At 35.3% G+C, this 60,640-nt stretch overlaps 1 pseudogene across 1 annotated transcript; it reads right to left on the bottom strand.

Moving 5' to 3' along the window:
* Positions 1-29,683: 29,683 nt before the first annotated feature.
* Positions 29,684-50,642, bottom strand: LOC144366510 (UDP-glucuronosyltransferase 2B31-like; annotated as a pseudogene). The gene is made up of 6 exons (XR_013425571.1): positions 49,920-50,642; positions 48,480-48,628; positions 34,691-34,822; positions 32,734-32,821; positions 31,432-31,651; positions 29,684-30,174 (listed from the first exon to the last, which is right to left on the bottom strand). The product of XR_013425571.1 is annotated as a UDP-glucuronosyltransferase 2B31-like (transcript).
* Positions 50,643-60,640: the final 9,998 nt, after the last annotated feature.

Below are 60,640 nucleotides of genomic sequence, written 5' to 3'. Positions count from 1 at the left end.
CAAACAACATTCTAAAGAAGCCATGGGCCATAGAAAGACTATGTAGTTGTTAGAACTTCTTCTCTAAAATAAAGAGTGCAAAAAATGTGGAAAGAAAAAAAATAGTATAATCACTAGGCCTGATATGAAGGTTATTCAAGGCAGCAAAGAGAGGTCTTGGGATCAGAGAAAGTGTGTTATCTCTTCATGATAAAGATTCTGTTATTTTTCCCCATGAAAAATATAGTCATTCATAATAAAACAAAGGTGTTATCTCTCAGTGGCACTTGAAACACCCTTATGGCACAGGGATGCAATCTAGGTAATTTTGGAAAATTCTGTGTGAAAGGTAACTGTGATTGAAATAAAGATTCTTTGACCATAAAGAATAATGAAGGTGTAATGAAATTTCCTTAAGACTCTAAAATAAACATAAAGAAGTTTGGTTCTAAAATTTGGTATTTTAATAATAAGTTATCAGTCAGATTATTACCTATTGAATCATTATCCACCTTATTGACTGTTACTAAGATTTTCAGGATTTACTTCCAAAGGTTCAGCAAGTAGCTCATTCTGAGGGATCATCATTGTACACCTGAGAATAGTATCCTACATATCTGGATTCCTACTGTCAAATCTCCAAAGAAACTTTAGGGAGAGACAATACTTTATTATATTAATCAAATGTCAAATTTCAGCATATTAGAATTCCAAAATGTTTTCAGAGATCATATAGTTACATGATTATTAAACACACAACATGAGGAAATGAGGACAAGAGTGATTAAGCAACAAGAACTAGTAAAAAACAGAGAAAAATAAAGCATTTATGAATTCTTTACTTATTTCCCCCATTTAATCAGGTAAAATGCAATATATTTTTCACACAGAGTGACTTGGGCAAAAATAGAAAATAAATAATAAATTCAAGGGTTTAAGAAATTGTTTTCCAATCATAATTTTCTTGCAAAAATAACAAATTATTAATAGTTTGTACCTTTATATTTTATATGTTTACTGTATTTGCTCCTATCTTCCAAGTTCAATATTAATATTTTCACTTTTAAATAAAATGAGTTTACATATATTTCTTTATTCTACAAATTATTGTTTTAAATGTCACATTTTTTGATATACAAAAAAGTTTACATAATCAATTCTTTGTGAGAAATCAATTTTACTTAGCATTTAACATATCTCTTTTAGTAAATTACAAGTTATTAACACTATTTCCATGAAAAATTTCAAGTGGCATTTTCAAAAGGAGTTTAGATTATTAGGAAATTCTTCACGGATATCAAAGAGAGAGAGAGAGAGAGAGAGAGAGAGAGAGAGAGAGAGAGAGAGAGATTGACAGAGAGAGAGAGAGAGAGATTGACAGAGAGAGAGAGAGAGAGAGAGAGAGAGAGAGAGAGAGAGAAAGAGAGAGAGAGAGAGAGAGAGAGGGGGAAAGAGAGAAAAGAAGAAAATTGTAATGGTACTGAACTTTGTTCCATCAACTATTTCCTCTTCCACAAATTACTACAAAGATTTATAGCACAGATTAATATGGTTTACTATTGCCAAACCATTCCCTGCCCAGTTACCAAAAAAAAAAAAAAAAAAAGGTTTTGATTTTGGAATTCCCAAGCAATTCTCATAAATTTGAGGAACATTTATATGCAATTAATTTCTACTTATTGTGTGAATGATAAAAATATCCTCAGGTTATGAGCTAATAATTAGCATAAGTGATTACAATAAAACTATATCTGATAGGAAACTATTCTAGGTTCAGTAGTACATAAATACTCAAAAAATATTTATACAAAGTGGAAAATTAGTAATACTATATTTTATGGATGGGAGAATCTTCACATTTAAAGATTACTTCTGTTTGACTCCTTTCTATTTCCCTTTTCCTTCCTCGATTGGGAGGAGGTATTAGTCTTGTGGGTTGGAAGCAAAGTCCTTGTTGCCTACTGTAAATTTTAGTCAGCTTTGACATCTCTGTGATAAAAAGACTTTACAGGAATAACTAGGGAGGAAAAGTTTATTGTGACTCAGTTTCAGAGTCCTCAGTCCATGGGCGGCTGACTCTTTAGCTCTGGGTCCAAGGTTAGGCACAACATCATGGAAGAAGAGCAAAGAATGGAAAGCAGCTAAGGATATGGTACCAGGAAGAAGAACTCTGTTTACCAGGAACAAAATATAAATCCCAAAGGTCCACCCTCAGTGACCTACCCCTTCCAGCCAAGTCCTACCTGCCTAGAGTTACCATGCAGTTAATTCATATTAGTGGGTTAATCCACTGATTATATTAAAACTCTCATAACCCAATCATTTCACCTCTGAAAATCCTTACATTGTCTAACACATGATCTTTGGGAGGACACCTCACACTAAACCATAATGGTCACATTTAAAATGCACTAGATTCACCATAAAGATAGAAACCCATCTCCATCATTCTCTTACATCTTTCCACTTTAGACATTAGGAGAAACCAATCCAAAAGGGGAGGCTGATATTTTCTTTCTCTGAATCTGTAAGGCTGGGTGGGGACTTGAACAGGTACACTGAAGACCCCTATTCTGTAATTATGGTGAGTAAAGAGGGTGAGATGCCATGGGTAGCCTAAAATGCAAGAGGAAATTTAGTTTATTTTAAATACCTGCTTAATATTTTTGTGCTAGTTCTGTTAGAAATTAATATTTATTCCTGAATCATCTTCAGTGTGTACAATGACTGAGGGATTCTTCAGGGAAAGGAGTAAATGACAGAGAGAAATTTTCATGTCTGTGTACCTGCATACAATATCATGATAACAAAACTTCACATTGCACCTGTTAAATATATATTTTTCTTAACTCAATATTAATGTCAAGTTATTAGGAATCTTTGTCTCCCACAAAACTCACTATGAGGTCAGTATTCATATTATGGACATGAGTGTAGTAGTCTCTATGAAAATCCTACTCTAGGATTTTCACCTGTTGCCTGAACTCTTAGAAAACTTTATAATACTACCCATTTCCACTGCTTTGCCCCTCTGCTATCCAATCCGATGGTTGTATCCTGAAGGCTTTCTGTTGTCTGATTTCAAATTACTTTTCCAGCAAAATAGGCATCTATTTGGTTTCCTTCTAATTAAAGATGCAGTTGTTTGGAATTTCTTTTACAATATCTCCTGGCTTTTTTCCTCTTTCTAATGGTGTCTTCCTTTCCCCCTGTACCTTGGATTACTTCTGTACACCATTCATCTCTCTCTCTCTTATTTCAGTGGCTCTGGGTTACATTTTATGATCCCCAGTGGTTATTCGCTTAGAATTGTGATCCTGTTTTTAAGACATTTCTCTCTCTCTCTCTCTCTCTCTCTCTCTCTCTCTCTCTCTCTCTCTCTCTCTCTTTCTTTCTTTCTTTCTTCTCTCATAGCTTTTCCATCTTCTACCTTTCCAAATACAATATATGTTGTATGGAATGCAGAGAAAGTGGCAACATTGCTTTGCTCCATGTCCTCACTTGCTTCTTGATTATGCTCGTCTCTGTAGTTTTTGAATGAATGGTTGATTCTTTTGTGTTGAATGTTGACATCCTTAATTTAGCTGACTATTTTCAATGTCTCCCAAGTAGCCCATGTTATTCTGTAATGTTAATGAAATCTGGATTCTTGTGATATTAAAGAAATACATATGCTTCAACTTTATAGAACAATTTACCCAACATCCCATATCCCTCTCACTTAAACAAAAATTCTGCACATATGTTTCAGAATCACTGCTACTGAAAATGAAAGTGAAGAAAATAAACAAAGAGGAATATATTCACCTTAGGCTAGTGTTTAGCAAGTTTTCAGTGGAGTCCTCCAAAATTCAATGTTTGGTAAAGAAATGTTTGGGAAGGAAATCCCAATAGGTTAAATGAACCACATTTCTGCTTTTCTCAGTGTCTCTTTATTCTAATAGAATAGAAAAAAAAAGCCAGGCTTGGTGGTGAATGCCTATAATTCAAGTAGCTCAGCTCACAAGGCAGAGGCAGGAGGACTACAAGTTCAAAGCTTGCCTCAGCATCTTAGTAAGGCAAGGCCCTATGCATCTGAATGAGACTCAGTGTCCAAATTAAAAAAAATTATATATGTAAATATACATATATACATATATATGTTATACATACGTAAACATATAAATTTTTTTATAAGGAAATAATGATGTGGCTCATTAGTTAAGTGCCCCTATGGTCGATCCCCAACATCAAAAAAAACCCCAAAAACCAAAAAACATTGTCCTATGTATATACCATGTATTTTCTGAAAGGTTTTGGAATAATGCAGTCAATGATCTATAGAGTATCTGTTCATTGATAAAATAAGTACATATATGTATAACATAATTTACATATATAACTTTTTTTCATATATGTGTGTGCATATGCGAAATATGAGCTGACAGACTTTGTCTCTAACATCACCTCAGTATATTCACAATTGCAGAGAGTCATTAAAAGTTGTGACTATAAATTTAAGCATGAATTTATTTTCTAAAACTGGACAAAGGAACAAATCTAAATTAAAAAAAAACAACTATTTTTCTCTAGAGATAAGAAATTCTACCATAATCATGGAAATATCTTTCTCAGGAGTACTAGGTCTGCTTTCTGTAATTCAGCACTCTTATCCTCTATCTTGGTTTTCCCACTGAAATATGAGTATTTTAAGATTGTAGTTGAAATTCTTGGAGCAAATGCTGCTTTTGGTTGCCATTAGAAGCTTACAAACATTTATGAACTATGTAGAGACCTTACAAATATCACTTGAAAATTTTCAGAAATTTTGGAAATAGAATTTTGTGCTTACCCTTAGTTTTGAATTTGCATATATGTGTGTTGGGGAAAGGTACACAGTAATGTTCTATCACTCGGTTCCATCCCCAACACTTTCCATGTTTTATTTCAAGACAATATTTTGCTAAGTTTCCCAGGCTGGCCTCCAGGATGTAGGCTCTCTGTTAACCTCACAGATTGTTTCTTTTGTTGAGAAGAAAATTTTAGCTTGATTCCATTCCATTTATTGATTCTTGGTTTTACTTCTTGCACTACAGGATTCTTATTAAGGAAGTTGGTGTCTAATCCCACATGATGAAGATTAGGGCCTACTTTGTCTTCTATTAGAGAGTCTCTGGTTTAATTCCTAGGTCCTTGATCCACTTTGAGTTGAGTTTTGTGCATGGTGAGAGATAGGAATTTAATTTCATTTTGTTGCATAAAGATTTCCAGTTTTTCCAGCACCATTTGTTAAAGATGCTATCTTTTCTCCAATGCATGTTTTTGGCAACTTTGTCTAATATAAGATAATTGCAGTTTTGTGGGTTAGTCCTTATATCCTCTATTCTGTACCATTGGTCTACCAGTCTGTTTTGGTGCCAATGCCATGCTCTTTTTGTTACTATTGCTCTGTAGTATAATTGAAGGTCATGTACAGTGATGCCACCTGCTTCACTCTTCCTGCTAACGATTGCATTTCCTATTCTGGGTCTCTTATTTTTTCAGATTAATTTCATGATTGCGTTTTCTATTTCTATGAGAAATGCCATTGGAATTTTGATTGGAAAAGCCCAGGACTGGATAGATACACAGCTTAGTTAGCTTTTTTTTGTTTGCTAATTTATTTTTTGGAACTGATAAATTATTTTTTAAGTAACTGTGGCTACAAATTTAATGATTAATCCAAACAATGGATGTTATTGTGGGGTTTTTTTTTTTTTTGGTAGCTAGCAAGCAAGAAAGATATAAAAAGTTAAGCACAAAGAAACTTTGAAGCTTGGCACCATGGCACACATTGATGGGAAGGCAGAGGTAAGAATGATCAATGCCAGCCTCAGCAGGTTAGCAAGACTCTAAGTAACTTAGCAAGACCTTATCTCAAATAAAAAGAGCTGTGGATATAGCTCAGTGCTTAAGTGCCCCTGGGTTCAATCTGTGATATGAAAGAAATAAACCTTTGAGGTTTGTTTGTCATTGCTTTTTTATTTTGCCTTATCATAGGTGTTAAAGTTCCCCATTTTATTCAATTAAATTCAGTTCTTCTAGTGACTCAGGTAAAAACATAACTAGGATCATTATACATCCAACTCTCTCTCTCTCTTTTTTTATAGTACATAAATAATCTGACTGGAGATCCTGTCATTTCTGTTCTCAAAGTATTTGTAAGGTATGACAGCATCATATCATGCATTGTCAATATTCTAGTTTGTGCTACTATGATATGTGCCTAACATGAAACAATGGACTCTACAGTGTGAGCTGCAATAAAAATATATAGCAAAACATCATAAATGCACAGAAATTATTTCTCCCTCATGTAACTATCTACCTGAAGAAAATAAGTTCTACTCACAAAGTCATCCAGGAATCAAGAACTAATTTTCTTAATGTTCTTACAATATTTTGTGATGTTGCACTTGCCCAAATAATTGGACAGGTCATTTGTATACTGGCCTGAAGGAAAATGAAGGTGAAATGGAGAATATACTTTTCATTTTTTTTAAAAAAAAAAAGTGACCCAGAAATAATGCATATGCATTTTCTCACATTTCATTTTTACTACACCTAGATAGCCTAGAAATCATCTGTGCATGTGAGTCTAGCTAACATGTCACCTCAGAAATTGACAAATGCCTCCTACTAAATTTTTCTCTTGTCCACATAAATTACAGAGAAGCATGTAGCAATTAATTCAAGTTCTACCAGGAGTTCTTCAAATTAAAAGCCATATCATTAGACTCAGTTTTAAAATAATAGATGCAATCAATAACAATATTCACATGGCAGCTCATATTTTATAATTAATTAATTATATATCACATAATTGTCCAATGTTTATAATTATTTATACAAGTAACATAATTATAAGAAAATAATTGATAGTAAACTTTAATTCAGTACTTTTATTTCACAATTCTTCAGTATAACTTTTAAAATTTCTTATGAAATTATTTTTCAATTTTGTATGCATTTGTTCAAATTTATTTTCATTTTTTCTTTGACTTTATGTATATAGTTTTGATCAATGCTTTAAAATACAATTTGACTGAAGAAGCTTGGTCATCTGAAACATTTGTTCTAGAACTTATGAATGTAAACTTCACCTAGGGAATTCATAATGAAGGCAGGATGTGACACACATGAAATAAAGCATCTATTACTTGAAGTGTAGGGATCAAACCCAGGCCTTGGAAAGCTAAGTTCTAGCACTGAGCTACATCCTCAGCCCAAAATAAGAAACTTCTATGGCACAAACACTTTGATGTGGAAAATGTGGAGAGAAGTTTTCATCCAATCTCTGAAAATTTCAAGTTGAGTTTTTTAGGCAATCTTTCTTCATTATCAAATTAAGACATTGGTTACATGACCTCACATATATCTTCAAATACTACTAAGTAATGACTATTCAAAGAGGCTTTTATCCCAGGAGTATATATTTACTAATTATGATTAGAATTCCTAGTAAGAAAATATTCTTATTTGAGGTTTTATTTTCTCAGTTGAAAACACATTTACTTGTAGGTAGAAAAGGTTGACTTTACTGATAATTACTCATTCTTTTCCACAAAACTCCTAAAGTTAATACTTAGAATCTGCCCCTTTCAAAAAACATCATTTAAAGTTAACACTAGAATAAGTATGATATTAATGCTATTTATATGTGTATTGAACATATAAGGGGGAGGTATTGAGTGTGAATTAATCAGGAACTGTTTATTGTGAAGACACATTGAGAAAAGACAAGTTTTATCAAACACTGTGCCTGAGAAGAATGAATAAAGGAGAAAATTTCATGTCATAATGTCTTTGCAGTAATTTAAATATGAAATATCCCTCTGCCAGTGCATATGAAATTGTACCAGAGAAGACATTCACTCCCCGTGACTGGGATACCCCACCAATCCTGCTCATGACCTTTGGAGTTGTTCTTGGGGAGAAAAGAGGGAAATACAGTCACTTTTTCTTTTATTTGCATGGTGAGGTACACATTTACCCTCTGACTGTTGACATTCCTCATGTGGCCAAAAGCCAAAATAAAGCTCATTGTTATGGGATAAGGGAGAGACCCACCCCAATTCTCCTCTAAATAAAAAGATTTTTAAAAAATGAAATAAATGAAAGAGAACAGAACATGGGCATCTGGTCTGAGGAAACTGTCTCTTTGGCTAGGGGATATCTTCCTGATCCTGGAGCCTGTAGCTCCTGGAGCCTCTAGCTGTTCCCACCTCTCCTCCCATGACCTCTGAATTTAACTGTTGCCTTTCCAATGTGGTCATGACTTCTCTCCTCTTTCATGGGTTGCCATTAAAAAGTCATAAATCTCAACTGTCCACCCTTGCCATGTAACGTGCTACCCTGGAAGACCATATGACACTTACATGTTTTTCTTGTAATAAGTCCGGGTTGTCTGTGCTGAGCCTACCATTAGTTAATGAACTTTTTGGGGAGTGGGGGGTGGGGATAGGGGTGGGCCTCACTCACTCAAAATGGAGAATCATAGCTGAATCTAATTTACATTTTTGGCACAATTTCTGTTTCTAAAAATGAGGCCTGAGGAGACCTTAGGCCTGCACATAGGAAGCTCAGACTTTCCTTAATTTTTAGAGAAGAAGCTAAGCAATAAAATGTTATAAAATTTTATATTTTCCTCTGATGGTAATGATTCTCTGTTGGGGAGTTGGTATTGAGGCCATGGTTGGCAGCAGATGAACAATAGGGATAAAGACTGGTATACACAGTTTGTGTTTGCTGTGGGCCAAAGGAATCTCCAGAGGGCAAGGAGGACATCTAGTGGTTGTTAAACTCTTTTAACACCCTTTCCCCCAAGGGATCTAAGGAAGAGGTCAATTGAAAGATTCAGGATTTTCCTTATGAATCATTTTATGTAAAATGTCCCTCCCTCTCTCAATGACTAGAAACTGATTGGAGAGGAAAGCGGGTGCTCAGGAGGAATGAGCAGAAGGAGCAAAGTGTGGTCAGCTCTTACAGAGGTTTATGTGTTACTGGAGCATTTGCTGAGCACTGCTTGATCAACCAGTCACCACAGGATACCCAGATGGCTGTCAGGAGTGGAGGTCGAAGGAGAAGCCTTTGAGATCACCAGGGAGAGACCCCAGTTAGAATCTCACAGTTGCTTCCCTCTTTTACTCAACTCCTCAAACCCAGAGGCAAAGTGGGATTAGCAGTTGCTGTCCACTAGTACCAGATATACTCCAAGCCAGAATAGAAAACAGGGAAGAGGTTTTTGTAGAACCAATGTTCTCCAGAAAGAAAGAGAAGAGACAGAAGATGAAAAGACACAACTCTGAAAGATATGAGGTGTAGAAGCTTACCTCAGTGATTATTTCAGCAGTCAGAGATCATGATCAAATCCTTGTGCCCCTAGTGTCAATGATTAAATACCTTAAAAACACTGAGACAAGCATAGAAATGCAAATTTTATTTAAGAGAAAGCAGAGAGGTAGCAAATTTCTCTAGGGAAAAGGGGACCCAGAGATGGGTGTCTGTGGGAGTGGGTGTGTCTTGCTCTTTCTCTTTTTATTTTTATTATTTAGAAGTTGATGGATCTTTATTTTATTCATTTATTTATATGTGGTGCTGAGACTTGAACCCAGTGCTTCACTCATGCTAGGCCAGCGCTCTACCCCTGAGCTACAACCCCAGCCCTTGTGGCTTGCTCTTTTTTAGGCCCAGAACCCCCACCTTCTCTTTCTTATCTCATGTATGTGATGAAGGGCAGGAAGGAGAAGCATAAGGGGTAAAAGTTAGTAACTCCTTGTGCTGGAAAGTGTGATCCTGGAGGTTAGCTCATTGTGGTGAGATTGCCATAAATGACAGAGATGGAACAATCTTTGTTCACCAGGCAGTGGGACACCAGCTGGCAGGAGGAGGGCAAACCACAAGTATGCACCCCTGGACTCCCTCCAGGAGATAAAGCAAATCTTCTATAGACCAAAACCACAAGTAAAGCATGTCAGTACATTAATCATAAGTGGCTGTTGTTGTGATTCAAAAGCATAAACAAAAATCATGAGATCTAAAATCATAAGCAGAAGAGGAAGTGGGTCAAAATGACCCTAATTGAATACAAATTAAAGAATGCTTACTAATATCTAGACAAACAGTTACATTCTATGCAGTTGGGCACATTGCACAAGTACAGTGTATAAGAACAGAAGAGACAATTTTGTCATTTTTTGTTGCCAATATACTATGCTAAGCCATTGTTGGTAGGTAGAGAGGTAGGGTTTTCTCATGAAAGAGGTATTTCTTACATGATATGGAGTCTTTGTAAAATGGAATATGTTTTTGTCATTGTCAATATAACCTGGCCCATAGCAATGGTAGGAACCCATTATTTTTTCTCTGATCTCCTCAACTGTTATAGTTAAAGCATCATCCCAGGGTTTCATAAACTGACTTCCAGACCACTCATGTGTAATCAAATCAAGCCTTTATTGAAGCACACCAGTGGTGGCTGACCAGAACATAAAGCTGTTCCCCTGATCAGCCCCGAACAATTGCAAGGGAACTCCTTATAAGCCTGAAAACCGCAAAAGGGATGTTCAGGGGTCTAGCCAATGCAAGCAAGTCAGGTTATAGAAGCAGGACAGTGCAGTCAAGCAGAGGGAAGCCTAACCAATCACAGTTAGCCCAGTCACCCCAGTTACAGAAACAGAGCCCCGTTACCCTAGTTACAGAAACAATACCCCATTAGGTAGTTGCCTGTTCTTAAAGGTTTCTATAGCAAACCTTTAGTTTACTCCAGTCATGACTCTTCTACTTGGCATGGCTGTTTTACAGGATGAAGTCATAAAACAAAATGGAGTCACATTTGCTCCTACTATCACAAACTCCCATCATTCATTACCTACACGGAATGCCAGCCCTTCTACCCTGTGCCTCAGTTCGTTGAGGAATGTGACATTTCCTGACATTTCAGGCTAGACAGGACTCTAGACAGATAGCTTTTTGGCAAAGAAACATGTAAGGAATCAGTAAATTGGAACCTTTAATAGAATTATCTGTTAACGTTGTGTTCCACCATCTCATCTATTTGTCCCCTTACAATAGAATATGCATGTTACCTTACAACCCCAAAAAGGGGTCTATATGTATATGGATTACTCAGGGAATTTTCCATATCCTTTAATTATTACTAATAAAATAGTTTTCTATCTATTTAAATAATGGGATGGAATACAGAAAACTCAAGCTAGCTGAATTAATTGTCTTCTTCAGAGATATATTCCTATTATCTTTATGTAGAAATAATTGAGAGGTGATTTGGGACATATATTTTGGAAATAACCTGTCATTTGTAATTTACTGAAGAGAAAAAAATTATACTAGAATTGAACTCAGGGGTGCTTTACCACACTGAGCTACATCCCTATCATTTTTATTTTTGTAACCTGGAACAGTGTCTCACAAATTTCTTAGGCTGGGCTCAAACTTTGGATCCTTTTGTCTCAACTTCCCGCTGAGAATTGCTGTTGAATAGTTAATTTTTTACACTGTAAAAATATGCACAAAACTATGGATTTGGTTTTTCTATTTCCCTCCCCTTCTCTCTCCCTCTTTGTCTACTTCCTTTCTTCCTGTCCTTCTATCTTTTCTTAATATTTTACTAATGCCCTCTTACATTTGAAGTCCAGAAGCTAAATTATTCTAGGGAAATTAAGCTTATCTTTCCCTTGATACTTTATCAGAAAATCAATGATCCAATTTTCCTATTTGAAATACATGTTAACTCCCTCCACAAAACTATTATTTGTTTGCTTCAGGATGATTCACTGTTGCAGGAAACAAACTGGTCAAGAAGCAGCAAGCAGCGCTTGGGGAGGAGATCTCCAAACTTTATTTTATGTCAGCAGGCCCAGAGGAAAACAAAACTCCAAATACTGAGCCCTGATCCACTGTTTCTTACAACATTTTTAGGTTACTTGGTGTCATCTTAGAACCATGTTATCATTGTGACTTTTTGTCTCCTTAGGAAAAAAAAAATCCTAATCTATGAGGCTGAAAGCCTTGTGCAGGGTTTCTAACATAAAGCTTGCTTACAGAAACAGATAAGCAGCAACAGCTATTCTCACATTTATCTGTTATATTTCAAGAGGGAGTGAGTAGTCCAGTTGGCACAATGGTGCACTCTGGTAATCCCAGCAGCTCCACAGGCTGAGGCAGAAGGATCACGAGTTCAAAACCAGCTTCAGTAAAAGCATGGTGCTGAGCATCTCAGTGAGGCCCTATCTCTAAATAAAATACAAAATAGGCAAAATAGGGCTGGGAATATGTCTCAGTGGTTGAGTGCCTCTGAGTTCAAACCCCAGTACCAAAAAATAAAAATTAAAAAAAAAAAAAAAGAGAAAGTAGTCAGACACATAGGGCTGTTATTTACAATCCAAAAGGTTGGAATCCTTTAATTAGGCTGCCTGGAGAAAGGCTGGGGGCAGGGGGTGGGGGGTGGGGGTGAGGAGTGGGGGTGGGGGCTGAACCTTTCTGCAGACATTGGTTTCTTACGATAATGTTTTTATAATTTTATTTCACAACCAGGTTTCATTTTGTCATCACAGTACAACATTATGTGAGATTCTGAGGAAAGTTGAAATGTAGCTAATCCCGACATACTGGGATTTTAAATTTTCTCATTCATGCTTACAAAATTTTGAACTTGCTGTAAATTGTACTGAAAATCTGGCAGACAATATACCAAGGTAGAACTATTACACTGAGAGACTTTATGTGTTTTATGACATGACATCTGTTTTTCCTTAAAAGAATGTAGCCTTGATAAACAGAGACATGAAGCTGAAAATGTTCAGTTTGCTTTTCATAATTAGTTATTTTTTTACAAACTTCACCAAGAGCATATCAATATCTTAAGAAAACCTCTTTGTTTCAAATATAGAAAATTAGAATCTGGTCTTATATTAGTACATTGAATTTAGACCTTAGAAATAGCCCTTAAACATTTTTTTTTCAATAAAACCAAATTAACTACATATACAAATTTCTTAAGGCTTATTTCCTACAAGCCTCTGTGACTTATTTCCACAATCTACAACATGTTTACATCCTTAGCTTTGTTCTCTTAGCTTCTTTAGTGCATTATGCCAGGATGGGTCAGAGTCTTGTTGACCATGTGTGGCTTCCCTTGGAAGTATTAGGACATTTCCCTCTCCAATGACCCTCCTCTTTGCAGCATGTGCACTGATTGGCTTTCTGGTCTCCTTGTTCTCATTGATCCTCTGATCAAGAGGTCATGTGGCCCAGAGTTGCAAAGACTTGGAGAAGTTTCCTTATGTCCTGGGTTGAAGCTGACTTCAGAGGGCAACAGAACATTCCTGGATATTTTCTTTTTGGCCCTATAACAATAGGCCTTAAGTTAGGCTCTAAGTTTTGGTCTTAAACATCTAGCAAGTCATTTTCACCAGTCTTGATATAGGAATACTGAATTTTATCTTTAATGTTTATTATTTTATAGTAATTTATCTTTTCATTTAATTGAGGTCAGTATTAGTATTAGAAGTTAGCTTTACATCCTGTATGTGATATGGATGATGGCCTGTTATCTCAAATTAACTTTGGTTGTTGTATTAGAAGTTGTACTTTTGGAAGGCAATATTATAGGATAGTGTGAAGTTTACAAGAAAAGTACAAGAATGAAATTAACAAGAATAATTAGGTAACCTTTATAATGGAAGTCTATCTTTTGAACTTAACTTTAAATGAACTAAGGTGAGAAAAAGAGTCCTAGCTCAGGTGAGGTGGTCTCTTCATGCAGTGTTTTATTTTTAAAGCTGATCTTTGCCACTTTTAGAATATCATTTTATAAAGCCCTTATGTATTGTTGCCTGAATTTATGTGAACATCAGTTAACATAATACACTATTGCATCTAAAACAAAATCAAGCAAGCTATAAAGCTTTTGTAAGGTCAGTCAGTGGTGACCAAAAGGAAGCAGATTTAAATAGGCTGCAGAATGAGGCTTTATGGAGATTTTATTGCTGGGTGGGACTCTCTGACCAACATGGTAAGAAGAAGTTCTGAGGAGAAATGCATGAGGCTCAACCAGAGTGAAAATTTATTGGGCTTAGGGCAGGAGGGAGGGCTTGGGACAGGAAAGGGTGTTTTTAGAGTTTCTTGTCCTACTGGGCTTGGTCAGGGGAGCTGGCTAAGATTCAGAGTTGGCCAGGAGACGCTGCTGATTGACTGGTGGTTCCATCAGAGCCTAATTGGTGTTTCTTTTGCACATGCAGGTTGCTTGGTGCTTTATTCCTTAGCCACATCAACCCACCTGATATCCCAGGCTTTGTGATGAATTTCATTTGGCTACTTTCTGCTGATTAGGGGTTTAGGGGGGAAAGGGTCGATTGGGTGTCGGTTCAGTGGGGAGGTAACTGTAGGGGTATAGGAGCATCTGGTTGTAGGTGATGCTGGCAATTTCACCCACATGCTTTCAGGAATCACGATTCCTCAGTTTGGTCTGATATGCAGCATAGCATTACTGAACATAGGCAGGACTAGGTGGCCTGGCTGCATCCAGTAATGTTAAAGGTGACCATCCCATTGCAGCCAGTGGAAAGGCAATTGCCTTGTTCCATAAACTGAGAGCAGGTTGTGCCATCCTGCTTCCATGTTGCTTGGATGTAGAAGCATCATCTGTGGGTTGGGATAGAGGCTTGATAGAGATTAATGATTAGTAAAAGCAGAGGGTTGACAAAAATCTTGGGTTTGTTGGGCCCCAGCATGGTTCAAGTCCAGCACTGGACATTTGTAACAGGCAGTTTTTTAAGGTGGGAGACATGGTACCAGAGGTAGTGGCCCAAAAGCTTGGTTGCTGTTGCTGTTGATGTAGTAATCATGACTGTATGGGGTCCCATCCAGTGAGGTTCCAATGATTGAGAATGCAGCCCTTGATATGAGACTGCCTCACCCAGTTGAAGAGGGCTCGATTCAGTTCATAGTTTGCTAAGACTGAGGCAATGAATGGTGGAGGAAGGCATTGGTCTGTATGTTCCCTTAGGAGTTTGTGTAGAAGTGTGAGATAGGAAAGGTAGGACATGAGGGGAGGAGGAGTAACTAGAAAGTTTTGGTTGATTAAGAAAGGGTGCCCATAGAGTAGGAACTGGACAGGATGAGAACTAGAGCAGGATAAGGCCTGCTCTAGAGGCTGTCTAAATTTGAGTGAGGACCAATGGCAGGATATTGGGCCAGGACAGCCTCAGTTCAATAGCAAGTTTAGTAAGATGATCCTTGAGAATGCTGTTAGCTCTGTCAACCTTACCCAAGGATTGGGGTTGGTAGGGGATGTGGAGCCTCCAAGTGATGTTAAGTTCTTTGGAGACTAGTTGAACAACCTCAGAAGTGAAGGCTAGACCATTATCTGGTTGGATGGAAGTGGGAAGTCCAAACCTGGAAATGATGTGCTCAATGAGAATTTAGGCAACAGTGTCAGCAGTTTCCCTGGAGGTAGGGAAGGCTTCTATCCAACTGTAGATGAGTGCTATCCCCCAAGTCACAAGCAGTTAGATCCTGTACCAAGACTTGCCCAAGGAAATGGGAACTATCCCTGAAACCTTGGGGTAGGACTGTCCATGTCAGTTGTTGAGACCTAAAGGATGGAGGGTCTTCCCACGTGAAGGCAAAGAGGTAATGAGAGTCAGGATGGAGAGGCACTGTAAAGAAGGCTTCTTTAAGATCCAGGAAAGGTAAGTGAGTGGTCAAAGGGGGATATGAGAAAGAAGAAAGTAAGGGTTGGGAACCACCAGGAGGATGGGAATGATGAGAATAACCACTTTATTAATATGGTGGAAGTCCTGGACCAAGTGATAGGCTCCTGAGAGTTTCCATATCAGCAATATGGGAGTATTGCATGGAGAGTCAGGAGGAATGAGGAGTCACTGGGCAAGTAAACAGTCAGTGATGGGATTAAGTTTCTCCCCATGGGATTTAGAGATGGGAAATTGGGGAGCAGAAGGAAATTTAGTTTGGGGTTTTATCCTGATACGGACTGGCTTGTGGTGGGAGACTATGTCGTACTTGGGGGTATCCTAGACCTGGGGATCAGCTAGGTCAAGTAGCAATGGTACAGTAGTTACTGACAGGTTGCTAGAGTAAGAATTAGAGGCAGAAGAAGATGTGTAGTACTATACTTGGGGTGTAGTTGGAGGGTGGCCTAGTAATTGGAGAACATCTCTGCCTAAGAGAGGAACTGGACAGGATGAGATGACGAGAAAAGAGTGTGTGAAAGGGTGTCTCTCCAGGGCTTAGGACACCTTAGCAGTTCAGTTTGGGGAGGAGGGTTGCCATCAATCCCCATAACCACTGAGACCTGGGAAGGAAACAGAGGCCCATAGTTGGCAGGCAAGACAGAATAAGTATTCCCCTGTCGACAAGGAAGGTTATAGACTTACCCACTCCCTGGAGCATTACCCTGGCTCATCGAGTGTGGTGGGCATCCTCAAGTCTGGGCTTCTTCAGTCTTCTCTCAAGACAAGGGACTGCCTGGCTGGTCATACCCCCATATGGAGGCACTGAGGAAGGGCCAGCCATGGGGCAGTTGCTCTTCCTATGTCCTGTGTGCTTACAGATGGGGCATGGCCTGGGGTGGTGCCATAAGTTTGGTCATTGGCGAGCCAGTGACCTACACATCCACATTTGAAGCATGCCCCTTGCGGAAAGGGATGCTGATTTCCATGTGAAGATTTTGTTGGAGCAGTAGGCCTCAGGACCGCTGCCAAGCCCTGGGTTTGGAGTGTTACCTTTTTCTGCAATTGAGCCTGCTTTAAAGGCCATTTCCACCCGATCTTGGATAGGGGTCTGAGGTTCTCCTCAACTTGTTTGAGCTTTGAGTTAGTGGTAAGAAGGCCTGGTGCCATTGAGTGTGAGCACTGATAGGAAAAGAGATGAGGGAGCAGGTGGAGAAATCCATTGCAGGGGAAGAGGGAAGGATTTATCAGTAGAAGAGGTGGGGGGAGGAATTATGGCTGCAGAAGAGGAGGATGGAGATTTCTAGAAGGGTCCTGGACTGGGGGAGGATGTGCTGTGACCTCCATATGTAAGGGAATTCTGCCCACTTCCCTGTCTGGCAACAGAGATTGCCCAATTCAGTGAAAGTTTAAAATCAAATTTTCCTCATGGGGAACAGCAGCCGATTTGGATTCCAGAGAAACTTACCAAAACAATTTCTACAGACCAAAATGAAGATGATTTGACTCAAATTCATAACAGCTGATATCCAGAGCTCCAGCTTGGCTATTCTTACATCTGTGACAGTGATTAACCAGGATGCTTTTTTCAATATCTATTTTATTATTGCCTTTTCCCATATCATAAAGTTTTATTTTATTTTTTTGAGCTCATACAGACCTAGGTTAATGTTTTTCTGATCAGTTTTATTTTTTACTGTGGAGTTTTTAAACATTGCAATGGAGATTTCACCTGTGTAAAGCTACAAGGCCTTTACTATTGTCTTATGTGTTGTATGTTTGTGTGCACACTTGTGTTTCGGGTTGTATGTCTATATGTGAGCGTATATATGTCCATAGATCATATATGAGGAGCACTCATGATAAAATGGATCCAAATTTTTTTTATTCACGTTATTTAAATGGTTTAATTAAAATTAGGTAAACAGCTGTTAAAGATTGTTTTTAAAGGTGGTTAACAGATCTGTTTGTTTACTTTCACCTTTCCTTTTCATTATATTTAATAATTCTGTTCAAGATAATGTAAATTGTTCAAAAATTGTTTTCTTAGTACTTGTTGAAATGTTACATAATTTCTTTTTAGCATCATTGCCAGAATTCGTATCTTCATCCCAGTGCCAGTGAAGACAAGGGTAAAACCAAACTACAGCTTCTATGATAGCTATCAAGTAAACTGTATAAACTGGTGCATCAATGAATAATAACTCAACCAGTAATCCTCAATCAAGGAGTCGATTTACTTTGGGAGGAAATGGACATATTGATAGCTTTCTTTGCTTTGAACTGCTTGCAGAACTTGCCTGGACTATGTATCACTTGTATGCATTGTGAACTATCTGTTGGTGCAGTGAAGTGTGGTAGTGCTGGTGTATCTTTGCTGATGGTGTCACCTGTGATGCAATTTTTCCAAAGGAGCCATCAATTGACTTGGTGTCCTGGCATTTCTGTATCCTCCTCCCTTCTGCTAGTGATGGTCTAAAATTTGGGGACCAACAGAGGTGAGGCAAAGAACCTCATCCCCCCACTGGCACCAAGGCTAAATTTGGTGGCCAACAGAGGAGAGGCAAGAACCTCACCCCCCCACTGATGCATAGGCCTATCCACAAGTATGGCTGTATGCTGGACCTGTAGTCAGTGACGGGTATGATCCAATTGCAGTGGTATCAACCTAAGACAGGAGGCTGACGCCTAGAGATCAGTTTTTCCCATGACGGGTAAGAACCATATGTTGAATTGGGCAACCTACCAGGCACGGTCCCTAAGCCACATTGCTTGTTGTTTAATTAATCAGAAGGGGGTAGATGCTGAGAACCATAACCAAGTAGGACGAATGGAATTTTTGCCAAAGGGAAAGTTTGAAAAAGGTGACCCTGCTCAAGGACCAGGGCAGATCTGGGTTTAGGGCCATTCTAGGTTTAGGGTGTGGATCCTGCTGGGTTTAGGGACTGCAGTTTCACAACCTACCCCTAGCAATTGCTAATTAGACAGCTTCCCCATCCCCAGCATATAAATACCCCTGTGTGAACAATAAAAATTTGCAGCTTGATCAGACTCCTGTCTTGCTGTCACCTTTCATGTCTCTTGTCCCTTCATCCTCCCCATTTAGGTTTGCTGCCCACGTTGATGTGTCCTGCCAGTCAGGACAGCAAATATTGAAATAGACATTCAAAAGACTTTTGGTGTCTAAGAAGGATTGGATGTTTCCAATGACCTTCTGGCACCCTCAGGTGTAGGGGGGATCAGAAAAAGGTATCTCAAATTCTGATCGCACTCACCTGAGGAATGGTAAGGACCAGGTGGGGGTTGAGGCATCCCTGCAACACACTGGGGCCCCAAATGGATAGGAGTGGCTAGCCATCCGGGGTACTAGGACATTTCCAAATTTTCTAGGGCCTTAAACAGAATGGGTGGGGTTCTATGGCACATGCATGACTTATGGATAGACGCCCTGTGGGCCAAGAGGGGCTGGAAAGTCAGGGGAAACCAAGTAACTTACCCCACTCCTGGCAGCCCAGATGAAGGGAGAGGGAAAGAAGGAGCAGCTTAGGAATTTCCTGGTTTGTTTGAAGGGGGAGAGGGTGGACCTTATTCCCCAGATGTAAGGTATGGAAGAGGCCTGAAAAGCTCTCCTGGGTTTCAGCACCAGATGTAAGGTCAGGCAGCAGCCACCTAAAAGAGGCAGATTTAAAAGGGCTGCTGAATGAAGCTTTATTGAGATTTTTCTCCTGGGCAAGACCCTCAGACCAATAGGTTAAGAAGAGGATCTGAGAAGAAACACATGGGGCTCAACTGGACTGGAATTTTCATTGAGCTTAGGGCAGGAAGACAGGGCTTGGGAAGGGAAAAGGGGTTTTTGGAGTCCCTTGTCCTACTGGGGTTGCTTGGGGAAGCTGGGTAAGATTCAGGATTGGCCAGGAGACCCCTCTGATTGACAGTTGGTTCCATCAGTGTCTGATTGGTGTCCCCCCAACCCCTGCACACAGGTTGCTTAGTGCTTTGTTCCTGAGCCACCTCAGTTGATTTGACAGATTTTAGGTCCCTTTGGTGAGAAAGTGACAAAATGTTTTTATGTTCCATATGTTTAACTTGTAAACAAACAATGCCTTCATATTGACTTATAAAATATATTTAAATTGCCAGTCCAGTGTAAAGAATCACATGAAATGTTACACATAACTTATTGATACCAGGTTATTTTTTTCTAATTGCAAATTAAATAATATAGATAAGCCTCCAGCTAATTTGTTGTTGTTGTAATTATTATTATTATTATTTTGTGTGTGGTGCTGAGGATTAAACCCAGGTCTTGTTCATTAAAGGCAAGCATTCAACCAACTGAGCTATATCTCCATCCCACAATCCATTATTTTTATATAAGTCTGAAAGTGACCATTGTTATAGAAAAATTTAGTTTGAAGAATATTAACTCAGTAAATTATTTTTCTATACTTTATATTTTAAAGATTTTTATACTTGGAAGATATGAATATATCAAGTATATAAAAAAGCAAGTAAAAGTGTCACAATTACATTGATGTTCTTATATTAACAAAGTTTAGATTTTAAAGGAAAATTCAGAATTTGTAGTGCAGTGTATTACTCTAAAATAACAGCTATTGTTTACCCAGAGTTGTACAAACCCTAATTCCTTTAAGACTAGTTTCTCTATAAGCAATAAAATTAACTAGACATGAAATATTATCTTGTTGGATAAGAGCAATTTAATGTTTTAAGAAATCCTTTTTACTTTAATACATAAAGGATTAAACTTTGGTTTACATAAGTACATTAATATTTAGCCTTAGGAAAAAATCTTGAATAACTTTAACTAATAGTGTTAAGGATCCAACTTAGTTACACAAAACCTTTTTGAATTTCATCCTCCACAAACCTTATGTAATTTACTTAGACGTTCTACAACTTTTTATATTGTCACACAATTCTTTCTCATCCAGAAACATTTCCCTTTCCTTCTACTTTTATATTAAAAGGCACTTCGTTACTTACAACTTTCTTATATCTCTTTTGTTGTTGTTCACCCCTTTTTAGAAAATTACATTCTGGGGCTGAGGGTTGTGGCTCAGTGGTATAGTGCTTGGCTCACCTGTGTGAGGTACTGGGTTTGATTCTCAGCACCACATATAAATAAATGAATAAAATAAAGGTCCATCAACAATTAAAAAATAAAATTAAAAAATTTACATTCTGAAACATCCTTAAGAAATTTCTGAATTTAAACAAATTACTCCACTTTATTAAGATGAAATACTTCATATTTTATACTCCTTTAATTTAAACCCAATTGAAAACTTTTGTACTCTTTTTACATACCTGATAGAATATTAACTCTTTGTAACCTTTTTTTTTAATAAAGACAGAGAAACAAAGAAATCTTAAACTTTTTTATTTACCAATTTATGAAAATACACTTTATGTTTGAATATATTACATTATGGAATCTAAGAAGTCAAGAGTTCTTGATTTTTATATTAGCAGTTAATGTTTTAGCATTTTAACTTTGCACATTAACTTTGCACATTTTAACTTTGCACAGGTATCTCCTCTGGCAAGCACATTTATGATTAATCCCATTGAGATTAACACTAATTTATTCTTTTTGCTGTAAAATCTAAGGTATCAGACAATTGTTGTTAATAGTAATAGTTATTACTTTGTCATTGAAGAAAAATCCTAGAAACAATCGATATTACATTTTAGATATTTTAGAGAAACCAACACTCTATTAATTATCTGACCACCTAGAGAAACTTGTGGAGTTAGTAATTTTAAAGACATCTTTGTTCTCATTTGTTTAACTAATTCAAAATGAAACTTCTTCAAAAGTCATGTGAACTAAATGCTATTTGGCATCCATTTCTCATTTAAATTTTTATTTATGAGTGCTCATTTATCTATGCCAATTTTGATACCATGTACATAATACATGTAGCACATATATAGACAGAATAGTACAATACATAGGTGTGCACATATATATAGAACAGACAGGAAAGAAAGATCTTGTAGCTATTTGTAGGTAGATTTCCACAGGTATCAGACAACACAAAAAAGTTTTTATTTGTTTGTTTGTTATTTTAAGAGAGAGAGAGAGAAATTTTTTTTAATATTTATGTTTTTTTAGTTTTCAGCAGACACAACATCTTTGTTTGTATGTAGTGCTAAGGATCAAGCCACATCCCCAGCCCTACAAAAGTTTTTTTAAAAACTCTAATTTAATTTGATAGAAATTAAAATAGAGCCTATCACAACTTTATATTATGACATAAATATAGGCAGGCCTATATATTTGGAAATATTAGGTATAAAGTCTGATCAACAATCTGGATACTGAAATCAAAGGTCCAGCTGGCCTTGTTTCCTTGAAGACTATGAGATTTATTCCCTACATCACCATGTCTATATCTTCCTTAGGACTCTCTAAAAGGGGATTTTTTTCCAATGTACTTGAGAGCTAATCTTTAAAAAATTGGTCTTTGAATAAAGATAGTGTAAAAACCTGTACTTAGATAAAATGAGATAGTTCAGAAATATATTTATTTAGATATGCAGGATCCATGAGTTCAAGAATATAAAAAGTTTTAATTAAATAGAAGTTCAAAAGAGAATGGCATGGCCATAATTACTCTAGTACAGGAAAATGCAGAATTTTTATCAGGTCAGATTGAACTTCTGGATCAAATTAGAGTCAGTTCAGATTTTCAAGAACGTGAGAGTCCTGAAATCCTTGGGTAAAATTTTAAGGTAAAGAAGTCTTATATATATGAGATGATTTCATTTTCTTTCCCTGTGCTGTAGCATTTAGGAAGGAATTTGTTAAGAAAGTAGGTGGTAGTATGTAGATAAGTCAGTTGGCCATTTAGGCCCCACAGGGGCTTGAATTTAAAAGTTTTATATACCCTTTTTTCTTTTGTCTCAGATCAGTTTTGGATAATCATTTCTGCAAGCCTCCTAAGCCTTGCAAGTTCTGAAAGCTCTGTAAGCTTCTGAAATATACATTTCAAATTCAGGCCTTGGAGAGAGAGATCTGGCAGAAGTTTTGTAAGGGAAGATGCTATTTTGAGTTTAAGAGGCAAAAACTATTTTATAGGGCATTTTAACCACTTTTTTTTTTCTTTTGTAAAATCAACTCTTAAGATGCAATGCTATAGTTTATTTTCCTCTGATGAGCCTTTTTTATTCCCCCCAGTTGGTTCTCAGATAGGTTTGGATGCAGAATACTATAAAACATTTTGTTCTTTGTGCTGTGCCTAAGTCAATTCCCAGGCCTGGTAAAAGAGGAAAATGAGTATCTGTGGGTCAAACTTATTCCAATATTTAAGTATACAGGATAGTAGTAAACCTGGCATAACTTTTGAGAAAGAAGCTCCCATTTGAGTACAAGAAAACAGAACTCAGGTGCCCTTGCCTGAGAAAAATCTATTTTCTCTTTTTTATAAGGACATGTTCCTATGAGTTTCTGATGTCCAGAAAACCCATTTTTCATCATGATTCTGTGAAATTAATTTCTGGTGTCATTGGCCAAATAAACAAGGTCTCTGTTTAAAGCATGAGGATGACACTAAAGATTTAGTCTCAGAGGCATGACTGACCTCTATAAACTTTCAAATGTGATGACCCACAAAAACAAAACAAAACAAAACAAAACTAAAACAAAACTACAACAAAAACAAAACTACAACAAAAACAAAAAACCTAAGTACATATCCCTCTGCTCTGTGGCTAAGGGAATCTCCAGAGTGTAACAAGGACATCTAGTGGTTGTTAAGACACTTAACATGTAACCAGGACATCTAGTGGTTGTTAAGACACTTAACACCCTTGTTTTGAAAGAGATTATGGAAGGGTGAATGAAAATGTCTCCCATTTGCAGACAAAGAGACTCACAGACCACAGAAAAAAACAACAGGAAAAATTCCTGGAGGCTTATAGCAGCTTAATGTGTGAACAAAGGGAATCCAGGCATTTCCTTATGAACCACTCTCAATGGCTAGAGACTTATTGGTGAAAGGAGGGGAGTGCTCTGGAGGAGTGAGCACAGGAAAGTGTCCTATGGGCTTATCTGGAGGTGTGTGTGATTAGGGCTTTCATTCAGTGCCTTGTGATCCACCGGTTGCCACAGGATACTCCTTAAAGGCAGTTGGGAGAGGAGGTCATGGGGAGAACTTTTGAGATTCACTAGGAGGTGGCCCCAGATAGAATCTTGCAGTTGTTACAAGTCTTTATCAATCTCTAAGCATTCAAAGGCAAACTGGATGCCAAATACCCTCTGAGCTTGGGTAGGGTAGTGAAAAATGGCTTTGGCAGAACCCAACATGGCTGACCCATAGGACAGGTGATTAGGAGCCACCTAGGCTGTGAGTAAATCCTGTCACCTGAGGATTGTAAAATGGCAGTTTGTACCAACTGCATTTAATTAGGCAACAGGTTACCATCATGTGCTCTGGAAAGAAGAAAGAGGCAGAAAGATATACTTAGAAAGATGTTGGGTGCACAACAGCTTACACCAGTTATTATCCCTGATGAGCCCATATCTGAAACCAGTCTTGAAAACCAGGTTTGGGTTCTTGTTCTCCTGGTGTTGAAGATTACACACCCAAGAAACACTGAGGCAAGAAAACAAGTTTTATATAAAGGATAGAACGGAGAGAAAGAAAAAAGAGAATCCTCTGGAGAGGAGTCCTGACCTGATGCCACAGGGAATGGTGGTGTTCTTCTCCTGCTTTTCCCTCCTCTTATCTTACCTAAGTGGTGACCAAAATGTGGGAATGAGCAGAGGCAGGAAAGAAGCCACCCAGGGGGTACTCAAAAAAAAACCCTTTGGGCTGGGGATGTGGCTCAAGCATAGTGAGCTCCTCTGGCATGAGTGTGGCCGGGGTTCAATCCTCAGCACCACATACAAACAAAGATGTTGTGTCCGCCAAATACTAAAAAATAAATATTAAAATTCTCTCTCTCTCTCTCTCTCTCTCTCTCTCTCTCTCTCTCTCTCTCTCTCTCTCTCACTGTCTCTCACTCTCTCTTAAAAAAACCAAAACAAAACAAAACAAAAAACAAAAAAAAAACCCTTTGCTGGGAAAATCCAAACTATGGAGACTAGATACCCTTGATAACAAGTGGGGAGGAGGGGGACTTTCTAAGTGTTGAGGAGGGGGACCACTTGCATTCCTGGGATGTTTTCTATGTTCTTTGAATGTAAAATATTTTATATTCTTTTGGATTTAGTTCTCTACTCTTTCCTTGAAATTCACGTGCGTATATTAATAAAGCATTTTGGTCTTGATATTCCTGTGTTGCAATGTCTCTGAAAGGTTTAAATAACAGCATCTTACTGCATGTGATGGTGTTTCTCCCCCCTTCCCCCCTTGTTTGGTTTTAGGAGGATATTTTTGCAATACATGTTAATCCTTCTTTAAGTGAATCAATAAGGCTCTCCAGGGATTTTCTTTCTATGTCATTATTTATTACAAATCTAACCTCTTTTTGTATAGGTTTGTTTGTTCTTAGTATATATCACAGAATGTTTTTTTTTTTTAGAGATTTGCCCATTTAATCTTATCTTCAATCTTGATGGTATAAAACATTCATAGTATTTTCTTGTATTTAATTTTAATTTCTGTATGTCTGGCAGTTATATCTCCACACTCAAATGTGTCTTTATGAATGTGAGTCTTTCTTTTTGTGGTAATTCCCTCTAAAGATCTTTTAATTTTGCTTTTATTTGAAAGAATTCTTTTTTTTTTCACAAGGTGTTTAATGATTTACATTACAATTTGTCTGTATTTCAATTATAAAGTTTTTAATGAATGTGTTCTGGCCTCCTTCATTCTTCCCTCCCTCCCTCAGCCCACCTGTTTTCCACCTTTTGGCCCTCCCACCTAGCTTTTCCTGGGCCTAGTCACAGACATACCCTGGAAGGAGAAAGATAAGGGGAAGAGAGGAGGAGAACAAAGGAAGCCTAATCATTTCCTTCCTGCTAGATTTGAATTCATTATTAAATATATGAATATACCTTTTTGATTTCAAATCTTTCTTCATTACTTCAATTTTTCTACTTGGAAATGATATAACCGTTTTTGTTTGTTTGTTTTTTCCTTTTTGTTTTTGTTGTGGTTGCTAATTATGTGATGCACCATTTTTTTTTTTTTTGTATTAGGCATTTTGAGGAAATTCAAAGGACAAGAAGGATTTTTCCAAAACATTAACAAACATTGGAAAGAAAAAAGCTATGAAAGGAAAACACAACTTTAAATTTGATGTAAATAGGTAGTTTGAATTTGTTGTACCCATAACAAAATTTGGAGTGATTGATAGGAATGAGGTCACTGGGTAGATCATAGGGTTGGAACTTTAGCATCTCTAGGTCTTTATTGAACCAGTACTACATAAGACCACAAGACTTGGGGCTGTGCATTGGGCTGAAACCCGGATTAGCTAGTGAAGCAACCTAAATTGTGGCAAGAAGGGACTTAAGTTATACATATCTAGCCTTTTAAAAATAGATCTGATGTCCAAGGCCACAAAATGGAGAGACTTGTCCAATTTCAAAGAAGGAGAATTTGACTTTTCTTTCTTTAAATGTATGAATTTTAAGGTATAAGTTTCCCTTGAGGAAGGGGAATACCTTTTAGTATAGTCATTTAAAGGTAGAGACTTCCTTCCAAATAAGAAAAACAGAATTGGTCAGACAGTCAGTATAGATAGGTAAATTGAGTCAGGTCAAATCAGGAGGCCAATTTGAGTGCATCTGGGAAGTCAGAGACTACAACTTGAGTAATTGAAAGTCAATTCCTTCAGAAACCTTCCTCCATTCATATTAAGAACCTGTTCCTTTTCCAACATGTTCCTAAGGTAACCTGTCCCATGAATTGCCCCTCCCTATAAGGAGTTATAAAGTTGTTAATTAATGTGTTCTGGGCTCTTTCATCCTTCCCTTCCTCCTTCAGCCCACCTGTTACCCACCTTTTGGCCATACCACCTAAACTTTCCTGGGCCTAGTCACAGACATACTCAGGAAGGAGAAAGATAAGGGGAAGAGAGGAGGAGAACAAAGGAAGCCTAAGGGAAAAAAAAATCAGCATTTAAGAAAGCAGGACTTGTCATTGGTATTCAGTGGCATCATGATAAACCCAGATCATCTTAAGATTGGGAGTCATCTCATCACAAAGTCATGAAAGTAATTTACTATAAATTACTGATTTCTAAACTTGCTTGAAATGCCTGCCTGTATCTTGAACTCACCCATGCCTGGCTTTTCTTGTCTAGATAACAACCCTTTCTGAAACTTAGTGGTACCTCTTAAATTCTGGTTTTCCCTGACCAGATAATAACCCTCTTTGAAACCTTATGGGGTGCTTCATAAATTCTGGTGTTGAGATCTAAATTTGCTCCCTAACTTGAAATGTTGAGCCATTTAGATCATTAACCTAATATCTGCTTTTGTATTACGCTTGTGAAAATCTTGTTATCTGTAAGTTCTCAAGAAACCCCCCTTTTGCAAGTTTTGTGTTATAAAACCATGCTCCTAGAGAGCTGGGGTACTGTCCTCTAACCCTCGGATTTCAGGAGAGAAAGTCCTGGCCAGTCAGAATTACAAGCTTGCTTTAATTTGATTTAAAATTGGAGTCGGTGACCCTTTCTTTGCATTGTGGTTTAACAATCGACACTGTTACCTATTAGTTGAAGTATGATCTAAAATTGTCCAATTATTTTAATAATTTTAAATTAATTTTTAATCATCCTTTTGACTCATTTTTTACCCATTTGCTATTCAGAGTTGTTTTTGTGGACTTTCTGATTTTGAATTTTTCAAATTTCTTTTCACTTGCTTGTTAATTTTATTTTATGCTTTGTATAATTTCAGTTCACTTACTTTAATAGATACTTTAATGGTACATCTTGGGAGAGGTTACTATACACTGAAAAATATAGATTTTTTTTTTTTGGATGTAACATCATGGAAATACCTATTAGATATCAACTTAGGGTGATGTTCTAGTATTCTTTTTCCTTGTAATATTCTTCTGAGAATCCTGTCATTTGTAACTGCACTAATGATGTATTCAACTGCTATCATTATTATCATGTTGCTTCAAAACTTTCTGTTTTATCTTTCAGCCACTGATGTCGCTGTATTTGGATTCTCCTTGGATTTGAGGAATTTCTGAGTTTTTCCCAGAGACTATAATGTGTCATTCCTTATCTTGTAATCATAATCCCTCATATTTAAAAGATAATGTATTTTTGTTATCAATATTTCAACCATGTGCCATTTAGAATATATTTTGTAGTTACATGAAGGTTAAAAAAATGGTGGAAATTTTCAAGTCACTTAATAGTGCAAGTTGATTTTGCTATGTACAACAATTATTTTTAGGGGTATAGCAAGTTAACAGATTCTTCACAATTCCATGACATAGGTTATACCATAATATTGAAGTCTATTTTACTGGTGAGGAAACTGAGTCACAGATAATTTAAATAACCAGCTCAACCCCACATACCTTTGTAGTACTTGTAGGGACTAGTGTCAATGCTATCTGGATTCAGAGTATACACTCTTTACTAAATGCTATACTGATTGTCCTTCCTGCATAATAGCTATATTCAAAATTTTATATTAAGTCTCTCATTTATGTACATATATCTATATGCTAATATAAATAGAATCACATACTGTATGAATAAATAAATGACATTATATAGTTATCTGTCACTACACAAAAAGTAATCCTCAAAAATAGGGGCTTAGAATATCCATGTTTGTTTTAATATTATCTTTTACTGTTCTGGGTGTTGGTTCATTTGAACATGGTGGTTCTTGAATGAAATTTTTCCAGTACTTACAGATCTGTGATGGCTGATGTTGAATCAGCTGAAGGTTATTCCCTCACATGTCTGGTGATTGGGAGTCCATCTACTTGATGCCTGAAACAGTGGAGACTTCCTGTGCTTATCTTTGTATCCTCCACAAAATGCTCATTTATCATGAAGACTACAATTCTGACTCAGGGCTCCAACATGAGTAGAGGAGGAAAGTTTGAGGAAAGAGAAAAAGTCACAAAGAAAATCAAGGGGGAGGGAGAATTCAGTTTCTTGATTAACTAAGTCATGGAAGAAAAGTGCATGACTTCCAGTGCAAGCTCCATGATGAGATTGACAAAGTGCAATAAGAGGGGCCATGGCTCAATGGAACCATTGTTCAAGTGTTTGTAGTCTTGTCTCAAATCGATGCAGATGTAGACTTTTGAAGTAGTTACCAGAAAGATCTATGCTACTATGAAATGTATTAAAATGTTGGTATTAAATCCAAATTTATATCATAAAAATTGTGTGAATCTACAATGCACAGTGATGGCAATGTAATAGCATAAATCATATATTTCATTATAGATATTGAATTTTGCAGTGTTAATATTAATGTTTCAGAAAAGGGAAACAAAGCAGATAACATTTAATTGTGATGAATATCACAGTTGCCACACAGGCCCGCAGGAACCCAACCACATCCAAAAATATGTACAGGAACCAGAAGAGGTTCTGGATGGGATAGGGGGAGTGTGAAAATTGAAAAAACTGAGACTATGTATATGTATAATCAAAGCAGGAATGAAACTGAGACCATCTAGGTGAAACTTTTTAAAGGACTAAGAGCAAAAGAGAATAATCTCATGAAAACAAATGTTTTTCAATTTGATAATAGAAACCAAGGTAGGCATCATTACATTTCTAAAGCCACTGACAAATGGCTTTACCTTCCTACATCTTTTAGGAAAGAAGGGATGCTGAGGCTGGATGTACAATAAAAGGCAATAAACATTACCAGTCTCAAAACAAACAAACAAAAAAAAAACAATGGAAGGGCAAATCTTGTCACAACACTCTAGTGAATGCTTTATTCAGAGACGTTAAAGCTATAAAACTAGAATCATACATAACAATATAAACTTGTGGTTTCATTTTATTTTCTCTAATAGTTTTTCCTTGAACTGAAATATTTCTGCATTTCACACAGGGAGTGAATTTTATGAAGACAAAATTTTACTTGACAAAGTGATCTGTGAAAGGTTGTTAGCATAGGTAGGAACCTGGCAATACAGCCTCCTCTTGTGGAAATTAACAGGAGGAGCCATTTATCAGGATTCCCAGCTTCAGGCCTAGGTACAATTACTCCCTTTTTTTCTTCTTTCCAGTTTTAAAAAACATCTGGAAACAAAACAGACAGCATTTACTGATGATGAATATCCCAGTTGCCACACAGGCCAGCAGCAATCCAATCACATCCAAAGAGTAGTACTGGAACCAGGAGAGGTCATGGGCAGCAACCCGGAGGTGTTTAGCTTCTTTGTGGCGCACGACAAGCTCAATCCAGAAGACAGCTCGGTCCAGAGGCTTCACTGGCTGATCATGGTGAATTCTTGATAACTTCATAGCATTCTTTTTATATCTAAAGGTGAAACATAAAAGGATCAACATTGAAAGTAAGGTAATCTGTCTAAGCACATGAAGCCAATGAAAGTTTTTCATAGGAAAGTGCCATAGGGATGATTTAAAATAAATATCATAGACTTGCCCTGCATATGGTGTATTTTCGCTTTTGTCACCCTATTATATTTGGTTTTAATTGGAATGTTCTCATGTATAAATATCTCAAAAGTACCTATGGAATTTCAGAGAGGTGAGTAAATTCTTTCCATCAGAGGAAATAATTATGAATAACTCTGAGTCAAATAAGTGAGACAGACAGCATACAGTTTGTGAAAGATTACCTTGAAGCTTTTAAAGAGGAATCATATCATGGTGCTCCAGTGCTTCCTAACCATTCTCTGTTTCTCCTCTTCATTTCTACCTTCTACTGTCTATTTTCCAACTAGTAGCTAGGATGGTATTTTTAAAATATACACATCTAATTATGAATTTGAATGCTCTAACTTTTCATTTGATTTCTCATCACAAGTGGAATAAAATCCAAGTCTGTTCTTGTACTAGTGGATTCTAATAGGTTAAACATTGGCCATGTTTTCTGATATCATTTCTCCTTGATTATTCTGTCTAGGTATATGTGCCTCCTTTATTTTATTGTTAATTCTTTTTTTTTTAAAGAGAGAGTGAGAGAGGAGAGAGAGAGAGATAATTTTTAATATTTATTTCTTAGTTCTCGGCGGACACAACATTTTTGTTGGTATGTGGTGCTGATGATCGAACCCAGGCCGCACACATGCCAGACGAGCGCGCTACCGCCTGAGCCACATTCCCAGCCCTTGTTAATGCTTTTTTTAAAAAAATTCTATATTACATTTTGACATAGTTGCAAAATAAGGAATATAATTTGCTCTAATTCAGCCTCCAGATCACCCCCCTCCTCATACCCTCCCTTTATTTCACACTTTCTATTCCACTGATCTTTCTTTAATTTATTTATAGTGTTTTTAATAAGTGTTTTTTGTATATACTTGATACTGGGATTCACTCTAATATATGCAGGTATGTATATATGAAAATTTGGTCAGATTCAATCCACTCTTCTTCCCTTTTCCTTTCCCTCATTACTAGTCCTTAATCCTTTTTGTTTACTCTATTGATCTTTTGTTTACTCTATTGATTGTTTCAAAAATACCTTCCCCCAAACGGGATAAAACTTATACTCATATATGAGAAGACAATCCTTCTATGAATACTAGCCAATGTCAAAGTTGACCCTTACAAAGGGTCATTAATAACCATCCTCAAGGCCTTGAGAAGATCTGCACTTGACAGTGTTCTGTAGTCCAATCTAATAGCTGCTCCCTTGGCCTTCACGTGAGCAATGTTGTCATGTTGATCCACAAACAAAGGAATGCCCACCATAGGGATCTCATGGTAGATTGCCTCGTAGATGCCATTGGTTCCACCATGAGTTATAAAAGCTTTTGTTTTTGGATGACCTAAGATTGAGTCAATGTCAGAAAAAATATTAATTAAAAATTCTAGAAATGAAATGAGAAATGTGTATTATAAGATATTAGAGGGAGCAGTGTATTTTAGATAACAGATTATTGTAATCATGAATTATTAACCTGCACTGAATTATTTTTTTCATATCTTGGAGGAACAAGCAATTATGTCCACTGGAGTACTAAGTGTAAACTACATGAAAGAGGGAATATATGACTTGAGACTTGATAGTTGAACACAAGATTGATAGGTGGTTAAAAAAAAATAGAACATTTTTTTGAGTAAAGGAATCAACATGTACTAATAAAAAATACAGTCATGAAGGACATGTTGGCATATTTTCTCATTAAGAAAAAAACCAAAAACTGAAGTCAGTAGGTTTGTCATGTAGCATGTCCAAGGCAGCAGGAAGTAGAATGGTGATGGTACTGAAATCAGAGAAAAGAGAGACCACAGTTCATTATGAAATGTGTCATTACTTCATAATGAAGATTGTGCTTTCATTTGTATAGAAAATAAAAGAATAGCTGTTAATTTAAAAAAACAACAAGAACAAAAACAACCTGGTGGTTACATTCAAGTAGTATTTGAAATATTCCTGCACAAAGGGAAAGAATGAGTGAAAGATGTAAAATAAGGGACTGGTGTTGTGACTCAGTGGTAGAGTGCTCACTTTGTAAATGTGAACCACTGGGTTCAATCTTCAGCATAAAAAAATAAATAAAGGTATTGTGTCCATATACAACTAAAAAAATATTTTAAAAATAGATGTAAAACAAGACAGACAATCCAGAAACTGACTGAAAAATTCTTGCAAAAGTAATTGCACCAGAAATAATAAAATAACTTGCATTTTGTATATAATGACTGTGTATAATAAAACTGCAGCTTTTTACTTTGCTTTTCCAAACCATCCATGGATCTGGAAAATAATTTAAAAACAATTTGAATATTGTGTTCGATTTTTTTATAGTAACTTTTTCAATAAAGTATTCAATAAATGTTTTCTGTTGAACTGTAATCATCCATATTGACTGTACTTATGTTTTCAGGAGTTACCTGAGAGTCTTACCAAGAAGGTCATTCTGGGGGATCCATTCATATATCTGAGTGTTGGGTCCTAATTTATCTGGCTTCTTGCCATTAAATCTCCATATGACCTGTTTGATAAAGAAAGTACCTTATTCTATGATTTAAAGATTAGAGTATGTTTGAATTCTAAAAATTTAAGAGATCATCTGGTTCAATATTTTACACATAATAAAATGAATAAAAACAATTTTAAACAATGAGAATCTCTAAAATCTAAACTTAAATTCCATATTTATTTTATTTAATATATTTTACCCTAGCTTTCATTTTTCAAAATTAATATCATCATGTTTACTTTTTTGAGTGACATAGATTGGATATTACATATATTCATTAGTTCTTTAAGGTACTTATTTCAGTTTAGGATTTTTTTATACACAAAAGCAAAACAATATAGTCAGCTACCTGTGAGAAATAAATGGATTCTAACTAGGAATTACAGGTAACTTGTTTTAGATGACATTTTACTAAGCACTAACTACAAGAATCATTTCACTGGCACGTGTGAACTGTCACCCACACTTTATCAATTCAACCTACACTTTCATTAATGTTGGTGGATTTGGAAATTCTTTTAAGTTTTAAAAGGAAAAGCTTATTAGCAACTTGTAAATAATTACATGGGTTTTGAAATAAAACGCAAAATTTTGATGTTGATAGATTTTTTAAAACTGTGTGTTATTTAATGATGCACTACAAAGTTTTATTGATACTTTCATATAGATTCAAGATATTTTTATGCCTAGAACCAAAACAAGGAGCTGACTTTGGAAATTGAAAGCAGACCTCATGAACTGGAGTATAATTTCTGCGTGCTTAACTTCTATATGCAATGTGAATAGCAAAGTAACTTTAGTTCTGCAGAAAAGAAAAACACTTGAGTGATTAGGAGAAGACTATATCAGATAGAAAACTACAAACTATATGGCAAGCACACAAAAACCACAAGAGCATTCTGTATGTAAAAAATGTGGTATTAAAGCATTTTATGGAGCTGCATCTCCTGAATTCCAGCCCATGCTAGGCTTGCTTCTGCTTGACTCTTCCTGATAGTGTCTTCTTTCTCCTTTGAATGTGTTAATCTGATATTTTAGAAGCAATGTCCTTTGGGGCACATTTCATAATAGACAGGGTCCACTTTGAGGGAAGGACTTATCTCTACACATTCTTTTAATATTTTCCTTCTTCAGAAATTATCAGGATCCTGTCCATTAGTGCAAGCTGTTTTTTTTTTTTTTCTACAAATACATGTGACTTAGTATGAATTTGGAGTCAGAGTTTCAGCCTTGTTCAACTCTGGTTAGCCTCTCTCCTCAAAACTGAGTTCATTAAAAAAACTTATGCTTTTTATGGAGTATTTTGAACTCATAATTTTACAGGTTCAGCACATGTTTGGCAGACTCCAATGTTCTGAGCCAGAGATGAGGTAGAATAGGATCCCAAGAAGCTTCTCCTTAAATAAGGGTAAGCAAGGAACAAGGAATTGCATAGGATATCTAAAATCATGATAAAATTTAGCCTTTTTCAATACCTGCTTAATATTACTGTGGTGATGCAGTTATGAGTTAACTTTTTATAGCTTTCTGATAACATTTGCTATGTATATGGTGCCCTCAGGAATCCTGCAGGGAAAAGGAAGAAGTGGCAGGGAAGAATGTGATATCTGTGTAAATGGTGTGATACCCTTACAATGAAAATTTCACAATAGACCCTGTAAAATATATTCTTTATAATCATAATGTTAATGTTAACATAAATTAAACACTCTCTACTGTTTAGAAATAACACACATATTTTTGTTTAAAACATGATTTCTGAGATGAATTATATGTATCATGATAGATTATGTTTCACAAAGGATGCTTTATTAATCAAACCCTTTATAAAGTGTAACAGACTTTTACGTACTTGTCCACGAAAAGGGCACTTTTTCTTACCTTTTGTGGAATCTGTGCAAGGGCAAATGCAATTATATTGGCTTTCTCTTCTGGCATGTTAGAAACCATCGACCCCAGAGAAAATACCACGATACCATTTTCTCCAGAACTCTGTACAAATTCTTCCATTTCCTGTGAAGAAAACATTTGCTCCATCAAAAAAGTTCAACAGGGAGGGGATTCAAGATGTCAGATTAGAGAAAGGCTGCCTTCTTAATTCCTCCAAGGTTCATAATACAAGCAGTGAGAATACAGCTTCTTAGTGAGAAGAGTGCAAGAATGATTTCACTAAAATTCGATATTATACAATCAGAGTATCTCAGAGACTCAGAAGTTTGGGTTCATTAAACAAAGAAGACTACATTGGAACCAAAGTATTTGTGGAAATGGTTGTAGTAGTAGTAATGGTGCTAAAGAAAGAAAAACACAGAGAGAAATACAGTGGACATATTTGATACAAACAAACCTTGAGATCAGAAAAGCAGTCTGAACTTAGCTGATCCAGAGGCTGCACTGTGCACTGATGATTGAAAAATTATGTTTCTTTACTCGTTGGGGAGAGATGAGGTGGAATGATCTTGAAATGCCCATATTTCAGCTGCTGCTAGAATTGTGAGATCAGAGCAAACACTGGTGCAATGCCTACTGTGTGGCCTAGTGTTTACCTAGCTAACTGGAAGTAAAACAGGCACAGAGAAGATTTTACTCCAGGGGAATCAAGTCAAAAAAGCAAAGTGGGAGCACAACTTTTCCTTTGAGACTGGTGGTTTATATGACCAGGTGAAGTGGGTAGAGAATCTGAAAATGTAGGTGTGGAAACACTCAGGGACTAAGCCCGGGAAAACTGTGCTGGGGGGCCTCAGAATGTGTGGAGGATCACCTCGCCTTCTGTTATGGGCTAATTTGAAAATTAAGTCAGAAGTATATTTTGCTCAGACATCTCACCCTGTGCAGAATTGGTCCCCCTTTCTTCATGAGCCTACTCACACAGAGCTGAAATCTCTACCCTCACCCACTTGCACACTGACCACAATGTATTTCAACTCTGGAACTAATGCAAGCTTGCTTCCTGATTATGTATAAAAAGGTGCTGATTATGAGAACTTGGTGGGAGAGGCAAGTAATAGGACACAATTCATAAATTGTGTCCTATTACTTGCCTCTCCCACCCCCATTCTTTGTGGTTTTTCTATTTTTAAGCTGTCCCCTCTCCACCAGTGTTCAGTGTCTTGGGATGTAGGACTGTCTGCTTTCTTCTCCCTTGGTACTGACCAGAATAAATCCTTTGTCTTTACTTCAAAAAGACACAGAGTTTTATTTGGGATTTTGAAATAGCACCTTAACATGGCCAATGAATAGAATTCTTGGGAGGCTACTGCCAGGCCCTAGGTATGTGTCCATCTATTCTCTTCAGAGCAGACACCCAATAAAGGTGATTAGACCTAAGCTTCATCCATCAGAATTCCCCTCATAGAACACTGAAGCAACGCATCCTGGTGTGCATAGATCTGTCTGTGCAGGCAAAGCTCCAACTGATAGTTCTTCACATTTCATCCTATGTCATACCAGTAAGAAGGGAAGCTGTGACCTATGTAAAACAGCTTTAGTAAGCCACTCCAACTGGTAGCTCAGAGAGAAACATAAGGATAAAGGGGATAACAAAACCCATTCTTTTCTCTGTGCTCTCCATACATAGCTTAAGAAGAAATGGGAAGAAAGACAGTTGGGTGATCATCCATTGTGTTGGTGATCATCCATTTTTCTATTTTGACCACTTCAGTGAAAATGATTCTTTCATTTATCATTAATAATATTTTTACTTTTTTATTATAATAAAATTGAATAGTTTGTAATTGATATAATTCTATACATAGAAGATCCAAAGGATTTCACCAAAAGACTGCTAGAGCTAATAAACAAATTTGACAAAATAGCTGATTACAAATCAACATACAAAAATCAATAGCTTTCCTATAAACCAACAATGAATCTTCAGAGAAAAAAATCAGGAGAATAATTCCATTTACAATATCCTCAAAACAAAACAAACACATTAAAACCCCGTGGGAATAAATCTAACAAAATAGTTGAAAGACATCTACAACTAAAGAAAGATATTAAAGAAGACACACAAGAATATGGAAAGGCCTTCCATTTTCATGGATTTGTAGAATTAATATTGTTAAAATTTCCAACTATTCAAAACAATATACAGATTCAACGCAATCCACATGAAAATATCAATGATGTCCTTCACAGAACTAGAATAAACACTCCTAAAATTCATTTGGAAAACTCAAAAACCCAGAATAGTGAATGCAAATCTAAATTCAAAAAGCAATCCTGGATGCCTCACAATATCTGTCTTCAAAGTATACTACAGAGCATGGAGCCATCATATCACCCAGGCATACCACTTTTATACTAACAAAAACTGCTTGTTACTGGCATAAAATCAGACACATTGATTTGTAGTACAGAATAGAAGACAGAGAAAACCCCACACATGTACAATTATCTGATTCTTGACAATGGTGCGAAAAACATACATTGGAGTAAAGATTGCTTTTTTAATAAATGATGATGGGAAAACTGCAGAAGAATTAAACTAAACCCTTATCTCTCACCCTGCACAAAAATCAACTTAAAATGAATCAAAGAGCTAGAAATACAATTAGAGTAAATACAATATAACTCCTAGAAGAAAACATAGGGGCAACTTTCCAGCATATAGGCACAGACAATGACTTTCTCAAATAAGACCCCTAAAGGTCAGAAAACAATGCCAAGAGTTAATAAGTGGGAAGGCATCAAATGAAGTAGCTTCTGCACACCAAAGGAAACAATAAGAATTGTGAAGAGAGAACTTATGTCTATAATACTTCACTTCTCACTTTATAAATAGTGAGAGTTTCCCAATGCTTTCCTCTGTAACATTCCATAAAAGCTGGAGGTAAAAAATCAGAAGATAAACAGTGTGGTTTGGAGTTATTTCTACAATAATCCTAAGAATCCTAACAGTTCTCTACTTGCTCTTTTCAGAACTATATTGATCCACAATCAGCATTTTCACTGCATTAGAATGATACATATATCTGAGTTATCATATATTTGGGTTGTTTATAAATATCATGTTTTGCCCTGAAATTTGTTGAATATTAAAGTTTCACAAGAATAAGTGTATAAGTGGCTGTGAAGAACCCTTTATCACCACCTTATATGACCAATGGGAATTGTTGCAGCCTGGTGGGTGTCCCTCTGGATCTTTTATTGAACTGGCCAAGTTGTTGAGTAGTTAACTCACATTATGAAAAATTTATAGAAAACATATGTTTGTCTAGAATGTTTAAGAAGTAAAGTTTTAGTGGTTCCTCCTCCATAAGAAGTTATGCAATTAATTTATTTATACATGGGAATACTGTCCCATCAAAAGTTTTTTGAATACCTTGTCCAAACCATAATCATAAACTCATCCTTTTTCATTCCATTTAAAATATACTATTTTCATGATTCTCTCAGCAAAAGAATGACCAAATTCTTCCAAACTGAAAAGCACATGTTCTATTCCTAATCTTGTTTTGCAACAACTCTTCTGGAAAAAGAAAAAAAAGAAATTTTCAAAAGCACTGATATAGATAAATTGATAAAATGAGTTTTAATGTAGCAGTCACTGCACTACTCCTTGGACCTTGTGACATATCCAATTATTTTGTGGTTGCAATAAGATAGAGCAACATGTAAAGCAATATATTCAATATATTTTCTCACATCTCAAATGTTCTTCATATCTGTGCTGTACAAAAATTTTCTACTGTTGTTTTATAAATATAGCCTTTTAAAAAAAGTTAAGCCCTGAAAAAGACAGGTGACTGTCATTGTGCAACAGTAGTTTTAAAGGAAAAAAATGTTTATCATATAAAGATTTGGAAAAACAGGAAAATGTATGTAAAAAGATTCTCCTAGGTGATCTTTGGTTCATGCGCAGATTTAGGTTTGAATGCTTTTTCATGTGGTCTCTCTCTCTCTCTCTCTCTCTCTCTCTCTCTCTCTCTCTCTCTTTTATAATTTTATTATTTTTTTTTGTGGTGCTAGAGATTGAACCCAGGGCTTTATGCATCATTGTGGTCTTTTTTTTTTCTGTTCATGTAACTATATGAACAGATACATGTAGTTACATGAACAGAAACTGCTCTCTTTCTCTTGTTTTTGACACAATAACATATAAAATATAAGTGGAAAATTGAAAATTTTTGTATATTTTTTTCTTCTCACAAAAATAATGACATTATTATATTCAATATTTTGCCTTTTGGTCTCCAAGGAAACTTATGTTGTGAATAATGTAGTTAAGCATTTATTTATACAGTAATTGTGACAAGTGTGGTGGTGCATGCCTGTAATCTCAGCAGCTCGGGAGGCTAAGGCAGGAGGATTACAAGTTCAAAGACAGCCTCAGCAATGACAAGGCACTAAGCAACTCCACAAGACCCTATCTCTCAATAAAATTCAAAATAGTGTTGGAGATGCGGCTCAGTGGTTGAGTGCCCAAGAGTTCACTCCCTGGTACCAAAAAGAAGAAATAAAAATAAAATGCAATAAATAAATAAAGTAATTGTAATGGTGTGATATGTACTGAAATAAGTTTTAAAATCTTTCCTTAATATGTGACATTCAACTTTTTTCCCAATATGTATTCTATAAGTAACTGTGATGAACATACATTACATTCATTTGACTTTTTTGTTTGAATAATTTCTGTTAATATACTATGAGGCCCATGGCTATTTGCATTTTAAGAGTATTGATATATTTGGTTTTTCGTCATTTGACAAAAGTGTTATGCCTACTTAAACAATACAGAAATTGTCTGAGACTATAATCATTGCTGGAAAAGCAAGTCATTTGAGGGAGCCTTGTTTTATATAATAAAGATAAAGAAGACAGTGTTTCTGATATTGACCAGTGTTCAAATGTTTTTTATGTAATTAATAACACCTGCAACTATTACTACCTTTCATAATCACACTGCTATCTCTCTTCTCAATGCCCTCCTCTTCTTTATGCTCTCTTTCTCTTGTTATTGACACAGTCACTCTCTCTTGAATGGGGGAATCTTTCATGTTCAAGGGTTCATTGATTAACACTTACAGTACTCTGTCTCAGTATTTATTCAGAACTTTCACTAACTTTTATTTTCTTTTTGAACTGTGTGGAACTTACCATAAGCAACAATGCAATTCTATTGAATATAAGGCTTGAGGAAGATCTCAATATATTGATGCCTTTAAGAATGTAGGAAAAAGGGCACTCTTGAGAGATCACATAACAGTATAGCAAGTGATGTTTGTTTTCTAAGCATGGTATTTATTTAAAGTATTTTAGACTACTCTGTTTCTTCCTTTGAATTTTTATCCTATTTGTGGAGGAAACTTTTTTTTTTTGGCAATTGTAAACTAAAGGGCTGTACTCAGAAATAAATGACAAGAAAACTTAGGTCATCATTATATGTGCAGTACCTACTTTCTGTGTTTATTCTGTCGGAAAGCTATGATGTTGAGACACAAGTTTCCCAAGGGAGATTTCTTAAAATGTCCTCTAAGATTGGCATATGGCAGAAAGCTCTCTGAAGCTAAACATCCCTATCATGGTCTGGGATATAGTAGTCTGAGTTCTCAGGGGAGTAATTGTTCAAATGCTGGAGTGAAGAAAAGTAAGGGCCACACATTTATACCACTGAGAAAAGCAATTTCTTTTAAGCAAGATGATCTTAAACCCTTACATTACCATTTTGGTAATTCCACTTGCTCATTTGATTGCCAAAACACATACATTTGCTGTTAAGCCAATTGAATATCTGTTCTTTAGGACTTTGATTGAGAATAATGTGTTGATCTTTCAGAAAACTAGTTTCTGGAGAGGGGATCCAAGATGGCAGGCCAGAGGGAGGCAGCATTCTGTTGCTCCATGACCTGGGACTCATGTAACTGGAATACTGCTCCTCTGAATGAGATAGAGCCCCTCTACATACAGCTGCTCACATGCAGGAATCACAGCTGCTGTGCCCTCTCAGGGATCCAGGCCTTAGCATCAGAGCAGAAACTCTGACTACTTACCCATGCAGGACTTCCAAATGCCAGAACAGGACCACTGGCATCAGCATCCATGCAGAACTCTGGGCCACCCACTCACGCAGAATTACAGGATGCCATTCCCAGCAAGACACTAGCTGCTACCCACACTCAGGAACTCTGGCAGCCACTCCCGTGTGGACCACCATCTATTAATGCAGGGCTCCCCCGTCGCCTCCATCTTGGGACTCTGCAGTCACTGCCTTAGCCCCTCACATGCGGTAGCCTGCCTGGACCTCAGGACATTACACAGGCTCTGAAGACAGTTGTCAGTCACAACACTACAAGCCACAGAGCTCATCTCTGAACACATTGCCCAAGGCCATTGCCTGGCTTCTGCCACCCAACCCAACACCCCATCGATGAAGGCAACCACCTATATCTTGGGTTAACTTCATCACTATCTTTGGATCAGAAAACTCCCAGTTCAGAACTTGGGCTATCCAGGTACTCATAGTTTCAAATACCAACATCACCCTACCCTGGCAGCCACTAACCTGGCACAGTGACTGCCCAGTACAAAATAGCTCTCTGTGACAGGTATGTATCCTGCAGAGCACCACACAAGACCTCTGAAGACAAAGGTCCCTGATTAGGAAGTAGTAAGGGAGAGGGTGTGTGAGATACAGTTTAGAGACTGATTTAGAGTCCAGGAACTGTGAGGTCTACAGGTGAGATAAGAAGATAAGACCAGGTGCCCACATCACACAATTGGGCCCCAAAGGAAATTCTTGAGGTGAAGTTTCCCATCAGGGACAGGCAGGTATTGTATGCAACTTCCAGGTGCTCTGTACCCAAGAACAACCCTTCCACCTTGGTAACCCTCACCATCAAGAGGGCAGATTCTAGCTAACAACAGACAACCCCACCTATTAGATGATAAGTGAAGCAGGAAATATACTAATCTCCAACTAAAACAATTCCTGTTTCTTACTTTGAGGTTTTTTTTTTTCGCTTCTCCTTCTCTATCCTCCCATCCACACACCCCCAACATTTGTGAAACCAAGTAGAATACTGAGGACTAGGATGTCTGAATAGTATACCACAGTTGTGTCATATATCCTTTTTTCCCGTATTTTTATAATTTTTGCATTTTTTATTTTTCTTAATATTCATGTTTTGTTTTATGTACTCCTCTGTGTTCCCACTCACTTGTATACCCCAAATCACTTCTTCTTTATTCTCCTGTTACTAATCATTTTCTTAACATTACTCTTTGACACTTCTTATGATACAATAACTCTATATACTCACCTCCTTTCTCCTCAGCATATCATCCTACACCTCATCCCTGGTTCTTTGTCTATAATCAGAAAATCCTTTTGCAAACATGCTGTTTATATTGTAGATAATAATTGAATTCACCATTTCTGTATTGTAACCAAACTGTAAACATCTTAATAGCAACTATTTGATGTAATGTTGTATGAATATTGTATGTATTGGGATTTGTTAACATTGTTCTTCCCCTCCAAGAAGAGGTATTTGAACTCTGCAGGGGCATTATAAGCCTATAGAATAAAATAGTAATGCCTCAGATTTGCAGTGCTAACAACATGAAAAAACAAGGGAAGAAAGTGCCCAAAACAAATCAGGATACTACATTATTAGAATCCATGGCCAGCACAACAGAAGAAATTACAGAGAAGGAGTCAGAATATACATAATGAAAATGTTCTGTAAAATAAATAATAATATAAGAGAGGAAATACAGGCAGCAAAAGATCATTTAGATAAAGAGCTGCATAAGCAAGTACAAGAAGCAAATGATTATTTCAATAGGGAGATAGAGGATATATATATACATACACACACACACACACACACACACACACACACACACACACCACAGTGAAGATGGTAAGAAATAATTGCAGAACATTCAAGAAATACAGGATAGCTTAAAACGACCAAAATTTAAGAATTATTGGGATAGAGGAAAGCAGAGAGTTCAAAATCAAAGGCATGAACAATCTGTTCAATGAAATAATATCAGAAAATTTTCCAAACATAAAGAATGAATTGGAAAACCAAATACAAGAGGCTTACAGAATGCCAAATGTTCAAAATCACAACAAATCCACACTAAGTCACATTATAATAAAAATGCTTAGCACAGAGAATGAGGAGAGAATTTTAAGAGCCACAAGAGAAAGGAATCAGATTATTTATAGGGGGAAATGGATTAGGATATCTGCACAGCTTTCAACCCAGAAAGATAGAAGATCCTGGAACAGCATAAACCCAGCTCTGGGGAAAAAAAAAGATGCCAATCAAGAATCTTGTATCCAAAAAAAATAATAAGCTTTAGATTCACAACTTCCATGATAAATAAAAGTTAAAATAATTTACAAGTAGAAAGTCTGCACTACAGAACATCCTTGGCAAAATATTCCATGAAGAGGAAATGAAAATCAGCAGAGGAAAGTATTACACTAAAGAAAAAAAAATAATCAAAGGAGAAACCAAGTTAAATACCAAAAATAAACAAAAAAGGCTGGAAATGCAAATGATGTCACAATAATAACCCTGAATGTTAATGACTTAAATTCACCAATCCAAAGACATAGACTGGAATATTTGATTTTTTAAAAAGACCCAACAATATACTGCCTCCAAGAGACTCATCCTCATAAGAAAAGACATCCACAGACTGAAGGTGAAAGTTTGGGAAAAATTATACCCCTTACATGGACTGTGGAAGCAAGCAGGGGATTTTATCCTTTTATTAAATAAAGTAGGCTTCAAGCTAAAGTTAATCAAAAGGGACAAGGGAGGACATTTCATGCTGCTCAAGGGAATAATACACCAATAAGACATAACAATTATAAGTATATATGCCCCATACAATGAAGCATCTATGTTCATCAAACAAATTCTTCTCAAGTTCAAGAGTCAAATAGATCACAACACAATAGTTCTGTGTGACTATAACACAACTCTTTCATTACTGGATAGATCTTCCAAATGAAAGCTGAACAAAGAAACTCTAGAACTCAATAATACAATCAATAACTTAGACTTAACTGACATATGTAGAATATTTCATCCTTCAACAAGCGCTTACACTTTCTTCTGAGCAGCACATGTGTCCTTCTCTAAAATAGACCATATATTATGCCACAAAGCAATTCTTAGCAAATACAAAGGAGTATAAATACTAACCTGCATTCTATAAGATCATAATGGAATGAAAATACAAATAAATGCTAAAATAAAATATAATAGCTACTCCAACACTTGGAGACTAAATATGCTCCTGAATGAATAACAGGTTGCAAAAGATGTCAAGGAGGAGATTAAAAAATTCTTAGAGGCAGATGAGATAACAGATACAACATATCAAAATCTCTGGGACACTATGAACCCAGTATCAAGAGGAAAATTCATTGCATGGAGTTCATTCCTTAAAAGAAGAGAAAGTCAACAAATAAAGGACTTAGCATTACATCCCAAAGCCCTAGAAAAAGAAGAAGAATTCAACATCAAAAGCAGTAGAAGTCAAGACATAATTAAAATCCGAGCTGAAATCAATGAAATTGAGACAAAATAAATAATTGAAAAAATTGACATAACAAAAAGTTGGTTCTTTGAAGAAATAAATAAAATTGATAAATCCTTAGCCATAATAACAAAGAGAAGGAGAGAGAAAACTCAAATAACTAACATATGTGATAAAAATAAAATATCACAACAGACACTACAGAAAAACAGAAGATAATTAGAAATTATTTTGAAAACTTGTATTTCAATAACATAGAAAATGTCAAAGGCATCCACAAATTACTTGAGTTCTATGATTTGTCCAAATTAAATAAGAATGCTATATACAGTTTAAACAGATCAGTTTCAACCAATGAAATAGAAGACACCATCAGAAGCCTATCAACCAAGAAAACCCCAGGACCAGATAGATACATAACTGAGTTCTACAAAACCTTCAGAGAAGAAGTAATATCAATACTCTTGAAGTTATTTCATGAAATAGCAAAAGAGAAAGCATTTCCAAACTCATTCTATAAGGCCAATATCATCCTGATTCCAAAATTATGAAAAGACACATCAAAGAAAGAAAACTTTAGACCAATATCTTAAATGCAAATATGTGCAAAAATTCTCAATAAAATTCTGGCAAATCGAATTAAAAATTTAATCAAAAATATACTGCACAATGATCAACTGGGGTTCATTCTAAGGATTCAAGTTTGATTCAACATATGGAAATCAATAAATGTAATTCATCAAATCAATATACTTTAATACAAGAACCACATGATCATCTCAATAGATTCAGAAAAAGTATTTAGCAAACTACAGCACCCCTTCATGTTAAAAACATTAGAAAAACTGGGAATAACAGGAACATATCTCAATGTTGTAAAAGCTATCTATGCTAAGCCCAAAGTCAACATTATTCTAAATGGAGAAAAATTGAAATCATTTTCTCTAAAAACTGGAACAAGACAGGTATGCCCTCTTTCACCGCTTCTGTTTAACATAGTTCTTGAAACACTGGCCAGAGCAATTAGACAGATTACAATTATATTGATTTAATGCAATTTCAATCAAAATCCCAATGACATCTCTTATAGAAATAGAACATGCTGTCATGAAATTCATCTGGAAAAATAAGAGACTCTGAATAGCTAAAGCAATCATTAGCAAGTAGAGTAAAGCAGGTAGCATCATTATAACAGATCTTACACTAGACTACAGAGCAATAGTAACAAAAACAGCATGGTATTGGCACCAAAATAGACTTGTAGACCAATGGTATAGAATAGATAATACAGATTCAAACCCACAGAATTACACTTATCTTATATTAAACAAAAGTGCCAAAGACATACATTGGAGGAACCATACCTCTTCAACAAGTGATGCTGGGAAAACTGGAAATTCATATGCAACAAAATGTAATTAAACCCATATCTCTCACTAGGCACAAAACTCAACTCAAAGTGGATTAGGAACATAGGAATTAAACCAAAGACAGTGCACCTATTAGAAGAAAAAGTAGGCCCAAATCTCCATCATGTTGAATTAGGCCTGACTTCCTTATAAGACTCTGATAGCACAAGAATTGAAATCAAGAATCAATAAATGCAATGGATTCAAATGAAAAGTCTTCTTCTTAGCAAATGACAACCAGTGAGGTAAACAGAGTGGCTACATTTTGGGAGTAAATTTTTACCATATGCACATCAGACGGAGCACTAATCTCTAGGATATATAAAGAACTCAAAAATCTAAACACCAAAAAAAAAATCAATAACTGAGCCAAGGAACTGAACACATGCTTCTCAGAAGATTATATATGATCAATCAACAAAATATATGAAAAACTGTTCAGGTATCTCTAGCAATTAGAGAAATGCAAATCAAAACTCCTCTATGGTTTCATCTCATTCCAGTCAGAATGGCTGCTATTTAAACTACAAACAACAGTAAGTGTTGGTGATAATGTGGGGAAAAAGACACACTCATACACTGCTGGTGGGAGTTCAGATTGGTGCAGCTAATATGGAAAGCAGTATTGAGATTCCTTGGAAAACAGGAATGGAACTACCATTTAACCCACCTATCCTACTCCTCAGTCTATAACCAAAGGACTTAAAAACAGCATACTGCAGGCACTCAGCCCCATCAGTGTTTATGGTAGCACAATTCACAATAGCTAAAGTGTGGAACCAACCTATATGAGTGTTAATAGATAAATGGATGAAAAAAATGTGGCATATATACACAGTGGAATATTACTCAGCAATAGAGAGAATAAAACCATGGCATTTGCAGGTAAATGGATGGCATTGGAGAAGATAATGGTAAGTGAAAAAACGAATGCTGAATATTTTCTCTATTATAAGGGGGCTGATTCATAATGGAGACTCTGGGGGGCATGAGAGGAATACATCAATTGTAGATAGGGCAAAGGGGTGGGAGGGCAAGGGAGTGTGTGTAGAAAGACAGTGGAACAAGATTGCTTTCATTATTGTAAGTACAAGTATGAAGACATGAGGGGCTGGGGATATAGCTCACTTGGTAGAGTGCTTGCCTTACATGCACAACGCCCTGGGTTCAATCCACAATACCACATAAATAAATAAATAAATAAATAAATAAATAAATAAATAAATAAATAAATAAATAAATAAGACATGAATGGTGTGACTTTCCTTTTTGTACATCCAGATATATGAAAAATTGTGCTCTGTGTACTATGTATTGTAATGCATTCTGATGTTATATATAACAAATTAGAATTAAAAAATAAAACTAGTTTATGTTGCGTGTAATTATATTCACTGTACTTGTCACATAATAGCTAATTGATATTATTAGTAATAGAGTTACCAAATGAGATCTGGACTGGCTACATTTACAAGAGAAAATCTGTGGTAGTTTGTTTCAGTCATATTGTGAGTTTCTATCTCTCAATTTGAATATAATCCAAACTCATATACACAGCAGTGTTTAGGGTATTCTAAAATTAATTAAATGCAGAAAAACCCAAATATTACTATTTCTAAGTATTAATCCTACCTTTTTGGAATAATTAGGGTATTTAAAAGTAGATAACAAAGTTCAATTATTCAGAAAGAAAATAGTTTTATAAAATAAAAAAGGAATAATTACAGCAGCAAATATTACTATGGATCCTATGTTTGTACCAAGGACATTGTGTATCATTAGTATTATCTACTTTTTCCATGTAACACAATATGAAATCGAACTATTAACAGATAAATAAGCATCCTCACATGTAAGAACAACCTCATCCATGTTTACATCATTTGTTATCTGCAGTCTTGCAACAACTTCCTGAGTGGTTCCTCTCATTGTTTTTCCCTCTAAAATCCAACTTGGTGACTGCATTTTGAGATTTTTCTAAAAGGAAACTTTATTCACATTTCTCTTATGCTTAACTCTTTTCATTGGCTACCCAATGTGCTTCACAGATATTTTAAACTCCTACTAATTATCTGGCTTTCCCTTACCTCTCTAGCATCATCTGCTCTTTGCTGGGCCTTCTCCTGCTGAACTATTCTTGAAGTTCTTGGGAATTTCCCTTACTATTGTATGTGCTTTTCCTTTTGTGTCTTCCTCTCTCCCTCAACCCTTTTTTCTATCCTATGGATCCTTCAGAATTCACCTTAGTTATCAAGGATTTAAGGATTTTTTAATGATCTTCGCTGGAGGTTTCCTTATTATTGTATAATTTCCTTATGATAACACACATAAATTTATTACTTGTTACAGTCTCTGTACCCAGATGGAATACAAGGTATGGTTGATGCAGAAACTGTGTCAACTTTATATGTCTCTATATCCAGGAGCACTTATCTCTGGTACATGACAGTCACTTAATAAATATTCTTTGTATTTGTTAGAATAAATGATTGATTCTTTATTATGTATTACATAATTAAAGCCTTTTTTCCTGATTATTCTCAAAGGATACCAGATATCCTACTTTCTTCTGTAACAATAATGAAACGCCATTACATGTTATGTACATAGAAATGCCTGGGTCTCTAATTGGCAGAACTCTTTATCTTGCTTTTCATATCTCTGAGTTAAACACTTTGAATTAAGAATGCAGAGTCATTTCTACCAAAAATGTTAATCAAATAGAACAAAACAAACAGGAGAAGATTTACCTTAGGGAGAGGTTTGGCAGGTTAATAATGGAGTCCTCCAACAAAGTCAAAATTTGGTAAGAGTGGACGAGGAAATTCTAAATATCAATAGGTTCCAATAAGCCAAAAATCAGCTTTCCCCATTGTCTCATATATTGTAGTGGGTCTCCCTGAATGCATAAAAGAAAAGAAGAAAAGATAATAAGAGACTTGTGTCTTGAATGCTTCATATAATTTCCATGAAATTAACTGGATTAGGGTAGGCCAGATGATTAAAGTGCATATGTGTACATGTATGTGTGTTTGCATCCTACAATTGATATGTTTTATAGTGTGTGTTTTTGCATACTATGATTGATATGTTTTACATATGTTAATATGTACATAAACTAATTGTGTAGGTACTTTCTAATGTTCCATCAGTATATATACAATCACAAATAATTACTAACATAAGCCAGCACAGAAGTCAACATGAAGTTCATTCTCTCTTGAAAACTGTAAAAGTAATCTAAATTTTTAAAATCTTTGTGAGCTCCACAATCAATCAGTGCTCCCATAACTGTTAAGACGACTTTTCTAGGAGTACTCAGTCTAATTCTTACAATTGAGCAAACCATTCCCTTGATTCTTAATTGTACAAGTGGACTGCAATGGTTAGTGAATATGCCTGAATTCTACTGCAATTGCCTCATATTAAGAGATTAATAATCTTAACTTGGTAAAATTTACATATCTGAAAATAACAGCCAGTAAGTTTTTTACAAATCATTACAATAGAGATTTTTTCTCATGCTTACTTTAGTTCAGATTGTCTTAAATGGTAAATATTATGCTTTAAAAATATAGACTAATAAGGTGTGGTTCCACTCTGCATAAAAGTTTTAGGCCTTAAGACATGATTTGTTTTTATTAAAAGAATGTGAAGTATGAGCTAGGTCAATTTATACCTCTCTGTATCTGAGATAGAGACACTATTTACTTAACTGTGAATGATTATTTCAGGTAATTCAGATAAATATTTTAATTTCTAACTGAGGAAACAAATCTATACAAAAATAAACAATTTCCTCCATGGTACATACATATGGTTGTGCTAGTAATATCTGTGTATGCTATTAATTGCATGTCTATCATCATTAAACCATTTAGTGAAATTAATAATGACTGTCCTTAAAGATGAAAAGAATAGTTAAATGCAGGGAATTCTTTCACCATTCAAGTTGCAAGTTATTGTTTCCTAGAGCATTCTGTATGAGTGATTGCCACCGATTTCTAATTGGCCCTACAATGTAAAAGCCCCCCTTTTTTTATTGGTGAGAATATTTGTTTATCTTATATTTTCATTCCATCCTTTTAGTTACAGAAAATAAAATTCTTCTGATTTTATATTTATGAAAGCTTAGCTTCAAAGTCACAGGGAAATTAGAATTTCAAGTACTAATTAAAGAATCAGCTTACCTAGAGCTTCACTGTAAAACTGATTCCATTTCTTCACATCAAATGTCTGGAACCAAAAATCAAAATAAAGCACATAAATTGTGTTTTTAACTCTCTCCATGAATGTCATTTGATTACTTAATCCTGACATAATAATAGGCACATAGGACAGAGGGACTGTAAGTCCCCCACTGTACTTTTCATATGTGTAGCCAAAAGTGCAGCGGAGAGTGTATACAAATGGTATTTTAAGTAGCTCAGCCAGCAGCTCACCACAGGGACCAATAGCATCCACAAGAACAACATCAAATTTTGATTTGTGTAGTTTCATCATAAGTTTCTTATTTAAAACTACATTTCTGCAGAGTTGTTCAATTGTATTGGAATATTCCTTGAAAATTTTTTGCACTAATGAATAAAATTACCAAAAGTCATCTTTTGGAATACCATAAATCCATTCATGGATCCATTTGGAGAAATGTGCTTCAAATATTGTTCTCTAGAAGGTGCAGGGTAAACCTCAAAATTAATAGCAGATGTTGTGTTGGGATTAATAAGAATGGAAGCTGTTGATGTCAGAACAGTCACCTCATGACCTCTCTGGAGAAGTTCATCCAGGATTGTCTTTATGTTGATCCAATGGCTGTATTCTGTGGGCCACACCAGCACTTTTCCACAGCTTCCAGAACTAAAATAACACATGAGTTGTATCAGCAGAAGAACCGAGTTCCATTTCACAGACATCTTGGGGCAATGTAATGCTTCTTTTACATTAGCAGCTCTCCTTTTCTTCAATTTCTCAGGCTTATATCTCAAGACAAATCAATCCAAAGTTAAAGTATAACTCCTGCACTTCAAAGTACAATCATAGTGTTAACACGTTGATCAATAGGAGAACAAACACAAGATAGAGTACCTAAAGGTTATAAAAATTTGTTTTATAACTCCTTTATTTTTCTAAGTGCTATTTTCCAGCTAAGATTTAATGATCTCTCATGTATACATTACCTGCTTTATGTATTGTGTTTTAGAGTGATATCAAAAACAGTGGCAACTGAGAGAATCTCTTGTATGTATCAAACAAGTGACACAGCATTTTTTCAATTACCTGATTCAAAGGTAATTTTTAAATATTCTTGTTATTTAGGAATACTATACAATTCGCCAATTTAAAGTGTACAATTCACTGTTTCCTAATATATGCACAGAATTGTGAAATCTTATTAAATATTAATTTAAATCCAATTTTTCTTCTGGGTTTATTCCATTTTATATTCCTATAACAAAATGCCTAAGTCAGGGTATTATAAGTAAAAGCTTAATTTTGCCCATGATTCTACTGCCTGGATTGGTATCTGATTAGGACACTGTTTATCACACTATGGCTATGTCATAGCATGGCAGAAAAATAAAATGGGACTTGTGTATATGCCCAAGAAGTCAAGCACTTGGAGTGACCCTGTTTTATAGCAACTGTCTTTTGCAGCAACTAATCCAGTCCTGCCAGATCTAACCTACTCCTATAAACATATTAATCTTTATTAAAGTCTTAATCATTGCAATGGTCTGAAAATAAGTTTCCCCCCAGAACTTCTGTTAATGCAGGACTATTCAGAGGTAAAATCATTAGATTATGAGAACTAAAACCTAATTAGTCCAAACTAGAGTGCACTGAGTGGGTGTAACTCTAGGCATGCGGAGCTTGGCTGGTGGAAGTGGATTGTCGGGGGTATGCCTTAGAAGGGTGCATTTGCCCTGTGGAGCCTCTCTCTCTCTCTCTCTCTCTCTCTCTCTCTCTCTCTCATGTCTCTCTCCTTTCACTCCTTGACATGAGCTGAACATCTTTTCTTTGCTATGTCCTTCCCCCATGATGTACTAGTTCATCTTGAGTCCAGAGCAATAGAGTAGGCCATCAGTGGACAGAGACCTCTGAAACCACAAGCCCCCAATAAATATTTTCTCCTTTAAGTTGTTCTTAGGTATTTTGGTCAGAGTGATGATAAAGTTGACTAAAATAATCACCTTTTAAGGTCACCATACCTCTCAATACTGTTACCTTAGCCAACCAAACCTCAACACAGAGGTGGGTAGTGACAAGCTCTATTCAAACACACAAATTCCCTACTAAAAAGATATATTCAGTGATGCAGACACTGCTTGTGATGGTCTTGAATGAAGTCTACCTTACTGTTTTAAAAGGTATTGTTAATATTTTGCTTTAACAGTAGTGGAAAAACATTTTCTTCAGGTTTATCACTTATGATGTTATTATTTTTAATATGTTCTTAGAACAAGACAATCCATAGGAACTTAACTTATATTTAGCTACTTATTATTATTGTTTTACTTAAAAAAGGTGTTCCTTGCAAGTTATCTGAAGAATCATTTTAGTTTAGATATTTTGTCTTTCAATTTAAGGGTAGTAAAAGGTAGTTAGTTATAGATGAAATTACTTTATATCACTTTCAGTCAGCTCTGTGTTTCTCTGTAGCTTATCTTAAAGTTTATTGGATTTTCCAAACACTCCCCCTTAAATAAATTTTATAATAAGGTTAAGAAATGCTGATTTTTGGGGGGTCATGGTGCTATGGTTTAGAATTTCAATGAAACTATTCCAAGAGTCCTGTTTATAATCTAGGAGTATAAAGGTATAGTTATATGTTTAAGTTATCATATTTCTTCGGTCATTGTTTCTATATGATAGATTTTGTTCTGTTATCAAGTTGATACTCTGGTAGAATGCGCTATATATAACTGGGTATGAGGGGCCCTCCTCATCACCTTTCTGTATCCTACAGTCAGAACTTGTACCACAAAGAGGTTCAACAGGCATTTCTTCAGTGGAGATCTGGTCAAACTTTTGATCAAATCACTTCAACTTTTAGAAAGCTCCTGGTAAAGACATGTTTGGTTGGAATTGTTTCAGAATTGTTCTTTCTTCAGATTACCAATCCATACCTACAGCTAAATTACTATCTAAAAAAAATAGCAATCCCATATCATTCAATTTACTCTCCCCTGTGTGTTGTGTGTTAGTCAACTTTGTGTTATGCTAAAAAAATACCTGAGATAATGAACTGATAAGGAAGTAAATTTTGTTTTGACTCACAGTTTTGGAGGCTACTGGTGAGAGGTTACATCATGGTAGGATCCTGTGACAGAGAAACTGGCTGGGATTTAAAAAAGAGAGAGAGAGAAGAGGAGAAGGGGGTCTAAATCCTAATTTAGACCTTTCAAGGGCATAGCCTTAATTACATGAATTTCTTCCGCTAGGCCTTGATCTAAAAATTCTACCACCTCCCAGTGTTGTCTTGGACCATGGGCCAATCCTTCAACACAAGGGCCTTTGGGACATATTCAAGAACCAAAGTATAAACTCCTCTCCTCCCAAAAGTATAAAAATGTAAAGGAGACAAAATTTCACTACTTGTGTATTTAAAACCATATACTTGCTTTTTTTCCTTCATTGAATTGAAAAAAAAAAGTTATTTTAGATATTGATGGAACTTTTTGTTTTATTCATTTATTACATGTGCTACTGAGAATCAAACCCAGGGCCCCACACATGCTAGGCAAGTGCTCTACCACAGAGCCACATCCCAAGCCCTCCTTCATTGAATTTTTTTATGAATAAGTTTTTCTTTTCCCACTATATGATAATGACAAACTTTTGAATATATATATTTTGTAATATATAAAGCATATATTTAAAATTATTTTTAAAGAAGAGGTAAACTAGATAAAAAATTTTCTAAATATTAACCATGCAGACTATACATTGTCCAGAGCATTCTTCAAAATTATAATTTTTAACTGAATGATTCTTGTTTCTGAAGGGAGATCCTGTAGGTTTCTGTAGGGAGAGTTATCTCTGTGATTCAAATGGAACATCAAGGTACTCTGTGTATCCAATAATTGTTAACTTATGTTCATTCTTTGTGTCACCAGTTTGTAGTCCAAAGCTATCCATGCTGTAGATAGTATTACATGAAAAAGGTAGAATAGTATAACCTATGTTGGTGAACTAATTATAAACATGTGTTTATTTTAATACTTTGACATCCTTATGAAAATAGTATAAGCTCAATTTGAGAAAATTTACAAAAATTGTGGAAAAGTATAAAAAAATGAAATGGGATTCATTTATACTCCTCATCCTACTTTGAAATTTGTGTATTTTTTTTTGAAGTTCAAGCATCTTTATTTTTATTTTTATTTTTATTTTTTTTGCCTAGAAAATTTTTTATTTATAAAATACATGGTTTAGTTATAATGTTGTGAAATTTGTGTATTTTAATCCTAGTTTTTATTCTATGGAGTACCTCTCTTGATATGAAAAACATGAAGTGTTTTTTTCTTGCTACTTCACAATTTTCTCTCTTTACTCATTACCTTTTACTTTGATGTGTCTGTGATTGGACCTCTGTGTGTATCTTACTCGGAATTCTTTGTACTTCTGGATTTTATAAATCAATGTCTTTCATCATACATTGAAAGTTTTCAAGTATTTTTTTAAAGTATTTTTTTCAGATCATTCTCTTTTCTTCTTATACCCCCACTTCACACATGTTGATGTGTTTAAGTGTGCTCCATAATTCTGTAGGGCTCACTCATTTTTTCTTCATGTCTTTATTCTCTCTATTCTTTGGGTCATATAATCACTGTTTACCAACCTGCCATGTTGACTGACTCTTATCAGCTGCTGTTTCAGGTCTGCAGTTGGGTCCCTTATGATGAACTTTTTAATTTCAATATAGTAATTTTCAATTTTAATATTTTCTTTTGATTCTTTTTAAGGAATAGAATAACTATCACTATTTGTATCTTCAATGTTAGATATTAGATTCTTATTACAATTTCTTTTATTCTTGGGAGCTGTTCCAGAGTGCTCCTCCTCATGCTGCCACATGAAAAATGGCTGGTGAAAAGTTTTCCTTTAAAATATCTCTAAATTCCCTCAGATATTTAAGAAAAAAAAAACAATTAGGGAGTTAAGAGTAAAATTTTATATATCAGGAAGTTGCAATTTAAGAAAAAAGAGGACATGCAAAAATTAAAAAAAGAAATCTATTTGAAGTCATAGCTTTGTATATCTGATTTTGGAGGATTTTGTTTGTTTAATACTTACTAAGCAGTAGAATGACTCTAGTGGATAATTCTACTATTTAGAGATGATCCTCCTAAGAAATTAAAGTTTATAATAATTAGTGAATAACAAAAGACAAAGTTGGAAAGATAGTTTCAAAATGTTGGAGCCCCTGATAGGTCCAGACTACAGAGGAGCTGGAACTAGACAATTAGAAAATAGCTACTGTGGTTTATTTAAGGGGGTACACTAAAGCAGGGATAAGGTCACAGGTATGGAGTCTTGCTTTGTGATATTTTCAGTCATCAGGTCAATTGGCATCTTGTCAACTCAGAGAGGCTGTGCACAGCAGGTCATGCCATCTCCAATGCTGTGTTGGACCTGGGAAGAGCTGAATAGGACTCACAGTGTGTCTGGGCAGTCAACCAGAGAAAGTTCCCAGACACTTATTTCTCCTATTCATTAGGCTTCCAGGTGGGATACTCCACACACAGCCCATGGATAGCTCTCAACAAAATATAATTGTTGAATTATTCAGTGGAAGTCATTAAGCAGCTGTAAATATTGACATTAAAACAATAAAATCAATAAAGTTATTTGAACTCAGAATTTCATAAATATCATACTTTTTAATAAACATTGTAATGTATTTATTCATATATATTTTAAATATGAAATGAGTATGTTAAAAACAAGCCCTGCATGGATCATATATTTATGTGCCAGATTCTTGGTCAATTGAAATATTCTAAATGGCACTAAAGAATTGACAATATATCAATTCTTGGAACCTGCTATCATGAATCAATTTGCTTATTTCACCAATTAATTTTTCAACTTACATAATATATAAAACATTATTGTGAAAAGTTTAGCATTGTAAACGTACATAGGGTAATATTTAAAATTCCAGTCTTTGAAATTTTGTATATTCATTTGGACTGACTCCCCTGTTTTTCCACAGTTTTCATATATTCTATTTATTTCTAAAGATATATATATATATATATATATATATATACTGGGAATTTAACCAGGGGCACTTTACTACTGAGCCTTTTATAGTCTTTTTCTTCTAATTTTTTAGGGCATTGAACTTGCAATCCTCCTGTCTCCTGAGCCTCTGTGATTACAGAAATTCATCACAGCTTATTTTTATTTTTCTGGAAGTTGACATGTTGGTACTAATATGACAAGGAGAACTTTCAATGATATTGCCTCTAATCTATTAATTCCTGATAATTGCTGTATTTTCTGTATCATGTAGCTATAAGTTCATCGGCTTGAAGCCATTTGTGCAGTTGGAAATATTCATAATACAAATGCTCCTGTGCAAGTACTTTTTCCATGACAAATGTTTAGATGTAGAATTCTAGGATGACATAGAATATTTAAATTTTACATAAAAAGATTTTATCACATCACAGGGCCTCAGAAATAACTCTCATAAACTTCTAAAGTTTGAAAGTCTTCTCTGGGGAAACAATTTATTGACTTAATTTTTATTTTTCAAAGTATCAATGACTTTTTTCATCTTATATGATATTGAGTATTTTTAGTTAGTTCTCTGAACTGCCTATTTATATCCTGCATATATTTTCATATTGAAGTACTTATCTTTTTGATTGATGATTTGCATTCATGCTCATCACACAATGAATACTATTCCTTTGATACATTTGTTATAGTATAAGTTTGATAAAATTTAATTCATATGTATATTCATGTTTTAATGTTACTATCCTCAATTGTATTAAATTGATCCAATTTTTCTTTTTAACTCTGTTAATTATCTACACAAGGTTCTTGGAAAAATCTGTTAAAAACTATTCCTATACTTTCCCTACCATTGAAGTTTTATTTTTAAAGCAAAAACATGCCTTAGGCTGAAGAATAAATAAATAAATAAATAAATAAATAAATAAATAAATAAATAAATAAATATTATATATATATATATATATATATATATTTGCCTAATATAATGTTCTTCTTGCCCATAAAGACTAATAGATTTTAAAATTAAAGTGGTCCAGTTTAGAAACAGAGATTCCATGATGTGCAGTATTCATGGTCTTCAGAATCCCTTTCATTTTATCTGTCAAGTTTTCATAGATTTTTGATAGTTTTGTTGTTGTTGTTGTTGTTGCTGTTGTTGTTGTTACTGATTATGGTAAACCAGAATATGTCCAGGTTTAAAATGAAATTGCCATTATATTATTTTCAGCCATGTAAAATATTTAATATTTCTGTTTTGGGGTTATGGGAAAATGAATCAACAGTCTTTTGAGGAAAAAGAAGGAAAGAGAAGAGGAGGAATGCTCACTAAAGCATGGCCATATAGAACAACTTGCATTTTGTTAAACACTCCTCTCCAAACACATTTAACATCACAGAATATCTATAATGTAGCTGCATGGCACTGTGTTGCCTCCTGAAAGAAATGAACATATATGTTTACTTGTCACTGTGGGAGAATGAAAATTGACTATGTCCTGTTATACTACAGGTTATATGTTATCACAACCTACAATTCAAGACATTCTATTTACTTTCGATATTTAAATATGAGAATGAAATCAACCAGGTAATCTGTGTAAAGTCTCAGGGGAAAAACAAATAGTTAGTGGAACCAAGACTTTTCCAGACAACTCAAAGCTATAGAGAGCTGATTAAGGTACTTCTAATTCCATGAACATTCCACTGAGAAATGAGGTGAGCTGGTAATTTTGCCATGTCCATTAGAAGAAAATGTAGAACAGCAGGGAGATGAATATTTAAGTCAAGCAACATAATTTGCCTTCCAAAGTTGAAGAGAATTTCATGAAATTACATATATTATTTTCAAGTGCACATGAAACTTTTATAAAGGAATTCTCAGGCAAGGTCACAGATTAAAATCTGAACAAATTTGAAGTTTTTAAATGAAATAAATCTGATTATAATAAAATAAAACTACTCAATGGAAGGAAAAGGGAATGTACCCCATCTACTCTTAAATACTTATATTTGGGTTTCCATTTATTGCAGTGGACTAAATTGTTCATAAATGACTCAATACTTTCTCACTATTTCTGCTCCCAAAACACATATCCTAAAGAAAAAGCAGTATACAACAGCAACCTCAGCCAAATATGTAATCAAGAAATATATTCACTGATGATTAGTGTGTTCTTGGAATCCAAATAAAACATAAGCCTTAACTGTAGGGAAAATATTTTACTCTATATGGAGTGCAGTGACTTTCTGCTTAAAAAATTAGAACCAATATTGGAACTAAAGATCTCTGTAGGCTAAAACAGAAGCAATCCACTGTTCTCAAGGGTTGTTCTCTAAAATAGAGCACACATTCACAAACATGAAACAAAAATGAACATATGAAATAAAATGGGTTAGCATGGATGAACACAAGAATGAACAAGATCAGCAGTGGAGAGAGTTAGTGAGTTTTCTGTTTCTCTGCAAGTAATTTGACTGGTAGAGTCTCCAGTAGGAATCCTGTATGCGCTTCAGGAATTCCGAAGTAACTGATTGAAAGTGTGATATTTTAAGCACCCTCTATTATGGCCCATTGCATTTCTGATTCAGGTCTAAATTGTCTTGTTTCTAATTTTCTTTTCCCAAACCATCCATCTTATATGTTATTGAAGTACTGAATCCATTTTATGTGTTATTGAAGAACTTATTCAATGTGTTCATCTCGACTTTGATTTCATTCTAGCTTAACTCTTGCAATGTGTGTATACTCATAAGATGTTTGCACCTCACATCTTCTTTGACCTATAATTTCTGGTTAATTTTTTCCAGCTTGTCTAATCTATATTGATTTCAATTTTAGTCACACACCTGACTGCCCCCACTGCCCTGTCATCATGACTCAGGATTTCAATTCTTTTCCTAGTTACTCTATCTAACTCTTCTATACCAAAGGAAAGCCAGTAGAAAAACTTCACAAGATAACTACATAATGCTAACAACAACAACAAAAAAACCAGAATGAATATAAACTTAAAATAATGGCCAAGCAGACTTTTCCAAGAAAATTAATGATATATTTACATATACTTTGTACTGGGAAATAAATATGTCCACCATAGGTGAGGCACCAAATAACTGGATACTCCAGGGATAGTATGATGGTGGTACAGATGCAGTGGTTCTGTTTGAAAGGTACAAATGTGCACAACAAAATAGATTCTCTCTAACCAAGGTTTAGCTAATTACTACAGAAACCACAAATCCAATGCAGACAATCTCTCCATTATCATATGTTTGGACATCAGAAAGTGACCACCAGTATGGCTGAAGATTCAATGGACCAACTCTAATCTCATCTTTGTCAGAACCCCTAGTTTGAGAACTTCATTTTCAGAAGAATGTTATGTCTCTCATGGGAATTTCACCATGAGGCGGTTCTTATTTAAATACTAACAAATACTAACAAATGAAAAATTTGAAATTTTGTTATTTGCTGTATCATTTAATTTACTTGTCTCTGAGCTCCAAACAGAGTTTCAATCTATATGCTGCAAATATTTATCTTTTACCAGATGACTGAATGCTGAGATCTGTCAACAGAGGAAAATAAAATTACTCAGGATGGTTGTATAGCAACAGAAAAACAGATCACTCAAATGTCCACTTTTCTTAACTGTTATTCAATAATATTTTTGGTCATTGTTGGGTTTTAGAAACATATTTTTATAGAATATATTTTAGAATTATAGATTATACTTGAGAAAAAACTTTTAGCTGGTCTATTTGTATTACTTTTCTTTTAATAATAATTGCATTTTGATATGGAAATTAATTCAGAAAACTCCTAGTTAAACAGTTAGTCCCTGAGAAAGGTAACTCAGTTTCATTTTATTTTCAAAATAAAACTCATGATTTTTTGGTGCTTGTCTCCAATCTCTGTCATGCTTGTAAAAGTCCTATACTGAATGTTATAATTAAAATAAATAAGACTATCCCAGAGATTTTAAAGATGAAGCATTTTCAAATTCTGTCTTTATAAGTGACGACTCAGAATTTTTGTATTTACATTTTTGATAGCTGAGAGATTTAGAATCTGTCAGATTCTATATTGAAGAAGCAATCACATGGATAACATTGGATTTATATGACTCTGTTAAGTCTGACTTCATGTTTGCATATATCCCTAGTGTGTAAATGTCATTTTATGTGAAAAAGAACCTCATTTGCCTCAGAATAATATATATAAACCATGTATATATACATGGTTTTCCATTTTTGAAAGTATATTACTGTATTTTTGTAATGTATTAATATAATGCATTACTTTTCCCTTTTTTGCTCTTTATCATTTATTTGACTTTTATCATTTATTTGACTTTTCCATTTTATTAATATGATAGTATATTTAATAAGAGAATAATTTACTTATCTAATTGTCTGGACATTATTATGATAATTAGCTTCATTAACAATTATTCCAAAATTTTCAACAGAAATTAGTGCCTTAAAAATCTTTTTCATTTGTCAAAAGTGATAATTATGCCTCTCTTTCATCCAACTATTTAAACTTATCTGTTGTTATGCAGATGAACTGCTCTTAACTTAATTGCTTTTCTCTCTGTTGTTTACTTTGCAAACTGATATATTTATTTCTTTTTAAATTTCTTTTATTTTTTAG

This window comes from Ictidomys tridecemlineatus, chromosome 9 (assembly GCF_052094955.1).
Source record: "Ictidomys tridecemlineatus isolate mIctTri1 chromosome 9, mIctTri1.hap1, whole genome shotgun sequence".
Taxonomy (NCBI): Eukaryota; Metazoa; Chordata; class Mammalia; order Rodentia; family Sciuridae; genus Ictidomys; species Ictidomys tridecemlineatus.
This window is presented reverse-complemented; position numbering and strand designations above follow the sequence as displayed.